Here is a 72,089-nt window from a genome sequence, read left to right on the forward strand (position 1 = left end):
ATAGTCTCAGATTGTAAATACCAAGTAGACATCATGTAGACACATTTATATTTATTACATTTTTACCAGTGAAATATCAAAAATTATTCATTCTATTAAAGTGATATTTTTCACTAGTGAAAAATATCACTTTTGCTGATTTGACCAATCAAATTAATGATAATAAAATACCAAAATAATTGACCAATCAGAAAGCCCGACATATATGTCAGCATCTGGACAGGGGGAACAGCGGTAAACATATGCAAACTTTCGCTGTAGGACTAGTTAGCATACGGGGTAGGGTTTTCGTTGATAAAAATGTAATAAACAGAATATCTAACTCGTGAAAAATATCAAAATATTAGCCCCACTCGTGAAATATATTTGGTATTACTGAAGACACTGTTAGATATCCTCTATATCTTCATCCAATACACACACATGTATGAACATGTGTGCCTGTTCACTCATATATACATATATAACACATGTTTGCATAAATACCCTCACACATAACCATATGTATTTATATGCATGTATATAACAATTAATTTACTATTGACATCATAAACAATATCCTATCAAAGATTTGTACTGGAATCGCCCATAGAGACAATTCAACTACTAATAAAAGTACTACAACAGAAGCATTATGTCACTATACACAATTATTGGTTATTAAGCCCTTCTAATCTTCTCTTCCATGCAAACTTAAGATATTTAGCAAGATTTGAGATATCCTTTCTATTACTTGCTGTTAACAGCTCTATTAATTTGAACATGTTAGGATTTACAGCCGCTTAAGGTTGGGATCCTTCCAATCATTTCCTCGACATCATCATCAAATTCTCTGTTGCAGAGTTTGCCAAATTCTTCATCAAACAATGATGGGATTGGAACAGTCTCCTCGCGACATCGCTTCTTTACGTTGTTCAGAAAAACATATGCAGCCAGACCAATGGTATCTCCAGGATTTCTAATATAATGAGGTTTAATGTATTTCTTTCGTAATGAATCAAAATAAGGACACTTTAAGATGAAATGGAATTCATCTTCAATATCTTGCAACATACAAAGTGAGCACAACCTAGGGTTTCGTTCTATATTATAATATCTCCCAGTTTCAATACGAAACTCATGAGAAGACAAACGTATTCTACTAATTTCTTTAAAGCTCAAAGTATCGAGTGGCTTCGTTAAATATTCTTGCATTCAAAAATTATTACAAAGAAATCTATACAAGCTACCTTTTGGCGAAGAATTTAATTTTTCAAAACACTCTTGTCGAGAGATCCTTTCTTTATAAACAGGATATATATTTTTGTCCACATGGTATAACTCCCATATATACCCTAATCCCAATCTATATAGCTCATTCTTAATACCAATTATCTAGATATCGTTATTTTTTACCATTTCTCTGTAACATGCTTGTAAAATACAATTTTCTGCGTTTTTTAAAATTTTAGTCAGACCTTTATTATTCTACATTTACGTGTAATATATAAAGGATATCTACCAAGTTCGAAATACACCATACAGTTAGGAGTACTTTTACGAACATTTAATAATGTTTTGCAAAAACGTAAATGATATTTTTCTACTTCGGGTGCTTTATGCAAGGTAAAGTGAGATTTCTATATCACATCCTCAAGGACGGGGAGATTTCTATGTCACACCCTCAAGGTACTGGGAGATTTCTATGTCACACCCTCAAGGTACAGTGATATTTCTATATCACACCCTCAAGGTAGGGGAGATTTCAATGTCACACCCTCAAGGTACGAGGAGATTTCTATGTCACACCCTCAAGGTACTGGGAGATTTCTATGTCACACCCTCAAGGTACGGGGAGATTTCTATGTCACACCTTCAAGGTAGGGGAGATTTCTATGTCACACCCTCAAGGTAGGAGGAGATTTCTATGTCACACCCTCAAGGTACGAGGAGATTTCTATGTCACACCCTCAAGGTACGGGGAGATTTCTATGTCACACCCTCAAGGTACGGGGATATTTCTATGTCACACCCTCAAGGTACAGTGGTATTTCTATGTCACACCCTCAAGGCACGGGGAGATTTCAATGTCACACCCTCAAGGTACAGTGATATTTCTATGTCACACCCTCAAGGTACGAGGAGATTTCTATGTCACACCCTCAAGGTACAGTGATATTTCTATGTCACACCCTCAAGGCACGGGGAGATTTCTATATCACACCCTCAAGGTACGGGGAGATTTCTATGTCACACCCTCAGGGTACGGGGAGATTCCATGTCACACCCTCAAGGTACTGGGACATTCCATGTCACACCCTCAAGGTACTGGGAGATTTCTATGTCACACCCTCAAGGTACGAGGAGATTTCTATGTCACACCCTCAAGGTACTGGGAGATTTCTATGTCACATCCTCAAGGTACTGGGATATTTCTATGTCACACCCTCAAGGTACAGTGGAAATCTATGTCACACCCTCAAGGTACGGGGAGATTTCTATGTCACACCCTCAAGGTACGGGGAGATTTCTATATCACATCCTCAATATACGAGGAGATTTCTATGTCACACCCTCAATGTACGAGGAGATTTCTATGTCACACCCTCAAGGCACGGGGAGATTTCTATATCACATCCTCAATGTACGAGGAGATTTCTATGTCACACCCTCAGGGTACAAGGAGATTTCTATGTCACACCCTCAAGGTACGGGGAGATTTCTATGTCACACCCTCAAGGTACGGGGAGATTTCTATGTCACACCCTCAAGGTACGGGGAGATTTCTATGTCACACCCTCAAGGTACGAGGAGATTTCTATGTCACACCCTCAAGTTACGGGGAGATTTCTATGTCACACCCTCAAGGTAGGGGAGATTTCTATGTCACATCCTCAAGGTACGGGGAGATTTCTATGTCACACCCTCAAGGTAGGGGAGATTTCTATGTCACACCTTCAAGGTAGGGGAGATTTCTATATCACACCCTCAAGGTACGGGGAGATTTCTATGTCACACCCTCAAGGTACGGGGAGATTTCTATGTCACACCCTCAAGGTACGGGGAGATTTCTATGTCACACCCTCAAGGTACGGGGAGATTCCTATGTCACACCCTCAAGGTACGGGGAGATTTCTATGTCACACCCTCAAGGTACGGGGAGATTTCTATGTCACACCCTCAAGGTACGGGGAGATTCCTATGTCACACCCTCAAGGTACGGGGAGATTTCTATGTCACACCCTCAAGGTACGGGGAGATTTCTATGTCACACCCTCAAGGTACGGGGAGATTTCTATGTCACATCCTCAGTGTACGGGGAGATTTCTATGTCACACCCTCAGTGTACGGGGATATTTCTATGTCACACCCTCAGGGTACGGGGAGATTTCCATGTCACACCCTCAAGGTACGGGGAGATTTCTATGTCACATCCTCAGTGTACGGGGAGATTTCTATGTCACACCCTCAAGTGTACGGGGATATTTCTATGTCACACCCTCAGGGTACGGGGAGATTTCCATGTCACACCCTCAAGGTACGGGGAGATTTCTATGTCACACCCTCAAGGTACGGGGAGATTTCCATGTCACACCCTCAAGGTACGGGGAGATTTCCATGTCACACCCTCAAGGTACGGGGAGATTTCTATGTCACACCCTCAAGGTACGGGGAGATTTCTATGTCACACCCTCAAGGTACGGGGAGATTTCTATGTCACACCCTCAAGGTACGGGGAGATTTCTATGTCACACCCTCAAGGTACGGGGAGATTTCTATGTCACACCCTCAAGGTACGGGGAGATTTCTATGTCACACCCTCAAGGTACGGGGAGATTTCTATGTCACACCCTCAAGGTACGGGGAGATTTCTATGTCACACCCTCAAGGTACGGGGAGATTCCTATGTCACACCCTCAAGGTACGGGGAGATTCCTATGTCACACCCTCAAGGTACGGGGAGATTCCTATGTCACACCCTCAAGGTACGGGGAGATTCCTATGTCACACCCTCAAGGTACGGGAGATTCCTATGTCACACCCTCAAGGTACGGGGAGATTTCTATGTCACACCCTCAAGGTAGGGGAGATTTCTATGTCACACCCTCAAGGTACGGGGAGATTTCTATGTCACACCTTCAAGGTAAAGTGAGATTTCTATGTCACACCCTCAAGGTACGGGGAGATTTCTATGTCACACCCTCAAGGTACGGGGAGATTTCTATGTCACACCCTCAAGGTACGGGGAGATTTCTATGTCACACCATCAAGGTACGGGGAGATTTCTATGTCACACCCTCAAGGCACGGGGAGATTTCTATGTCACACCCACAAGGTACGAGATTTCTATGTCAGACCTTCAAGGTACGGGGAGATTTCTATGTCACACCCTCAATGTACGGGGAGATTTCTATGTCACACCATCAAGGTAAAGTGAGATTTCTATGTCACACCCTCAAGGTACGGGGAGATTTCTATGTCACACCCTCAAGGTACGGGGAGATTTCTATGTCACACCCTCAAGGTACGGGGAGATTTCTATGTCACACCATCAAGGTACGGGGAGATTTCTATGTCACACCCTCAAGGCACGGGGAGATTTCTATGTCACACCCACAAGGTACGAGATTTCTATGTCACACCATCAAGGTACGGGGAGATTTCTATGTCACACCCTCAATGTACGGGGAGATTTCTATGTCACACCCTCAAGGTTGGGGAGATTTCTATGTCACACCCTCAAGGTACGGGGAGATTTCTATGTCACACCCTCAATGTACGGGGAGATTTCTATGTCACACCCTCAAGGTTGGGGAGATTTCTATGTCACACCCTCAAGGTAAAGTGAGATTTCTATGTCACACCCTCAAGGTACGAGATTTCTATGTCACACCCTCAAGGTACGGGGATATTTCTATGTGATATCCTCAAGGTAGGGGAGATTTCTATGTGATATCCTCAAGGTAGGGGAGATTTCTATGTCACACCCTCAAGGTACGGGGAGATTTCTATGTCACACCATCAAGGTCACACCCTCAAGGTACGGGGAGATTTCTGTTAAACAACGAGCTTGCAATGAGTGTTTTACGTACAAAAGAAGTACCAATCTTCCGGTATTGTGATAAAATTAGCGACAACAGAAAAAGCAAATGAATTATATCTCTCAATACTTAAAAGGCTGCTTCGTCCTCTAGGACACTCGGAAATGTAATGGAAATAGTACACATACAATACACTAATACACGTATTGAATCGTGGTAAAGATAGTTTTTCTTCGAATTTCCTCATCCAACGAGGAATAATCACAGGGTTTGTGTTCTTGATCTTAGTTCAGGATAAAGTAGTTTCTTATTTATCATATACATGGATTGATATGAACTGAAGAAATGTAGCACGGTACAATATTACGGTAGCTTCATCTAAATTCTCCATTGTATACGTTTAGATTCATTTTATTAAATCACATCCATCGTTTCTTTATAGGATATCCAATCATTAGTATCCGTGTTATACATATATAACACCCACGTAACCGACTGTTATACATGTATAACACCCACGTAACCGACTGTTATACATGTATAACACCAACGTAACCGACTGTTATACATGTATAACAACAACGTAACCGACTGTTATACATGTATAACACCCACGTAACCGACTGTTATACATGTATAACACCCACGTAACCGACTGTGACAATACTGTAACTCAGATAACACCCACGTAACCGATTGTTATACATGTATAACACCCACGTAACCGACTGTTATACATGTATAACACCCACGTAACCGACTGTGACAATACTGTAACTCAGATAACACCCACGTAACCGACTGTTATACATGTATAACACCAACGTAACCGACTGTTATACATGTATAACACCAACGTAACCGACTGTTATACATGTATAACACCAACGTAACCGACTGTTATACATGTATAACACCCACGTAACCGACTGTTATACATGTATAACACCCACGTAACCGACTGTTATACATGTATAACACCCACGTAACCGACTGTGACAATACTGTTACTCAGATAACACCCACGTTACCGACTGTTATACATGTATAACACCCACGTAACCGACTGTTATACATGTATAACACCCACGTAACCGACTGTGTCAGTACTGTAACTCAGATACACTGCTTGTGTAACTTGTGTTGCGAGCCTCATATTGAAGGATTCGAATTTTGCCGGACATATTGTATTATTTTTCAACATAACCCCTTTCAGTTTCTATACACTTTTGCCAGTGGTGTTTAAGGGCCTCAATGCCACTTTCATAGAACTCATTTTCCTGGCTGTTCAGTAAGTCATCCACTTCATGTCCTAGGGTACATGGCCCTATATAATCAGAGAATAGTAGGACTTGAAAAACGAGGCTCACAACACATCAATCACCCCTGTTCATTAAATCAATAACCTCAATATATGGTCTTTATGACCTTATGTACCCGTATACCTGTCCTACACTTTTGTCCGCTAGATGGACAGGATTTTTTCTCTCACAACAATCCCGTCTATATGTATGTTATAGAAGAAAAGGAAATGTGATATAATGAGAACGGATGGTCTAGTTACCGGTGGTCGAGTCCAGTTCCGTCATTAAATAAATACTATGTATAATGTTTATAATGACATACTCCCGGTAATAGTAGCAATAAAAGTGTGTGGGTAAATCTATCGTCATCTTCATGTTTTCCGGAATGATTCACATACCGGTTTGTTTATAGGTTTGTTTACTCATCGACACATATACCTCACATTGTCAACATGGAATAAAGGCGACCTACTTCAAATCCACGTGGTATTCATCGCGAGAAAAACTATTTATGACACACTTCCCCAAAAATTTAATTTGGCTGAAGACGCTTCTGCTTGTTAAAAACACGAGACTTTATCAAGGGACGGACATGTGGCCGGAGATACGTGCGTAACCTAGATTTGGAATGTCCTCTCCGAGACGTCACGGGCCTTACCTTTAAAATGGGTGTCACGACGAATCTATAATAGGAGATCACTCAAGCATTTCCGAACAGTAGAGGGTGTGTTTATGAACCAGGTATCAGACGGATACACTTTTTAATCAGCGTCACTATTACAGAAACAGTTCTTCATTCAGCACAGATAAGTTATGGCAAAGCGACCAGGAATTTTTGTAGCCGTGGTCGTCTTAACGTTCCTGGGATTTTTCTTCCAGACGGCGGGATTGGCATTGCCCTGGTGGTTTGTGGTAAACGATATAGTGTATTTGGGAGTATGGTTCCTCGCCTTCTGCTGGGGTGGAAACATCGGATCAGGCAACTGTACGACCATTACTTTTAGTGCGGCAGATCAGGCTTCCCAGCCGGGCAGTGAAGTAGGTAAGGCATCAACTTGTCGAACGTCAAAATGGTAAACTGTACCCTGAGTAAACGTACCCCCTCTACCGTTTACCCTGAGTTAACGTAACCCCTGTTTACTCTGAGTTAACATACCTCCCTGTTTACCCTGAGTTAACATACACCCCTGTTTACCCTGAGTTAACATACACCCCTGTTTACCCTGAGTTAACATACACCCCTGTTTACCCTGAGTTAACATACCTCCCTGTTTACCCTGAGTTAACATACACCCCTGTTTACCCTGAGTTAACATAACCCCTGTTTACCCTGAGTTAACATACAACCCTGTTTACTCGAGTTAACATACACCCCTGTTTACACTGAGTTAACATACACCTCTGTTTACCCTGAGTTAACATACACCCCTGTTTAACTCTGAGTTAACATACACCTCTGTTTACCCTGAGTTAACATACACCTCTGTTAACTCTGAGTTAACATACACCCCTGTTTACCCTGAGTTAACATACACCCCTGTTTACCCTGAGTTAACATACACCCCTGTTTACCCTGAGTTAACATACACCCCTGTTTACCCTGAGTTAACATACACCCCTGTTTACCCTGAGTTAACATACACCCCTGTTTACCCTGAGTTAACATACACCCCTGTTTACCCTGAGTTAACATACACCCCTGTTTACCCTGAGTTAACATACACCACTGTTTACCCTGAGTTAACATACACCCCTGTTTACCCTGAGTTAACATACACCCCTGTTTACCCTGAGTTAACATACCTCCCTGTTTACCCTGAGTTAACATACCTCCCTGTTTACCCTGAGTTAACATACCTCCCTGTTTACCCTGAGTTAACATACATCCCTGTTTACTCTGAGTTAACAAACACCCCTGTTTACCCTTTATCGAATCTGTACTCTGCTATAATTCAGTGAATTTTAGTAGATTATCTTTAATACAACATTGACTCCGAGTATTCTCTAACAAATTGTAAATTATATCGTCATGTTTTTAAACATACTTTGATTTCGGTGAACATCCTTCACCTCCACCTGGCCACCAACCAAAAGTGGTACATATATAGTCGCTATATATCCTTATACTAGTGTGTATTAACTGACAAACATCCGTAATAATAACACTGGTGGAATTATGGTCGTCACTTCATCCCTTTTACAGGTGGACAGCAAAAACAAGTCACGCTTGGTGACTGAATACAATGACCAAGAACACTGCTTACATCTATATATGGACAACTATGTAAGCCCCTACAGTACTACGTGTTTACAAAATGATTATACATATATATATGTATACACCTTTTACTTCGCCTACATTAGTGTAAGGTTCTACTCATTGTCGTCTTAGGGATGGTAACAACCAGGAAGTAACATGATACGTCACGTTACGTACCTGTATACCTGACCAGGATGTGTATATCATCACAGCAGGAGCATTACGTCATCTCTTATACAATGTACACGTGATACAGTACAGTCTAAAGGTTTTTTTGTTATAATTACATTTCCCGAGTAGTTTTACGTTTAAATTACATTTCACAAGTAGTTTTACGTTTAAATTACATTTCACAAGTAGTTTTACATTTAATTTACATTTCTTCGAGTAGTTTCACGTTATAATTACATTTCTCCAGTAGTTTTACATTATGTTCCCTTTCCATTACAGCTGGCCGAGTAGTTTTACATTATGTTCCCTTTCCATTACAGCTGGCCAGTAGTTTTACATTATGTTCCCTTTCCATTACAGCTCCCGAGTAGTTTTACATTATGTTCCCTTTCCATTACAGCTGCCCAGTGGTTTTACATTATGTTCCCTTTCCATTACAGCTGGTCAGTAGTTTTACATTATGTTCCCTTTCCATTACAGCTGGCCAGTGGTTTTATATTATATTCCCTTTCCATTACAGCTGGTCAGTAGTTTTACATTATGTTCCCTTTCCATTACAGCTGGCCAGTGGTTTTACATTATGTTCCCTTTCCATTACAGCTGGCCAGTGGTTTTACCTTATGTTCCCTTTCCATTACAGCTGGTCAGTAGTTTTACATTATGTTCCCTTTCCATTACAGGTGACCTGTGGTTTTACATTATGTTCCCTTTCCATTACAGCTGGTCAGTAGTTTTACATTATGTTCCCTTTCCATTACAGGTGACCTGTGGTTTTACATTATGTTCCCTTTCCATTACAGCTGGCCAGTAGTTTTACATTATGTTCCCTTTCCATTACAGCTGGCCAGTAGTTTTACATTATGTTCCCTTTCCATTACAGGTGACCTGTGGTTTTACATTATGTTCCCTTTCCATTACAGCTGGCCAGTAGTTTTACATTATGTTCCCTTTCCATTACAGCTGGCCAGTAGTTTTACATTATGTTCCCTTTCCATTACAGCTGGTCAGTAGTTTTACATTATGTTCCCTTTCCATTACAGCTGGCCAGTGGTTTTACATTATGTTCCCTTTCCATTACAGCTGGCCAGTGGTTTTACCTTATGTTCCCTTTCCATTACAGCTGGTCAGTAGTTTTACATTATGTTCCCTTTCCATTACAGCTGGTCAGTAGTTTTACATTATGTTCCCTTTCCATTACAGCTGGTCAGTAGTTTTACATATGTTCCCTTTCCATTACAGCTGGTCAGTAGTTTTACCTTATGTTTTCCCTTTCCATTACAGGTGACCTGTGGTTTTACATAATGTTCCCTTTCCATTACAGCTGGCCAGTGGTTTTACATTATGTTCCCTTTCCATTACAGCTGGTCAGTAGTTTTACATTATGTTCCCTTTCCATTACAGCTGGCCAGTAGTTTTACATTATGTTCCCTTTCCATTACAGCTGGCCAGTGGTTTTACATAATGTTCCCTTTCCATTACAGGTGACCTGTGGTTTTACATTATGTTCCCTTTCCATTACAGCTGGCCAGTGGTTTTACATAATGTTCCTTTTCCATTACAGCTGGCCAGTGGTTTTACATTATGTTCCCTTTCCATTACAGCTGGCCAGTGGTTTTACATTATGTTCCCTTTCCATTACAGCTGGCCAGTGGTTTTACATTATGTTCCCTTTCCATTACAGCTGGTCAGTAGTTTTACATTATGTTCCCTTTCCATTACAGCTGGCCAGTGGTTTTACCTTATGTTCCCTTTCCATTACAGCTGGTCAGTAGTTTTACATTATGTTCCCTTTCCATTACAGCTGGCCAGTAGTTTTACATTATGTTCCCTTTCCATTACAGCTGGTCAGTAGTTTTACATTATGTTCCCTTTCCATTACAGCTGGTCAGTAGTTTTACATTATGTTCCCTTTCCATTACAGCTGGTCAGTAGTTTTACATTATGTTCCCTTTCCATTACAGCTGGCCAGTGGTTTTACATTATGTTCCCTTTCCATTACAGGTGACCTGTGGTTTTACATTATGTTCCCTTTCCATTACAGCTCTCGAGTAGTTTTACATTATGTTTCCTTTCCATTACAGCTCTCGAGTAGTTTTACATTATGTTCCCTTTCCATTACAGCTGGCCAGTGGTTTTACATTATGTTCCCTTTCCATTACAGGTGACCTGTGGTTTTACATTATGTTCCCTTTCCATTACAGCTCTCGAGTAGTTTTACATTATGTTTCCTTTCCATTACAGCTCTCGAGTAGTTTTACATTATGTTCCCTTTCCATTACAGCTGGCCAGTGGTTTTACATCATATTCCAGATCTGTACGACGGCAGGTGTTGGGACAGTGTTGCTGTGTTTGGTCGGTCTCCTGATTGGTGTTTGTTGTTCCTGCTGTAAAAGCAAATGTGCCTACGTCTTCTGTTGTGTGGGCCTCTTTTTGTCGGGTAGGTATCCAAGACGATCTACATTAATGTGTCATACTTCCTGTTTATAGGTATGATTAATGCCTTTCGAATCCATATTTTACTTGGTAAATTTGTTAGTCTCAGAAAGCTAATACTGTGTCAACTGTATTCTAGTTCAACTATTCTCTAGAATTTCCATGAATGCAGTGTCAACATCCGCCCCTATTAGCACTGCCGAATACGACCCTACGCTACATTGGTCATGCTGAATACACACATCTTCATGTATCTGTCTATGTTTTTATCAACTTGACTGTGAAATAGGTTAACTGATAAATTATTAGTTCATACCGGCGTTTAGCTATGTACTATTATGTTTCACACCGCCGTAAATAAAATACAATGCAGACACTTGTCCACATCATGTATGGCAAATCCGTCCAAGTTTAATGCAGTATATGTCTTTATTGTTTTCGTTTTCGTATATAAAGAATATTGGCTGAAGGGAAGATGTACAAGACTAGTTACACATTCGTTGCAACGTTTAAACAGACCATTATTTTAAGTTTGTTTTTTTCTATTTATAGCCCTTCTGGTGTGTCCTGCTCTAGCACTGTTTGGTCTGGCATATGTTTACCTTGGTAGCTACATTTTGGAGACATTATCGCCGACGACTTTCCCATATTCCGCCTTAGCTTCTGGTTTGGGATGTTTCATCACATTTGTGGCCGGCATCACACTTGCCATTGCACTGTGTTCCTGGAACACTTACATGAGGGACGATGAGGATAATGATTACCCGGGTACGCCAATGACACAAACTGGGTATACAGATGGCTACAATAGTAGCAGACAGGGTAACGACAAACAGGGCTACCGACAACAAGGCTACGACAACCAGGGCTACCCACAACAAGGCTACGAAAAGAAATCACAACATCACCAGTACGCCCAGCCAAACAATATGTACAGACCTGTGGCATCGAAGCGCTACTGACCATGTCAACGTCGTCATAATAATACACGCCTCTCCTATATAGAGATAACTACTACATTGCCTATATAAGAAGATGATAAGAGTATTCGTTACTTATGGTGTGACAAGTCCATCACAATTAACATATACATGTAGAAACATGAGTGGGTGTGTGCATGTGAACATTCGAGTTTTGCATAACATAATACAAATGTAATTATTTTGGTTTTATAATAATATTTCTTGGTTTGTATAAACAATGAATATGCATGTTAAACCAACATTGGATATCCTTTATTGATAAACTGATGTGCAATAATATATTGTAAATTTAAGATTGTGTAATTGTGTTCGGATGCATGTGTTGTATGATCTGCGCTTTACCAATGAGATAAAATCGGCATAGTTGTGTTTACATTGTGATGTCATTCCACTTGTTACGTTGACTTAGTGGTTTTACAGGAGTGTGTAGGGTATGTGTGGTGTGTGTGTGTGGTATGTGTGTGGTTAATTGGGGTAGGTTAGTGTGCCGTGTGTTGTTCCGGACTATTAAACTCGGTAGGGACTGGTTAACACTATAACATGCGAACTCCGACGAGACCCGGAGAGAACACGGACTATGTACACTATCCTCTATTTTAAGGGCACAATTGCATCTTACATTATTTAAACAGTTTTTCGTATGTACTTCCTTTAGATCATATTCCATTTACGATCCAACTCCCTTGCTTTTATGCAGTCCCAGGTGATCATGTTCATTTATTGTTTGTGTATATTTCTGTGGGCCAGTCGAAATAACATTAACGAGTAATGCAGTTATTTAAATCCTGTAATCAGATCGATAAATGATGTTTTATTAAAGTTATCATATCCCACATGTACATTATTTTCCTGTTATTTGTCAAACAACTACCAGGTAGATATTCATGTATATTATAAGCTGTCATCATGTATCGGATAACACTATTCCTTCAGACTGACAAAACCCTGGCCAGAGTGACGTTGTAAGTCCACGTAGAACTTAAACTGATTGATAGTATATTATAATCAAACACACACTTAGATATTAACCATAGTAATTTATTCAGTATATTCCGAATTAGCATAAAAATGGCACTGTATAGTTCTTTCTTACTTCACGGACTCGTCATTGATGATCGAGCCCAACCTTGTCTTTCCTGGAATCTTCAGCGATGCTAGGACCCAATGCAAGGAAACCCAGCAGGACTCTAAATCAACAAAACTATTGATAAAAAGGGGGGTTAATAATTTTGATAATTCATGATATGAAACTGAATGTTCCTTGCCGTAAACTAAGTATACCTCATATGGCTAAAAGAACTGCACGATGAACCCGTTCCTGGTTTAGGAAGATAGCCCGTCCTTCGTCTTTATAGAACATAAAGACACTAGAGAAACCTGATCTATGGTGATAGTGTAGCCCAAATCCCATCATACTGGGGCTTTATAGGGACCCTCCTATTGTACACACAAATACCCGAGGTCATTGTCAAATAACAGTAAACGTAACGGTTATAACGGGAAAGGCCGAAAGTCCATTGTTAACACTGGTCATCTTGGGTGTATTCACATACCTGGGACCATTGTTAACACTGGCCATCTTGGGTGTATTCACATACCTGGGACCATGTTAACACTGGTCATCTTGGGTGTATTCACATACCTGGGACCATTGTTAACACTGGTCATCTTGGGTGTATTCACATACCTGGGACCATTGTTAACACTGGCCATCTTGGGTGTATTCACATACCTGGGACCATTGTTAACACTGGCCATCTTGGGTGTATTCACATACCTGGGACCATTGTTAACACTGGTCATCTTGGGTGTATTCACATACCTGGGACCATTGTTAACACTGGCCATCTTGGGTGTATTCACATACATCTTGGGTGTATTCACATACCTGGGACCATTGTTAACACTGGCCATCTTGGGTGTATTCACATACCTGGGACCATTGTTAACACTGGTCATCTTGGGTGTATTCACATACCTGGGACCATTGTTAACACTGGTCATCTTGGATGTATTCACATACCTGGGACCATTGTTAACACTGGTCATCTTGGGTACGGATACTATGAATCTGAACGGTCATAATTTCAGGTCAAAGACCAGCAGACTGAATGCCGATGCTAGAATTCTGCTGAATTTGAGTTTGAACGCATGCCTAGGTTAATTAGTCTAAAAGCATGCCTAAGTGATTTAGTAAACTCAAACAGACTCTGTGGATGGACATGGACACCGTTGAAAGAAAACAAAGACATGAATGCCGCATTTCTGGAGACGATACTTGTCTTTGGCTTCAATTTCATATTTTATCGTGTTATTGTTGGCTATTTTAATACGGTTTACTCGTTATTTTCGCGGATTATGTTCTTTTTTCTTCTTTTTTTCACGATATGTCTAGGGAAACTCATGCGAAGTAGATGAAAAAGAACCCCAATTACTCCAGCTAACTTGCAGTGATGAAGACGCAAAATCAGTCGAAGACGTACATTGTAGTTGAATCAGCATCGTACACTGAAGAGAGGAAGAACTTTGGCAAATTGGAGGATATACCACACTCGGATATTCCGATTGTATAGCATGTCTAAGCATGCAACAATGTCCTGGTCTTCCAAGCGTCTATCAGATAGTCCTTATAACAGCATTTTTACGAATAGTCCGCACTGAACTTAACGCTAATGGCATCAAAGCATCAGGTATATTACATTTGACTATCGGATGTGATAGACGTCATAAACAGAAGGACAACTTCAAAAAGTATCGGATGAAAAAAGGTTGACAAAAGATCACTACATCTATCAGAAAGGTGTTTAGTAAACTTAAAAGACAGGCACAGTCTCATCAGTTTAGACAATAGAAACCTCTTGTTGAATTTGACAAAAGGACTGTGCGTAGAGGATTGTGACAAGTGTTAGCATGATGCTCTCCCGATAATATCACCACTAACTGATGACACGGAGACACAAGTTGTCGAGCAAGGAAGACGAGGGAAAACTCGTAAAATATAATCATCAGAGGTCACGGATTTGGTGCTATACACGAAGTATTTGTTTCAGATTGACTGTGTCATGTAGATGATCTGCGTCTGTGGCGAATGTTGTCATTGTGCTTTTCTACAATGTCATGCATTTCAGGTAGACGGGTGAACAATATACTAAGGCATTAGGGAATGAGCAATCGGAAGTGTTTTGAGAAAATGTGGAAACCAACCTTGGCCAAATATCTTCAAGTTGAAATAATCAGGGACGTACATAGAGTATTCCCTGGGAAAATACAGACTCATCAAGATAATTTAGCCATGCAGGAGACGTGTGTGCAGAAGCTTACACGTATCCACATAATCCGAGACATATACTTATGATTACAGCACATACCTATCCGCTTTTAATGGTTGTTGCGTTTAAATGATATGTTCAAACAGAAATGTAAAGAAAATTAAACATATATGAAATGGATGCAGTCAGGGATAAAAACTGTACGTCAAAGGCAGGGGATATATATAGTCAGGGAAACGCTTAACTGTATACACTTCATTACTCCACTCATATAGCAGTGTGACCTGTCCTCGAACTTTTGCGACTCAATCCAGTGAAACCTGGAAGCATATAACACGACAAAGGCTGTGTCTATATATATATATACCCGAACAGGTTAATGCTAACACACGTACTAATTGTAAGCCGTCCATGGTGCTATTTAAATCATAAGCCAAGTGGGCAAATATTCCCCACGCGTTGTTTGGTGACCGTCTATAGTATCCTCAGCGTCGGAGAACTCCCCACCTGACTGTGAAGATAAAGAATGCGTTACCTGGCTAGGTAAAGCACCGCGGGTCACGATATCACCACCGCCATTCACGCATCACCGGCGAAGCGGCTTCCTTACTCACTGCAAGTATATACAGTGTGTGTAGGTAGGGCGTGTCTCTCGCTATACACACATGTCAAGTCACATTTTCAATCTGAATTTCGAAACCTCGTCAGTCTTACCCGAGAGGTCAACGTCCACCACCTGTAACTCGGACGGACACCTGTTTGATTCCAGACGTCCAGGACAGCTACAACCATGGCTAGCTGGCCAGGGATACTGCTGGCAGCGGCTACTTTAACTTTTATTGGATTGTTTTTTCAAGTGGGCGGTTTTGTTTTGCCATGGTGGTTTGTGATAGGGGACGGTGTGTACATCGGAGTATGGTACCTGTTGGACTGTAAGAGTGGTATCGCCGCTGTCCGAAATTGTTCTGTCTATAGCTACAGAGAGGATAGTAGCATCGCAGACTACAATGCTACCGCTATAGGTAAGACACTGGCCAGGTAACACATATACACAGGTAAACGGCTGTCTGTGGCTAAATGGTTTAACTCTACATTGTTTATATTTATTTAGCTAGTTATTTATATTTGGATGTATTGTCATGATAACTAGATGGTGGCATACTACGAGAGCCAGTGCCTGTACCGAAAACAGCTTTGATGGTAAACATAGAAATAACACGTCCGCTACCAATTACTGATCGATATGAAACTGGTTATTAATCTTGTTTGTTTTCTGTTATCCGGAGGGGATAAACCTGATTAAAACGTATCGAATGTCAACTGCTCCCAGAAACTCCCCTATAGATTAAAACACGTCATTTACCTGGCGGTTGGGTGGCTATACGATCGCCTAGAAATGTACACACATTAGTTACACTGACTATCACAATAAAACAACACACACTTTGTCAATAAGGGTTCTGGATAATGTTTTAATAAAACAGAACACACTTTGCCAATAGGGGTTCTGGATAATGTTTTAATAAAACAACACACACTTTGTCAATAGAGGTTCTGAATAATGTCTCTAATAAAACAACACACACTTTGCCAATAGAGGTTCTGGATAATGTCTCTAATAAAACAACTCACACTTTGTCTATAGGGGTTCCGGATAATGTTTTAATAAAACAACACACACTTTTCCAATAGGGGTTCTGGATAATGTTTTAATAAAACAACACACACTTTGCTAATAGGGGTTCCGGAAAATGTTTTAATAAAACAACACACACTTTGCTAATAGGGGTTCTGGATAATGTTTTAATAAAACAACACACACTTTGCCAATAGGGGTTCTGGATAATGTTTTAATAAAACAACACACACTTTGTCAATAGAGGTTCTGGATAATGTCTCTAATAAAACAAATTACATGTAAGAAGTATAACGCTAATACATAGCAACACACATGGTGACAGACACTGGTTTCCTATTGAATTATTTTGATTATTTGATGCTTTAAAGATAGGAATTAGTGTGGTTAACGATGCTATGAGGTGGCGAGTATATGTTGTGGTAGCATGCTTAATGAATCCATTGAATGAAGTTTGTGACACTCTTTAATAGCTTGTATTTTGAGACATCGTATATTGTATCGTACATCTATCAACATTGTGTGTGAAAACTTCTCCCCACTAAATCAGCTTACATTGTGTGGAAAGTATCATCTTTTTTGTCACACTTATATACGAGTTGAGAGATTACATTTTCTTCTTCACATTTTGTGGAGTGATATTTTCCTCGCATTTTGTGCGAATTCTGACAATTTTCTCCGCTTGTTATTTTTAAAAGCATGATATTTTTCTATACCTTGCACATGAGGTATGCTATTTTTCCCCTTATCCATATTTATAGTGTGTAGAGTGAGCAACCCTATACCAGATGGTGAATTTTCTTTTGTTTGAATAATATTTAACCCGTATATGAACTAGTGAAAGAGGACAGCCATCTTGGGTTACTACCTGTGTATTAACTCTTGTTAAGGAGTAGGTACGTAGGAGGATAAACGGACTGATATATGTGACGTAGGTCTCTGTGGATTACCCACGGGCAGGCAGAGATTTCAGCAAGACAGAAATTAAAATGTCGGCAAGTTACGATAGTATCGGTACAGTATCAGCTAGGGTCATCTTGATTTCATTGTGCCGGGACCATTTTGGCCTTTATAACCCCGTTAGCTCGTCAGTTGAACAGGTATCATTCGTATACTTTATATAGAATAAAGTTAAAGTGTCCATGTGGCGGTAAATAATAATAAAATAAAAGTCAAACACAGATCTGCTGTCTCCCTAGTACTTTCGCGGCTATATCGTGCCTCTCTTCAGGGGATAATAGCGGCACGTTATAGCCATTCTTTAATGTTCTTTGTAATTATGACAAATGTATACATGTATTGTATAGAATATAGCAGAGACTTGTATATATACGTCTCTGAATATAGTAAGATTGTATAACTGTACGCCATGTATCATTGTTATTATGTATATGTGACCTCTTGTTACACACGTTAGTGTGTCAGAGTGATATCAATAAAACCTTGAAACCATGAACTTATATTTTATATATATATATATTTGTGTAACTGTTCCATGTTCTATTTCTAAATGTGATCTTATGTAATTTACTATGTAATTTACCTATGTCTTGATAAAGGGGCAGATTGCCTCGAAAATTCGACGATTTACTTGTCTGTACTGTTGTCATTACTACTTGACAATATTATCCTTTATCAAGACAAAGGTGAATTACATACGAACACATATAGACATAGAACATGGTTCAAACAACAACCAATATATATATATATGTTGGAGTTTCCCTCCTATTTTCGCTCAACTTTTGTTCCCCGTGAAAATATTTAGTTATTTCTCATTTTCCCGAATTGTTTAAAGTATTAACGTCCACGTTACTTGACCTTTGCCAGATCCCTGTATTCTACGACTCTATTATTCATCAACCAATGATATACATTAATTATATTACGGTCATCTAGATAATGGTACTCGTCACATATCCCTTGTTTGACTGCAGAGGGAATAAGAATGGGCGTGCATTGCATGTGTTGTGTAAACCGTTTACAAATGTATGAAGTCTGGTTATATCGTGGTGTAGGGTGTACACAGTATGGAGTCTGGTTATATCGTGGTGTAGGGTGTACACAGTATGAAGTCTGGTTATATCGTGGTGTAGGGTGTACACTGTATGAAGTTTGGTTATATCGCGGTGTAGGGTGTACACTGTATGAAGTCTGGTTATATCGTGGTGTAGGGTGTACACTGTATGACGTCTGGTTATATCGTGGTGTAGGGTGTACACTGTATGAAGTCTTGTTATATCGTGGTGTAGGGTGTACACAGTATGGAGTCTGGTTATATCGTGGTGTAGGGTGTACACAGTATGAAGTCTGGTTATATCGTGGTGTAGGGTGTACACTGTATAAAGTCTGGTTATATCGCGGTGTAGGGTGTACACAGTATGACGTCTGGTTATATCGTGTTGTAGGGTGTACACAGTATGAAGTCTGGTTATATCGTGGTGTAGGGTGTACACAGTATGAAGTTTGGTTATATCGTGGTGAAGGGTGTACACAGTATGAAGTCTGGTTATATCGTGGTGTAGGGTGTACACAGTATGAAGTCTGGTTATATCGTGGTGTAGGGTGTACACAGTATGAAGTCTGGTTATATCGTGGTGTAGGGTGTACACTGTATGAAGTCTGGTTATATCGTGGTGTAGGGTGTACACAGTATGACGTCTGGTTATATCGTGGTGTAGGGTGTACACTGGTTATATCGTGGTGTAGGGTGTACACTGTATGAAGTCTGGTTATATCGTGGTGTAGGGTGTACACTGGTTATATCGTGGTGTAGGGTGTACACTGTATGAAGTCTGGTTATATCGTGGTGTAGGGTGTACACAGTATGACGTCTGGTTATATCGTGGTGTAGTGTGTGTACACAGTATGAAGTCTGGTTATATCGTGGTGTAGGGTGTACACTGTATGAAGTCTGGTTATATCGTGGTGTGGGGTGTACACAGTATGACGTCTGGTTATATCGTGGTGTGGGGTGTACACAGTATGAAGTCTGGTTATATCGTGGTGTAGGGTGTACACAGTATGAAGTCTGGTTATATCGTGGTGTAGGGTGTACACAGTATGAAGTCTGGTTATATCGTGGTGTAGGGTGTACACTGTATGAAGTCTGGTTATATCGTGGTGTAGGGTGTACACTGTATGAAGTCTGGTTATATCGTGGTGTAGGGTGTACACAGTATGAAGTCTGGTTATATCTCTATAAGTCTATATAGTTATATGTCTAGGGCGTAAAATAATTCACCTTTGTTAGGACATACACAACATGGACATAAATAATTCACCGAAGATAGTACATAAACGCCAATACCGTGGGAAAAATCAAACCTTTTTATCATTTCTTTAATATTTAATCAAAGAAAATGTATCAAACCAGCCATCATACATTGCACGCCATGAACACCCATGTAACCAGCCTTCAGTACATGTTGTATGTGTTCTATCTACGGTGAAGTATTTCTGTACATGTTGTATGTGTTCTATCTACGGTGAAGTATTTCTGTACATGTTGTATGTGTTCTATCTACAATGAAGTATTTCTGTACATGTTGTATGTGTTCTATCTACGGTGAAGTATTTCTGTACATGTTGTATGTGTTCTATCTACGGTGAAGTATTTCTGTACATGTTGTATGTGTTCTATCTACGGTGAAGTATTTCTGTACATGTTGTATGTGTTCTATCTACGGTGAAGTATTTCTGTACATGTTGTATGTGTTCTATCTACAATGAAGTATTTCTGTACATGTTGTATGTGTTCTATCTACGGTGAAGTATTTCTGTACATGTTGTATGTGTTCTATCTACGGTGAAGTATTTCTGTACGTGTTGTATGTGTTCTATCTACGGTGAAGTATTTCTGTACATGTTGTATGTGTTCTATCTACGGTGAAGTATTTCTGTACATGTTGTACGTGTTCTATCTACAATGAAGTATTTCTGTACATGTTGTATGTGTTCTATCTACGGTGAAGTATTTCTGTACATGTTGTATGTGTTGTATCTACGGTGAAGTATTTCTGTACATGTTGTGTGTGTTCTATCTACGGTGAAGTATTTCTGTACATGTTGTATGTGTTCTATCTACGGTGAAGTATTTCTGTACATGTTGTGTGTGTTCTATCTACGGTGAAGTATTTCTGTACATGTTGTATGTGTTCTATCTACAATGAAGTATTTCTGTACATGTTGTGTGTGTTCTATCTACGGTGAAGTATTTCTGTACATGTTGTATGTGTTCTATCTACGGTGAAGTATTTCTGTACATGTTGTATGTGTTCTATCTACGGTGAAGTATTTCTGTACATGTTGTACGTGTTCTATCTACGGTGAAGTATTTCTGTACATGTTGTATATGTTCTATCTACGGTGAAGTATTTCTGTACATGTTGTATGTGTTCTATCTACGGTGAAGTATTTCTGTACATGTTGTACGTGTTCTATCTACGGTGAAGTATTTCTGTACATGTTGTATGTGTTCTATCTACGGTGAAGTATTTCTGTACATGTTGTATGTGTTCTATCTACAGTGAAGTATTTCTGTACATGTTGTATGTGTTCTATCTACGGTGAAGTATTTCTGTACATGTTGTATGTGTTCTATCTACGGTGAAGTATTTCTGTATATGTTGTATGTGTTCTATCTACGGTGAAGTATTTCTGTACATGTTGTATGTGTTCTATCTACAATGAAGTATTTCTGTACATGTTGTATGTGTTCTATCTACGATGAATTGTTTCTGTACATGTTGTATGTGTTCTATCTACAATGAAGTATTTCTGTACATGTTGTATGTGTTCTATCTACGGTGAAGTATTTCTGTACATGTTGTATGTGTTCTATCTACGGTGAAGTATTTCTGTACATGTTGTATGTGTTCTATCTACGGTGAAGTATTTCTGTACATGTTGTATGTGTTCTATCTACAATGAAGTATTTCTGTACATGTTGTATGTGTTCTATCTACGGTGAAGTATTTCTGTACATGTTGTATGTGTTCTATCTACGGTGAAGTATTTCTGTACATGTTGTAGGTTCTATCTACGGTGAAGTATTTCTGTACATGTTGTATGTGTTCTATCTACAATGAAGTATTTCTGTACATGTTGTATGTGTTCTATCTACGGTGAAGTATTTCTGTACATGTTGTATGTGTTCTATCTACGGTGAAGTATTTCTGTACATGTTGTACGTGTTCTATCTATAATGAAGTATTTCTGTACATGTTGTATGTGTTATATCTACGGTGAAGTATTTCTGTACATGTTGTATGTGTTCTATCTACAATGAAGTATTTCTGTACATGTTGTATGTGTTCTATCTACGGTGAAGTATTTCTGTACATGTTGTATGTGTTCTATCTACGGTGAAGTATTTCTGTACATGTTGTATGTGTTCTATCTACGGTGAAGTATTTCTGTACATGTTGTATGTGTTCTATCTACGGTGAAGTATTTCTGTACATGTTGTATGTGTTCTATCTACGGTGAAGTATTTCTGTACATGTTGTATGTGTTCTATCTACGGTGAAGTATTTCTGTACATGTTGTATGTGTTCTATCTACAATGAAGTATTTCTGTACATGTTGTATGTGTTCTATCTACGGTGAAGTATTTCTGTACATGTTGTATGTGTTCTATCTACGGTGAAGTATTTCTGTATATGTTGTATGTGTTCTATCTACGGTGAAGTATTTCTGTACATGTTGTATGTGTTCTATCTACAATGAAGTATTTCTGTACATGTTGTATGTGTTCTATCTACGGTGAAGTATTTCTGTACATGTTGTATGTGTTCTATCTACGGTGAAGTATTTCTGTACATGTTGTAGGTTCTATCTACGGTGAAGTATTTCTGTACATGTTGTATGTGTTCTATCTACAATGAAGTATTTCTGTACATGTTGTATGTGTTCTATCTACGGTGAAGTATTTCTGTACATGTTGTATGTGTTCTATCTACGGTGAAGTATTTCTGTACATGTTGTATGTGTTCTATCTACGGTGAAGTATTTCTGTACATGTTGTATGTGTTCTATCTACGGTGAAGTATTTCTGTACATGTTGTACGTGTTCTATCTACAATGAAGTATTCCTGTACATGTTGTATGTGTTCTATCTACGGTGAAGTATTTCTGTACATGTTGTATGTGTTCTATCAACGGTGAAGTATTTCTGTACATGTTGTATGTGTTCTATCTACGGTGAAGTAATTCTGTACATGTTGTATGTGTTCTATCTACGGTGAAGTATTTCTGTACATGTTGTATGTGTTCTATCTACGGTGAAGTATTTCTGTACATGTTGTATGTGTTGTATCTACGGTGAAGTATTTCTGTACATGTTGTATGTGTTCTATCTACGGTGAAGTATTTCTGTACATGTTGTATGTGTTCTATCTACGGTGAAGTATTTCTGTACATGTTGTACGTGTTCTATCTACAATGAAGTATTTCTGTACATGTTGTATGTGTTATATCTACGGTGAAGTATTTCTGTACATGTTGTATGTGTTCTATCTACAATGAAGTATTTCTGTACATGTTGTATGTGTTCTATCTACGGTGAAGTATTTCTGTACATGTTGTATGTGTTCTATCTATGGTGAAGTATTTCTGTACATGTTGTATGTGTTCTATCTACGGTGAAGTATTTCTGTACATGTTGTATGTGTTCTATCTACGGTGAAGTATTTCTGTACATGTTGTATGTGTTCTATCTACAATGAAGTATTCCTGTACATGTTGTATGTGTTCTATCTACGGTGAAGTATTTCTGTACATGTTGTATGTGTTCTATCTACGGTGAAGTATTTCTGTACATGTTTTATGTGTTCTATCTACGGTGAAGTATTTCTGTACATGTTGTACGTGTTCTATCTACGGTGAAGTATTTCTGTACATGTTGTATGTGTTCTATCTACGGTGAAGTATTTCTGTACATGTTGTATGTGTTCTATCTACAATGAAGTATTCCTGTACATGTTGTATGTGTTCTATCTACGATGAAGTATTTCTGTACATGTTGTATGTGTTCTATCTACGGTGAAGTATTTCTGTACATGTTGTATGTGTTCTATCTACGGTGAAGTATTTCTGTACATGTTGTATGTGTTCTATCTACGGTGAAGTATTTCTGTACATGTTGTATGTGTTCTATCTACGGTGAAGTATTTCTGTACATGTTGTATATGTTTTATCTACGGTGAAGTATTTCTGTACATGTTGTATGCTCTATCTACGGTGAAGTATTTCTGTACATGTTGTATGTGTTCTATCTACGGTGAAGTATTTCTGTACATGTTGTATGTGTTCTATCTACAATGAAGTATTTCTGTACATGTTGTATGTGTTCTATCTACGGTGAAGTATTTCTGTACATGTTGTATGTGTTCTATCTACGGTGAAGTATTCCTGTACATGTTGTATGTGTTCTATCTACGGTGAAGTATTCCTGTACATGTTGTATGTGTTCTATCTACAGTGAAGTATTTCTGTACATGTTGTATGTGTTCCATCTACAGTGAATTATCCATGTACAGGTTTCGGTTGTCCAATAAGAACTCTTTGTACGTTATGATGTAGGAGTGTGAAGTTTAGTAGGTATGTATAAATAATGGCCGGTGGAAGATGTCCCTCCTAGTGTCCGATAAGAGGATTGGGATATAACAAAGGGTCAATATTGATACGAGCCCTATGAACCGTATACCTAGCGAGTCGACAAAGGTACCACATTCAAAATATTCATGGATTAGTGGACACACCCTCTTGTTACTCATAAGGTCCGCCCGAAAATTTCATTTTGTTCAGACAGGAATCCACACGTCTATTTTTAATCCAATAAGCTGTATTTTGTCGGCATAGTTCTTTTCCGTGTAATGGCAAATAGGTAAATATAAATTTACTTCTATCTTTCCATCTATTAATAGAAGGTGAAAGCAACACAGAACATGCAATACTTTCGGTGAAGTTGGCTCTACTGGTACGGTTCTGTGAATGTTAAGTACAGATGTATTTAGGTGTTTTTGTGAAGTCGATATTGTTGTGAAACAGCATTGTATTTTACGTACTGTTCCGAGGATTCCGGTTAGTTATCCTCCGGAAGGCCTCGTGCTTGTTTCAGCCCTCAGTTATCGGTAAAGACGTCAGAGCAATACCGACGTATATTCCTGTCGGTGCTGTTCTGTCTGGTAGTATCGTTATATAGATACGATAACTCATTTTAGTAATATGACACCACTCGATTTGATAACATTGGTGTCAGAAGTGTTTCTGAATGTGCATTACGATCTTTATTGTTTCTGTAACGAATATGCAATACGATATTTACTGTTTCTGTAACGACTGTGCATTACGATATTTACTGTTTCTGTGACGAATGTTCATTACGAGATTTACTGTTTCTGTGACGAATGTTCAATACGATATTTACTGTTTCTGTGTGACGAATGTTTATTACGAGATTTACTGTTTCTGTGTGATGAATGTTCATTACGAGATTTACTGTTTCTGTGTGACGAATGTTCATAACGATATTTACTGTTTCTGTGTGACGAATGTTCATTACGAGATTTACTGTTTCTGTGTGACGAATGTTCATAACGATATTTACTGTTTCTGTGTGACGAATGTTCATTACGAGATTTACTGTTTCTGTGTGACGAATGTTTATTACGAGATTTACTGTTTCTGTGTGATGAATGTTCATAACGATATTTACTGTTTCTGTGTGACGAATGTTCATTACGATATTTACTGTTTCCGTGACGATTGTGCATTACGATATTTACTGTTTCTGTGACGAATGTTCATTACGATATTTACTGTTTCTGGGCGACGAATGTACATTACGATGTTTATTGTTTCTGTGTGACGAATGTTCATTACGATATTTACTGTTTCTGGGTGACGAATGTACATTACGATGTTTACTGTTTCTGTGTGACGAATGTTCATTACGATATTTACTGTTTCTGTGACGAATGTTCATTACGAGATTTACTGTTTCTGTGTGACGATTGTTCATTACGATATTTACTGTTTCTGTGTGACGAATGTACATTACGAGATTTACTGTTTCTGTGACGATTGTGCATTACGATATTTACTGTTTCTGTGTGACGAATGTACATTACGAGATTTACTGTTTCTGTGACGATTGTGCATTACGATATTTACTGTTTCTGTGTGACGAATGTTCATTACGAGATTTACTGTTTCTGTGTGACGAATGTTCATAACGAGATTTACTGTTTCTGTGTGACGAATGTTCATTACGAGATTTTCTGTTTCTGTGTGACGAATGTTCATAACGAGATTTACTGTTTCTGTGACGAATGTACATTACGATATTTACTGTTTCTGTGTGACGAATGTTCATTACGATATTTACTGTTTCTGTGTGACGAATGTTCATTACGAGATTTACTGTTTCTGTGTGACGAATGTTCATTACGATATTTACTGTTTCTGTGTGACGAATGTTCATTACGATATTTACTGTTTCTGTGACGAATGTTCATTACGATGTTTACTGTTTCTGTGTGACGAATGTTCATTACGATATTTACTGTTTCTGTGTGACGAATGTTCATTACGATATTTACTGTTTCTGTGTGACGAATGTTCATTACGATATTTACTGTTTCTGTGACGAATGTTCATTACGATGTTTACTGTTTCTGTGTGACGAATGTTCATTACGATATTTACAGTTTCTGTGTGACGAATGTTCATTACGAGATTTACTGTTTCTGTGTGACGAATGTTCATTACGATATTTACTGTTTCTGTGTGACGAATGTTCATTACGATATGAACTGTTTCTGTGTGACGAATGTTCATTACGAAATTTACTGTTTCTGTGTGACGAATGTTCATTACGAGATTTACTGTTTCTGTGACGAATGTTCATTACGAGATTTACTGTTTCTGTGTGACGAATGTTCATTACGAGATTTACTGTTTCTGTGTGTCGAATGTGCATTACGATATTTACTGTTTCTGTGTGTCGAATGTGCATTACGATATTTACTGTTTCTTTGACGAAGGTTCATTACGAGATTTAATGTTTCTGTGACGAATGTTCATTACGAGATTTACTGTTTCTGTGACGAATGTACATTACGATGTTTACTGGGTTTCTCCGTTTTGATGTTCTCTATTTAAATGTCATACTATTCCTCTACTACGTTTGTGTTAAAGAGCGCATGATTAATTAAATTTAGATCACTGCCCCGCTAGGGATCGAACCCGGGACCAATGGCTTACTAGTCTGACGCTCAACCGATCAAGCTAAAGAGAAGATCTCTCTAGCCGAGCGGTATATTGCGGCCAGTATTTACCAGAGTTACAACGATTTCTTTGTTCTGTCGTCCCGTATTTCTAAGTTACTATTTATGTATTATCTACTATAATTTTATCTGTGTTACGATGCTACAGTTATATGTGTGTGTTACAGTATCCCAGACCTACTATTATGTTATATGTGTGTGTTACAGTATCCCAGACCTACTATTATGTTATATGTGTGTGTTACAGTATCCCAGACCTACTATTATGTTATATTGGTGTGTTACAGTATCCCAGACCTACTATTATGTTATATTGGTGTGTTACAGTATCCCAGACCTACTATTATGTTATATGTGTGTGTTACAGTATCCCAGACCTACTATTATGTTATATTGGTGTGTTACAGTATCCCAGACCTACTATTATGTTATATTGGTGTGTTACAGTATCCCAGACCTACTATTATGTTATATGTGTGTGTTACAGTATCCCAGACCTACTATTATGTTATATGTGTGTGTTACAGTATCCCAGACCTACTATTATGTTATATGTGTGTTACAGTATCCCAGACCTACTATTATGTTATATTGGTGTGTTACAGTATCCCAGACCTACTATTATGTTATATGTGTGTGTTACAGTATCCCAGACCTACTATTATGTTATATGTGTGTGTTACAGTATCCCAGACCTACTATTATGTTATATGTGTGTGTTACAGTATCCCAGACCTACTATTATGTTATATGTGTGTGTTACAGTATCCCAGACCTACTATTATGTTATATGTGTGTGTGTTACAGTATCCCAGACCTACTATTATGTTATATGTGTGTGTTACAGTATCCCAGACCTACTATTATGTTATATGTGTGTTACAGTATCCCAGACCTACTATTATGTTATATTGGTGTGTTACAGTATCCCAGACCTACTATTATGTTATATGTGTGTGTTACAGTATCCCAGACCTACTATTATGTTATATGTGTGTGTTACAGTATCCCAGACCTACTATTATGTTATATGTGTGTGTTACAGTATCCCAGACCTACTATTATGTTATATTGGTGTGTTACAGTATCCCAGACCTACTATTATGTTATATGTGTGTGTTACAGTATCCCAGACCTACTATTATGTTATATGTGTGTGTTACAGTATCCCAGACCTACTATTATGTTATATGTGTGTGTTACAGTATCCCAGACCTACTATTATGTTATATTGGTGTGTTACAGTATCCCAGACCTACTATTATGTTATATTGGTGTGTTACAGTATCCCAGACCTACTATTATGTTATATTGGTGTGTTACAGTATCCCAGACCTACTATTATGTTATATGTGTGTTACAGTATCCCAGACCTACTATTATGTTATATGTGTGTGTTACAGTATCCCAGACCTACTATTATGTTATATGTGTGTTACAGTATCCCAGACCTACTATTATGTTATATTGGTGTGTTACAGTATCCCAGACCTACTATTATGTTATATGTGTGTGTTACAGTATCCCAGAGCTACTATTATGTTATATGTGTGTGTTACAGTATCCCAGACCTACTATTATGTTATATGTGTGTGTTACAGTATCCCAGACCTACTATTATGTTATATGTGTGTGTTACAGTATCCCAGAGCTACTATTATGTTATATGTGTGTGTTACAGTATCCCAGACCTACTATTATGTTATATGTGTGTGTTACAGTATCCCAGAGCTACTACACGGGCCTCCAGGTATGTACGACTGTGGCCTTGGGACTAATCCTGTTCGTCACGCTAGGGTTTATCTGTGGAGGATGTGAATACTGCAAGGACAAGGCTGGCTATGTCTGGGGATGTATCTTCCTTTTTATCTCAGGTAAATCAGAATTGTCATCAGGTTAATTAAAGTTGTTGTCAAGTATATCATTCTTTTGAACATACAAATCAAAACCGGGAGATGAATGTCAAGTGTTTTATCATAACTGGAATGGAAAATCACAACTTCTCGGCTCTGTTAAACTTCTCAGGTAAATAACTTCTCGTCAGATAAATCACATGTCAACAGGTAAATTTCTTGTATGAATTATAACTAAATATCATTCTCGGTACAGATGACCAATATCTTAACTAGTCTCATACATAAAGCTGACTGAAGTACAGGCATACTTCTTAAAACTTGCTGTTTTTAAACAACTTCATCATAACCGAAAAAAGTTCATGATGATGATGATGATGATGATGATGATGATGATGATGTTGATGACGATGATGATGATGATGATGATGATAATGATGTGTTTTGTTGTAGGGATACTGTTGCTGGTCTCCCTGGGCCTTTTCGCGTGGATCTACGTCGATACGCACGTAAACCTACCAAACTACCATTTGGACGGCCGCTCGTTCCCGTGGGGAGTAGTCTCGACTGGACTGGGGTCTTTGTTTGCTTTCTTCGCGGGTATTGTGTTAGCTGTATTATTGTGTAGATGGGATTATCATATGTATGACGGTGACGACGACGATTACTACGATCGTGGACACCGACAAGTACCTATGTCGCAGATTGACCACAAACGTGGTTACGACCGCACCGGATACCAAAACCATGCGTACCCGGCGTCCCGGAGCGAGTACGAGAAACCCCCGGCTCAACCCCAATACTACTACGGTAGTTCACACCGATCTGGCCAGTCTGCCAACCCTTCCCCACAGTACGTCCAGGCCGCTAGTCCCTACCGTCAGAGTGCAAGCATGTACAGACCCATAGCTGCCTCAACTCGACAGGACCGCTACTGAACAGAGACACACCTATAGTCGTCTCCACACGACGGGACTGCTACTGAACATCGACAGACCATTTCGGAAAGTGTCTCGCTTGAAATGGAGCAAAGTTGCCTGCATAGAGCACGGAAAACAAGACTCACGAAGTTTCATTGTGTATCCGGGCTACTCAAGTACTGCATTCAATTTAACTTACATACATCGATACTGCGATTCTATCATCACCAACATAGTATAAAGCTGCCAATATTCAGTTACGCAGCATTACGACTTTTAAATATTATATTTTTATTAATGAAGCTTTAGTAACAGAATCACTATTTCACTGTTTATTATACATTGGTCATATTATATATTATTACTTTTATTTGTGTCTGTTTTTATTTGATCATAATACAAACATGAAAGAAACCGACAAACAAATCAACATTGAATAAATGAATTCAATAAATATAATGACGATCGCCATGTATTGTCATTAACACAATACGTAAGAAATACAGTTTCTAACTCAAATTAAACGGGGACAACATTTGGAGAGGGTAGATGAAAAAGAACAAGGATATTACTAGCCCTGTATGACCCCACCTAAAAGCAATGGTGATTTCCCGCTATACAAGTAAACATGATAGCGACCCTGACACAATGTGTTAAAGGTATTACTGATAATAACAGAAAGATGAAACCCAGTAGCTAAGTTCAAAATACAATTTAATGATATACAGTAGTCCCCCGGTATACCGCCCCCCGTTTCAAATGCCACCCCGCATACCGCCACAATTTTGTTAGGAACGGATTTCCCTGCTATATAAATTATATTGTATACAATTAAAGAGGTGTATTAAATCATCACTGTTAATCACTTATTTTATAACAGCTGTCCTTGAGTAATCCTTTCCTATCCGTTTCTTCATAATTAAGAATGTTTATAAATGAAGTACATTTTACAGCCATCTCTTCTAGAATTCTCTGGCACACATATTTTAAACAACCACTTGTCAATAAATAATTGTAAACCACAGATTCCAGAAAAATCTATTTACATATATAAGATTGCAAGAGTTTTACATTTATGTAAGAGTTGTCTCCCTTCAACTACTGGATATTTGTAACACAGGATTTTTGAAATTCACAAAAAGGAAAGTCAAAAATGGTGAGCTGTCTCTGTTGGCTACGCTGTTAGTAAAGTGTCTGTCAATCATTGACGCTTCCTTGCCATTATGTGGTATTTGATGTACAAAATCACTCGCTACCTTTAGATCGTTAAGTATTGTCTATCCGATCTGAACAAATGTCAGTTTGGGCAACAAGAACGATAACTTTTTCTTCTCTCAACCATAAATTGGTGTTAAGCTGCGAAAAGTTATCCGTTGTTTTAATCTGACATCCCATCCGGTTAAAGGGCCAACCTATTCCACACACATCATCCAATCCAATCACACGAGAGTACTGTCCTCTACAGAAATATAAATACACCCCACGAGAGTACTGTCCTCTACAGAAATATAAATACACCACACGAGTGTACTGTCCTCTACAGAAATATAAACATACCACACGAGAGTACTGTCCTCTACAGAAATATAAATACACCACACGGGAGTACTGTCCTCTACAGAAATATAAATACACCACACGAGTGTACTGTCCTCTACAGAAATATAAATACACCCCACGAGTGTACTGTCCTCTACAGAAATATAAATACACCACACGAGAGTACTGTCCTCTACAGAAATATAAATACACCACACGAGTGTACTGTCCTTTACAGAAATATAAACACACCACACGAGAGTACTGTCCTCTACAGAAATATAAATACACCACACGGGAGTACTGTCCTCTACAGAAATATAAATACACCACACGAGAGTACTGTCCTCTACAGAAATATAAATACACCACACGGGAGTACTGTCCTCTACAGAAATATAAATACACCACACGGGTGTACTGTCCTCTACAGAAATATAAATACACCACACGAGAGTACCGTCCTCTACAGAAATATAAATACACCACACGAGAGTACTGTCCTCTACAGAAATATAAATACACCACACGGGAGTACTGTCCTCTACAGAAATATAAATACACCACACGGGTGTACTGTCCTCTACAGAAATATAAATACACCACACGAGAGTACCGTCCTCTACAGAAATATAAATACACCCCACGGGAGTACTGTCCTCTACAGAAATATAAATACACCACACGAGAGTACCGTCCTCTACAGAAATATAAATACACCCCACGGGAGTACTGTCCTCTACAGAAATATAAATACACCACACGAGAGTACTGTCCTCTACAGAAATATAAATACACCACACGAGAGTACTGTCCTCTACAGAAATATAAATACACCACACGAGAGTACCGTCCTCTACAGAAATCTAAATACACCCCACGGGAGTACTGTCCTCTACAGAAATATAAATACACCCCACGGGAGTACTGTCCTCTACAGAAATATAAATACACCCCACGGGAGTACTGTCCTCTACAGAAATATAAACAAACCCCACGAGTGTACTGTCCTCTACAGAAATATCAATACACCACACGGGAGTACTGTCCTCTACAGAAATATAAACACACCACACGAGAGTACTGTCCTCTACAGAAATATCAATACACCACACGAGAGTACTGTCCTCTACAGAAATATAAATACACCACACGAGAGTACTGTCCTCTACAGAAATATAAATACACCACACGAGAGTACTGTCCTCTACAGAAATATAAATACACCACAGAGAGTACTGTCCTCTACAGAAATATAAATACACCACAGAGAGTACTGTCCTCTACAGAAATATAAACACACCACACGAGAGTACTGTCCTCTACAGAAATATAAACACACCACACGGGAGTACTGTCCTCTACAGAAATATAAATACACCACACGAGAGTACTGTCCTCTACAGAAATATAAATACACCCCACGGGAGTACTGTCCTCTACAGAAATATAAATACACCACACGAGAGTACTGTCCTCTACAGAAATATAAATACACCGCACGAGAGTACTGTCCTCTACAGAAATATAAATACACCACACGAGAGTACTGTCCTCTACAGAAATATAAATACACCCCACGGGAGTACTGTCCTCTACAGAAATATAAATACACCCCACGGGAGTACTGTCCTCTACAGAAATATAAACACACCACACGAGAGTACTGTCCTCTACAGAAATATAAACACACCACACGAGAGTACTGTCCTCTACAGAAATATAAACACACCACACGAGAGTACTGTCCTCTACAGAAATATAAACACACCACACGAGAGTACTGTCCTCTACAGAAATATAAACACACCACACGAGAGTACTGTCCTCTACAGAAATATAAATACACCACACGGGAGTACTGTCCTCTACAGAAATATAAATACACCACACGAGAGTACTGTCCTCTACAGAAATATAAATACACCACACGAGAGTACTGTCCTCTACAGAAATATAAATACACCACACGGGAGTACTGTCCTCTACAGAAATATAAATACACCACACGAGAGTACTGTCCTCTACAGAAATATTAACACACCACACGAGAGTACTGTCCTCTACAGAAATATAAATACACCACACGGGAGTACTGTCCTCTACAGAAATATAAATACACCGCACGAGAGTACTGTCCTCTACAGAAATATAAATACACCGCACGAGAGTACTGTCCTCTACAGAAATATAAACACACCACACGAGAATACTGTCCTCTACAGAAATATAAACAGTTATGTTATACAAAGCCTTAGTTTCTCTACATTCCACACTACCCCACCTGGCTATATTTCATTTTAACTTGTCATTCGTTACTATGAAAGCTTATAGCTGACAGCACAACGTATTACATTTTAGTTTGTACATATTCCACAGAAAGATATATCAATCAAGGTCACTGGGTCACGTTCATTAAGTTTGAACTGCCTGTCCTTGAATGATGCCGCGGTAGGGAACCTATAGGTAATGTCTTCCTGTCATCTCTCGAACATCACTCTCCTGTCTGGCGATATCAAAACTCTGACTTGAAATACGTTATGTTTGGTACCATCGGACAGGTCAGAGCATCTAGACTTCATTAGTGAGAATCGTAATTAGAACTTTTCGTGAATTTCGAAAGAGGATGGTCCTGCTCACACATCTCGTAGTCTACGGAAAATTGCTTTTCCTCACCAGAATGGCAAACACGTCGGCCATGTCAAAGCCTAGAACATAAAGAGGTCATGTAAGTATACATTGTCCCAGGCTAATACTAAACATGATATATATACAGGGTGTGTGACAAATAAAAAGGCGAAAAAAATTGAGATATATTTAAAAAGGTATGAAAATATCAGTGTATTCCATTCAGAAATAAGTGATGAAGATAAACTATTGGTGAATGGCCTTACCGGAATTCTGGTTCCCTGTCGTCGTCGTTTTAGAGTACATGAAGTACGGGTAGGACGCCAGCGTATCGTACAGACAGAAACCGTTATCCTCGATGATATGTAGCCAACCAAAGTCATTGTGACAAGCATCTAACACTTTACTGACCAGGAAAGATCGATCCACAGGGCCACTGACACAAAGAAAGGCATTGTTATAACGTACATGTATATATTTAACTACTGGCGAATTAACTATCGATCGAGGGGATCGTTTTCACAAACAGAACTATATTTTCCGTTGTTTATCTACTAAATTTGTGTTACTGTTCCATGTTGTATGCCTATATGTGATCGTTTGTAATTTACTTCTGTCTTGATAAAGGGACAGATTGCCTCGAAAATTCGACAATTTACTTGTCTGTACTGTCGTTATACTACTTGACAAATTATATATATTTTCATCACATAATTACACAGTTGAATAAACACAGCCTTCGTCATTATAAACAATTATTCTCATGTTAAGTTTTTACACGTACCTGAGACCTGACATCTTAAAAAGTACGTAGTTTGTACTCGGAGTGACGTCATCCCAACTAGACTCGAGAATCCGTGACGGTACAAACCAGTCTGTGGATGTAGATCCTGCTGCGTCAAAAACAATATACGCCTTTTCATCGCCTTTCTCGTACAGGGCCACCTTCACCTGGACAGAAATTGACGTTAAGAACATTGTAAAGAGTGACAGATGCAGAGAAAGAGACAAAGATGTTCAGAAAAAAACGATCACACTAACCCAGGGGCAAAGGGAAATGTTCGGAACCCTGTAAATGGTCAATCTCACCTCACGAGAGAGAAAGGGCGTCATATTATCTATTGTACATGGTCACTCTCACCTCAGGAGAGAGAAAGGTCGTCATATTATCTATTGTACAGAGTCACGCTCACCTCAGGAGAGAGAAAGGTAGTCATATTATCTATTGTACATGGTCACTCTCACCTCAGGGGAGAGAAAGGTCGTCATAGCATCCATTGTACAGAGTCACTCTCACCTCAGGAGAGAGAAAGGGCGTCATAGCATCCATTGTACATGGTCACGCTCACCTCAGGCGAGAGAAAGGTCGTCATATTATCTATTGTACAGAGTCACGCTCACCTCACGAGAGAGAAAGGGCGTCATAGTATGCATTGTGCATGGTCACGCTCACCCCAGGAGAGAGAGGGCGTCATAGCATCCATTGTACATGGTCACTCTCACCCCAGGAGAGAGAAAGGACGTCATAGCATCCATTGTACATGGTCACTCTCACCCCAGGAGAGAGAAAGGGCGTCATATCATCCATTGTACATGGTCACTCTCACCCCAGGAGAGAGAAAGGGCGTCATAGCATCCATTGTACATGGTCACTCTTATCCCAGGAGGGAGAAAGGGCGTCATATCATCCATTGTACATGGTCACTCTCACCCCAGGAGAGAGAAAGGGCGTCATAGCATCCATTGTACATGGTCACTCTCACCCCAGGAGAGAGAAAGGGCGTCATAGCATCTATTGTACATGGTCACTCTTATCCCAGGAGAGAGAAAGGGCGTCATAGCATCCATTGTACATGGCCACTCTCACCCCTGGAGAGAGAAAGGGCGTCATAGCATCCATTGTACATGGTCACTCTCACCCCAGGAGAGAGAAAGGGCGTCATAGCATCCATTGTATATGGTCACTCTCACCCCAGGAGAGAGAAAGGGCGTCATGTCATCCATTGTACATGGTCACTCTCACCCCAGGAGAGAGAAAGGGCGTCATAGCATCTATTGTACATGGTCACTCTCACCCCAGGAGAGAGAAAGGGCGTCATAGCATCTATTGTACATGGTCACTCTTATCCCAGGAGAGAGAAAGGGCGTCATAGCATCCATTGTACATGGTCACTCTCACCCCAGGAGAGAGAAAGGGCGTCATAGCATCCATTGTATATGGTCACTCTCACCCCAGGAGAGAGAAAGGGCGTCATATCATCCATTGTACATGGTCACTCTCACCCCAGGAGAGAGAAAGGGCGTCATAGCATCCATTGTACATGGTCACTCTCACCCCAGGAGAGACAAAGGGCGTCATAGCATCTATTGTACATGGTCACTCTTATCCCAGGAGAGAGAAAGGGCGTCATAGCATCCATTGTACATGGTCACTCTCACCCCTGGAGAGAGAAAGGGCGTCATAGCATCCATTGTACATGGTCACTCTCACCCCAGGAGAGAGAAAGGGCGTCATAGCATCCATTGTTCATGGTCACTCTCACCCCAGGAGAGAGAAAGGGCGTCATAGCATCCATTGTTCATGGTCACTCTCACCCCAGGAGAGAGAAAGGGCGTCATAGCATCCATTGTGCATGGTCACTCTCACCCCAGGAGAGAGAAAGGGCGTCATAGGATCCATTGTACATGGTCACTCTCACCCCAGGAGAGAGAAAGGGCGTCATAGCATCCATTGTACATGGTCACTCTCACCCCAGGAGAGAGAAAGGGCGTCATAGCATCTATTGTACATGGTCACTCTTATCCCAGGAGAGAGAAAGGGCGTCATAGCATCTATTGTACATGGTCACTCTTATCCCAGGAGAGAGAAAGGGCGTCATAGCATCCATTGTACATGGTCACTCTCACCCCAGGAGAGAGAAAGGGCGTCATAGCATCCATTGTATATGGTCACTCTCACCCCAGGAGAGAGAAAGGGCGTCATATCATCCATTGTACATGGTCACTCTCACCCCAGGAGAGAGAAAGGGCGTCATAGCATCCATTGTACATGGTCACTCTCACCCCAGGAGAGAGAAAGGGCGTCATAGCATCCATTGTACATGGTCACTCTTATCCCAGGAGAGAGAAAGGGCGTCATAGCATCCATTGTACATGGTCACTCTCACCCCAGGAGAGAGAAAGGGCGTCATAGCATCCATTGTTCATGGTCACTCTCACCCCAGGAGAGAGAAAAGGCGTCATAGCATCCATTGTGCATGGTCATTCTCACCCCAGGAGAGAGAAAGGGCGCCATAGCATCCATTGTACATGGTCACTCTCACCCCAGAAGAGAGAAAGGGCGTCATAGCATCCATTGTGCATGGTCACTCTCACCCCAGGAGAGAGAAAGGGCGTCATAGCATCCATTGTACATGGTCACTTTCACTCCAGGAGAGAGAAAGGGCGTCATAGCATCCATTGTATATGGTCACTCTAACCCCAGGGGAGAGAAAGGGCGTCATAGCATCCATTGTACATGGTCACTCTCACCCCAGGAGAGAGAAAGGGCGCCATAGCATCCATTGTACATGGTCACTCTCACCTCAGGAGAGAGAAAGGGCGTCATAGCATCCATTGTACATGGTCACTCTCACCCCAGGAGAGAGAAAGGGCGTCATAGCATCCATTGTACATGGTCACTCTCACCTCAGGAGAGAGAAAGGGCGTCATAGCATCCATTGTACATGGTCACTCTCACCCCAGGAGAGAGAAAGGTCGTCAGATCATCCATTGTACATGGTCACTCTCGCCTCAGGAGAGAGAAAGGGCGTCATAGCATCCATTGTACATGGTCACTCTCACCCCAGGAGAGAGAAAGGGCGTCATAGCATCCATTGTACATGGTCACTCTCACCCCAGGAGAGAGAAAGGGCGTCATAGCATCCATTGTACATGGTCACTCTCACCCCAGGAGGGAGAAAGGGCGTCATAGCATCCATTGTACATGGTCACTCTTATCCCGTGAGAATGAAAGACGTTCCAGCAATCGTACATGTCCACTGTTATCTCGTGATAATGAAAGACGTTCAGACAATCGTACATTTCCACTGTTATCTCGTGAGATGTCCACTGTTATCTCGTGAGAATCCATCGTATACGGTCACTCAGAGCACCGTACTCGGTCACTCAGAACACCGTACTCGGCCACTCAGAACACCGTACTCGGCCACTCAGAACACCGTACTCGGTCACTCAGAACACCGTACTCGGTCACTCAGAACACCGTACTCGGTCACTCAGAACACCGTACTCGGTCACTCAGAACACCGTACTCCGCCACTCAGAACACCGTACTCGGCCACTCAGAACACCGTACTCGGTCACTCAGAACACCGTACTCAGCCACTCAGAACACCGTACTCGGTCACTCAGAACACCGTACTCGGTCACTCAGAACACCGTACTCGGCCACTCAGAACACCGTACTCGGTCACTCAGAACACCGTACTCGGCCACTCAGATCACCGTACTCGGCCACTCAGAACACCGTACTCGACCACTCAGAACACCGTACTCGGTCACTCAGAACACCGTACTCGGCCACTCAGAACACCGTACTCGGCCACTCAGAACACCTTACTCGGCCACTCAGAACACCGTACTCGGCCACTCAGAACACCGTACTCGGCCACTCAGAACACCGTACTCGGTCACTCTAATCTCATGACAGAGAAAGTCATCCAGTGTTTAACCAGTGAAATCTTCATTAAAAGATTAAAAAGGAGGGACATTAAGAAAAAAAAGTCGTTTTATTAAGACTTACTATTAGCGTTACATGCTAGATTAGTTAAAAAGTAAATTAGTTTGGTTATATATGTAAAAATAAAAATGAAGAGAAGGAGGGGGGATACATACAATTTAATAGCAGTATTACATGTACTAACAGCTCTGAATTCAAACTGATATGTATCATGAAATATAACACTGTTAGTGGTATTCTTTTTTTGACGTATCCATATAAGAATATTATGTTACCTGAAGTATGTCATCTGACCACTGGTCGACAAGACCCGATCTGTAATGATGCGTGCAGGCGATACTGGCCTCAGTAGAGAAGCATTCATCCTCTACATCGGTGTCATTATCCGAGTTTTTCCCAGTGGTTTGCCATATCGACCTCGGACTACCGCCTATCCCTTTGGTAAAACGGGCAACCAGAACCCAATCATCATAGCACCGATCTGAGGAGAATTGTAAACACAGACTATAGTGTGTCATTTGTGAGATTTGGCTCACTATTTAGTATATGTTTACGTGTACAAGAAAGTTATTTTGGAATGATAGGTAGAACTACCCTTTCTACTGTCGAAAACAATCTTTACTTACAACACGTTAAAGTCGGATCGGGTGACGTGAAATTCAAGTCTGGTTGACAAGTTATCTCCCCTGGTCCAGACATCCTGAAGCCAGCGTTACATACATGAGTGAAAATAGTTCCTACTGACCTCGCAGTGTTGGAACTTGTACTCTGTATGGACGTGTGACGAACTATTTTTTCCGGAAAAGAGTTGCACTCTGGAATATTGAATGTATATATCTACATTAAACACATTCGTACATATTTATAAATACCGAAACACATCTCATGCTCACCTTCACCATTTTGTTTACCTTCTCTGTTGCCCTAGTCATATTACTGGCGTTCTTGAATTCGAGGATGGGCAGGGAGAGGGAGAACCCTCTCTTCCTTCTCAATTAGTATTGGAGAGAGACGTTGAAACCAATAAATACAGATGTTTCCGTAATTACATCTTTATTACGAGAGTACTTGCTTTGATAATTACTAATGAAGAGAAAATGGTGAAAGATATAGTATACCAAAGCCCACTTGGCCACAGTGATCACTTCGTTCTGAAGTACAAGTTTATCTGTTATAGTCAGAAACCTGATAACGATGTTTACCGGAGAAATTATAACAAGGGAGACTTTGATTGTATGGGAAAAGATCTGAACATTAGTTGGGGCGAGATTCTGAATGGGGACGTAAACATAATGTACAACAACTTTTTAGAACTGGTTCACATATGTATGGATAGATATATTCCTCAAACTGAACAACAGATGAAGAGAAGCATTTGATGTATTCCCCTAACTAAGGAAGTCAGACAGAAAATCAACAAAAAACGCAGGGCTTTGCAAAGACATATGGAAACAAGATGCGAGCTAAAATATAACGAATATTGTAAGCTGAGAAATCAAGTCAATGGCTTATTAAAGAAATCTAGAGGGAAATGGGAAAAAAAGCATCGCATGGAATATAAAAGAAAACCCTAAGAAAATCTGGAAATAGATCAACTCAAAAAGAAAAGGGAAAGCTGGCATATCAGAACTAAAAGGCTTGAATGGTGACACCACAAAAATGGCTGTAAGTGACAAGGACAAAGCTGATGTACTTGCTACGTTCTTTAGTAGTGTGTTCACGGAAGAACCGAGAGGAGAAATACCAACAATGGAATCAAGGACAACAGCATGTATTTTTAAGGATATGTATTGAGGAACTCGTCAGGAAAATTCTAGGAAAATTGGACGAAAGCAAATCTCAGGGCCCAGACCAAATGCACCCAAAATTAATGAGAGAACTTCAACAAGTCTAATGCGAACCTCTAAGTATCATTTTCAACAAATCACTCGAATCTGTATAAGTACCATTAGCGTGGAAAGAAGCTAACATCCCAGCAATTTTTAAAAAGGGGTCGAAAACAGAGCCTGGAAACTACCGACCTGTAAGCCTCACAAGCATCATAGGTAAAACAATGGAAAGGATAATACGGGATGCAATTGTTAAGCATATGGATATAAATAGCATGTTTAGTTATAGGCAATTTGGGTTCGTGTCAAAACGGTCAACGGCGCTACATCTTTTAATGGTTTTGGAGGATTGGACTAAAATTTTAGATCAAGGAGGAGAGATTGACGTGATCTTCATGGACTTCATGAAGGCCTTCGATAAGGTCCCACATGGACGACTAATAGGAAAAGTTAGAAACTACAGTATCAGCGAACGGGTCATATCATGGATAGAAAGCGTTTTAAGTAATAGAAACCAGCGGAATACCACAAGGAAGTGTTTGGGCCCAATAGTATTATTTATATAAATGATTCACCAGAACACACAGCTTCTACAACATTCTTATTTGCGGACGATACTAAGATATACAAGAATATCAAATGTGAAAATGATAAGGAATTACTTCAAAAAGATTTAAATACATTAAAATCTTGGTCTGATATAGGGTTGTTAAAGTTTCATCCACAAAAATGCAAAGTACTTTCAGTCAATGGCAAACACACCAGGAGTTACTATGTACATGGAAGGGTCTGGTGAGGAGAAGATCGACCTGGAAAATATAACACAGGAAAAGACATCGGTGTGCTAGTAGACGGAGATCTTACTTTCACCACTCACATTCAACAAGCAGTAAATAAAGCGAATAGTATACTTGGGCTTATTCACAGATCGTTCGTGTACTTAGATCAGATAAAATTCAAGCAGTTATTCAAGGCTTTGGTTAGACCACATATCAAATACGGTGCTATTGTATGGTGCCCCTATAAAATAAAAGATGTTGAAACATTGGAAAATGTGCAAAGAAGAGCGACTAAGTTAATTCCAGGATATAAGGAGCTACCATACAGCGAGACTAAAAAAGCTAGGACTCCCAACGTTGGCCTATCGGCGATTAAGAGGGGACATCATAAATGTTTTTATGATTATATAAAGGAGTACGACCACAGGGTCGCAAATGTTTTTTTTAGATGGAACAATCAAATAGAACAAGAGGACAAACATTGAAGATTAAGAAGAAATACTACAAGCGCGAGGTCAGAAAACATTCATTCAGTTTTAGAATCGTAGACATCTGGAACAGTCTTCCCGAACGTGTTGTTGTTTCTCCAACGATAAAAGATTTTGAAATAAACCTTGATATCCACTGGAAGGACCTTTATTTGAAATACAACCATTTGGCGGGTTATAACACAACATCCGGAAGAAACACTAACATTTCAATTCAATAATTGAGATATGGATATAGAGGCATATTGCCTGCATCCATTATTTATCATATCATATCATAGTACTGTGTAGATATCCATAGGAAGTTATATAACCAACCCCGAAACTTGAAAAAACATTTAACCCTTTCCTCCAAACACAAACAAAACACATGTGATAACAATAGACGATATATGTCAAAATAATGTATAAATCTAAGGTATGATTTTTATCTTTGATATTGTTATAATGATATCAAAATACTAGCCTTTCATTTGAGAATAAATCCATGAACATGTTAATAAAACGTCGCCTATAAAATCCTCTGTTGTGTACAAAAAGACCCCTACATAGCCCTCTACAAAAATCGGCTAAATAACCCCTATGGTGTATAAAAACTTCCCTACATAGTCCTACATAGCCCACTACAGTGTATAAATTTCCACTACTGTTTACAAAGAGAGCAGCATACAACAAATAGCCGAGAACAAGGTTTGGGAGTTGTATCTACCCGGTATTGTAATCACTGCTGCCACAATTTGGGAACGGATTTGTATATAGTATAATGATTACAAAACACAACTTACCTGATTTGACACAAAACCTCTTTTCCTTTCTTTCTACGCATATCTGATAAGGTTCTACACAGGGATCTTTCTCGCATGGACCACCAAACTGTGTATATCAATAACAATATTAAAATCTATTGTCACTGTGAATAAGGTGAGAAGTTTGAGTCTACTGTTGTTAAGCGGACGGCTTGATCATTGGAGATTTACTAACGCCATTGCCGGGGGAAGGGGACGGGGGTTATTAGTTCGGGTTCGTTCATCTTTCACACTTCACTTTCGTGCAACAAATATTGGACCTTTTTTTCTGGTGACCTGGTTAAATGCCATATGGGTTTCCAAATTTCATTGTCAGTTTCTCGAAACTAACTATTAGGAGAGATTTCCATCAAACCATTCAATCTAACAAGTTGAAATGCCTTAACAGTTCGGCCGTGTTCGATTGCCACTTCTGCCATCGGTGGACTAACGGCCCATTGATTGGCAAGATATATCATCTACCCTTTCCGTGCAATAACTCAATCAGAATATGGTTAGTTTCCTTCAAATTTAGTAGAGCTCGGCCAAGTTCTTCATTCTTTCAGATTGAAAAAGTTTTATCACTCAATAAAATGATCTTGGTAAAGCACTTCAAAATGTTGCAGTGTCCGTCTGACATTTATTTCTAAGATACTTCGGTTGATTGAATATCTGAATTGATGTAGATGCTGTTCCTGGAATTCCGTTATCCCTACTTAGGTAATTTATAAATAAGTCCTACACTTCTATCGACAACTCCGAGATAGTTGTCACAAATCCATTGTTATATGGAGTATTTTTACCAATAATTATTATTTTCCCAGTCTCTATCCTAGCTCTAAGCTCTTTTAATTGGTTTGTTAGTATATCCGCATTAATAAATAAACATTCTGTATTGTTATTATATTTGAACGATACTTGATCAAGTTTTCTATCATCAATTTCTTCTAAGAACGACTGTCTTTGTTTATCGCCAGTCTAGTTTGTTCATTTGCCCTCTCATATTTTCCAAGTCTGATGACTTTCTGAATCATTTCTCCGTATTTCAGGTTACATGTTGCCAGCATATGTTTGACTTCTGTTTCGTCAGCTTTCGTCTTGTCTTAACCATCTTCACTATTTGGTTCTTCTATTCCAAATACAAATGATATCGTTCTCTCTTCGTTTTCTATCATTCATTTCAGCGATAATATCAGTTGCTGTGTGTGTCATTAGTATCCGTTTTACGAGCCGATCCCTGGCGTTTTGGTATCGTCTATTTCTGCATTTCATTTTGCAAAATCTTTCGAATTTGAAGCTGGTAGCATCTTATATCAATTAGATGTTAATATTTCTTTAATTTTTTCTTCGTACTTGTTCAAATTCTCTGCACTTTTCTATCATATCTTGATTTCTGTCAGTGTACACGGTATATATATTTGCTACTGTTCCCTAGTCAGTGTACACGGTATATATATTTGCTACTGTTCCCTAGTCAGTGTACACGGTAAATATATATTTGCTACTGTTCCCTAGTCCGTGTACACGGTATGTATATTTGCTACTGTTCCCTAGTCAGTGTACATGGTATATATATTTGCTACTGTTCCCTAGTCAGTGTACACGGTATGTATATTTGCTACTGTTCCCTAGTCAGTGTACATGGTATATATATTTGCTACTGTTCCCTAGTCAGTGTACACGGTATATATATTTGCTACTGTTCCCTAGTCAGTGTACACGGTATATATATTAGCTACTGTTCCCTAGTCAGTGTACACGGTATATATATTTGCTACTGTTCCCTAGTCAGTGTACACGGTATATATATTTGCTACTGTTCCCTAGTCAGTGTACACGGTATATATATTTGCTACTGTTCCCTAGTCAGTGTACACGGTATATATATTAGCTACTGTTCCCTAGTCAGTGTACACGGTATATATATTTAGCTACTGTTCCCTAGTCAGTGTACACGGTATATATATTTGCTACTGTTCCCTTGTCAGTGTACACGGTATATATATTTGCTACTGTTCCCTAGTCAGTGCACACGGTATATATGTTTGCTACTGTTCCCTAGTCAGTGTACATGGTATTCGTTTAGTCTACCGTTCCCTAGTCAATGTACACGGTATATATATTTGCTACTTTTCCCTAGTCAATGTACACGGTATATATATTTGCTACTTTTCCCTAGTCAATGTACACGGTATATATATTTGCTACTTTTCCCTAGTCAGTATACACGGTATATATATTTGCTACTGTTCCCTTGTCAGTGTACACGGTATATATATTTGCTACTGTTCCCTAGTCAGTGTACACGGTATATATATTTGCTACTGTTCCCTAGTCAGTGTACATGGTATTCGTTTAGTCTACCGTTCCCTAGTCAATGTACATGGTATCTGTTTAGATTACCGTTCCCCTGCCAGTGTACATGGTATATATATTTGCTTCCGTTCCTCCCTACTAACCCTAGTCCGGTATATATCATCTAGCTGGTCTAGTTATTTTTTAAATTCTAAGATTGATATCCGAACAGTAGTCTCACTTGACCTTTTGCCCATCGTGAATGTATTGTTGGCAAAGTTAAAGTCAGTGTGATATTATTATTTAAGGATGATCGGTTTTGTTGTTTGGTATATTCCGTTGGGTCTTAATTCATTCATTCTTCACAAAAAAGAACTTTTGAAATTTCCTTTGAGATTAGCATCAAGGTCACTGTTACTATTAACACCAAGCACTCCCTCTTCTATTTCATCAATAATTACATTAGACAAATCAGTATTCAGGTGTGGAATGAAAGAGATGATCAATCAACGTTTTTACTAAACATGCTGCAATATATATTATTTCGGTGTTCAACATGCATGTGTCGCATGATAAACTACTGACGTCACGTGACGATATGTGTTATGTGATAACGTGTAAGGAAGTAACATGTGATACTGTCGATGGTGACCTGTATGATTCAGTGTGACGATATCAATCATGTGACGCAATCTAAGACTTATTTGAATACTTATTATGTCATGTGGCTATGTGTCTGATATCATGTGACAATATCTGAGTGTTTGGCACAACATGTGCAACAATGGGAAATAGGAAAAATTGGAAAGCGAGGAATTATAAAGAGTATAGATAACACGATGACAGTAGTTACATATACGACATTGAAATTCTCTGATTTTTTATGTTAGATTGGAGAATATCATCAGGATTTACCTCGAGCTTGGTTACTTACTCACTATTATACAAATAAATCATGGGTGTCTGTGTGATAGTCCAGAATATTTGACACTCGGTACGGGTAATAGAACAGCGGTCGATTGACAGTACCTCGTGTTAAATATTACACTTGTTTTATTACATAATCACTACAACACAGAATCACTGACATTTTCCTGTAGGCCTAAATGTCGCCATTACTGTCGTCTGGAACTGTTGACATCTGAGTTACGTAGACGCTTGAAATGGTAGGACAAAATTCCGAAATGTCATAGGTTTTCAAAAGTTCGCACGTGACCGAATTCCGAAGAATCACAGGTGTTCAATAGTTCGCAGGTGACCGTGCGATAGTCATATAATTATGGAAAATCAAACGCATATATTATTGTGTAATAATAAACAAATATGGCATGGGTGTCTATGAAATAGTCCAGAATTTTTGACATGAGGTACTGGTAATATACCGCCCTTCTTCTGCCCGAAGCCGAATACACCCGCAATACACTTGTTTTTATTACATAATCACTACAAATTACAATAGTACAGAATGTTTGACATGAGGTACTGGTAATATACCGCCCTTCTTCTGCACGAAGCCGAATACACCCGCAATACACTTGTTTTTATTACATAATCACTACAAATTACAATAGTCCAGAATGTTTGACATGAGGTACTGGTAATATACCGCCCTTCTTCTGCACGAAGCCGAAGACACCCGCAATACACTTGTTTTTATTACATAATCACTACAAATTACAATAGTCGAGAATGTTTGACATGAGGTACTGGTAATATACCGCCCTTCTTCTGCACGAAGCCAAAGACACCCTTAATATACTTGTTTTTATTACATAACCACTACAAATGACAATAGTCCAGAATATTTGACACAAGAGACTGGTAATCGACCGCTGTTCTACTGCACGAGTCCGAAGACTGAGTGCAATAGAACAGTGGTCGATTACCAGTTCCGAGCCCATAATATTATAAGACTCTTTCGTATGTGTATATGTAGGATAGGGATATTCCACCCGAGGGGTCACAAGATGTGGTGAAACCCGAGGCTTGCCGAGGGTTTTACCACATTTTGTGATCCCGAGGGTGGAATATCCCTATCCTACATACACACATAATGAAAGAGTCTTTTTCTCTCATATCATTACCAAATTTCTGGCGAAAGTGTCCCTCAGCCATCCATTTTCTTCAATTTTTTAATTTCTTTATTTGACGTTTTTACTAAAAAATACTTGTGATATTCTGAAAGATCATACCCGATTTAGGCAAACTGAGTTTGCACACAAATTTTATTCATTTTGTGGTTAAGTGATGAACGAATGAACAATTCGCAGATAAATATTGCCGTAACGTTACCGACTTTTACGTGGCCGTGATCAAATTGTCAACATCCGAGAAAAAGGAGTTCTATCAACAATACTCAAATCCAACGCTGAAATGAGTTTTCTAATTTTACATATAATTTGATTTGCATCTCGATAATTTAATCATTTCACGGAACACACTGTACTTTTAATGCCAAGTCACATTTTTTTTTCATAAAATACTACGTCACTGCATGACGTCACGACTGTCATTGGAATTCCATTCATAGTTCAAGGCTATTGAGAGTGATGTCGATCTCGATCGCCATGACGCGGCGATGTTTCGTGGCTGGTAATTTTAAATTCATTGTGATTTTGGCAACTTCATGTGTGAACCAGCGAACAGTGACTCGATACGAGTATTCGATCTTTTCTGTGACATAGGATTATATGTGTTTAATCGGGTTTCTTGATGGAATGACGAAGGTAGGTCCGTCGATAACGATGATCATATTGAAAGGCTAGGATGACAGTTTTCCTGGTTACTCTATACAAATATAGACTCTGAGTTACAATTAAAATAAATATTTTTATATGAACATCGAGGGGTATCATTTTTACCGAATGTTCGTTCATTTAAGAGCCAATTCCCAACTTCCAAATACACAGGTTACTGAGTAGGCCTAACAGTTACTGACAGTACAGTAGAGTAAACAAATTCCAGGCCCCCTAATCCGAAGGGTTTTGATGTTAATATCGCCAAAAGCTGATGTCTACATAGTAAGATCGTCAGAAAATTCGGACTACAGGCCCCCGTGCTGACGCAAACGGTTGTGATGTTTGACATTTTATTTTTTAGATTTTTTTTATGTGTGGCTTTCATTTTACTTCCTGTCATTGCCAGGTGATTGTGTGTGTTTACACTTTTTTTAATGACAAATGACAAACCTGTCGGGTAGGCCAGTCTGCACTGTGCTGTAACTGTTACAACAGGCCTGTAGGCATAGTCTACAGTAACGGAGTTATATGTTCGCTCAGATGAAATGTATAATCGTTTAACCGTGTAGCCCTATTGGTTTATTGCTGATATGATATATAGTTAACTTATCTCAGAAAGTATGTATTTTTATAGTAAAGTCCAACGTTTCAAAACCGACATCGACGATAAGGACTGTCGGATGTAAACACAAGCAGACGACGTTATAAGAGTTGTCCCCCTTGAACGCAGATTACTCCGCGCGCGTGAAATGCTATGTAAGATAGATTAATCTTACATAGCTATCTTACATGGGCAAACACTATCCAACATGGCGAGATATGAGAGAAACTTGTTTTATTACATAATCATTAGAGCGCACTTATAATCATTGGAATCTCGACTTTCCTGTAGGCCTAAAAGTCGCCATGACTGTCGTCTGGCAGTGTTGATATCTGAGTGGCTTAGACGCTTGAAAGGTTTCAATAGTTCGTACGTGACCAAATCCCGATGCGTCACAGGTGTTCAGTAGTTCGCACCTGATCGTGCAATAGTACATAATATACCATATGCGTATAGTTGAGGAAAATCAAACGCATTATGTAATGAAAAAAAAAACAATTAGAATCACTGAAATCTCGACTTTCCTGTAGGCCTAGATGTCGCCATTACTGTCGTATGGAAGTGTTGACATCTAAGTGACTTAGACGCTTGAAAAGGTACGACTAAATCCGAAACGTCATAGGTGTTCAATAGTTCGCACGTAACCGTGCAATAGTAATTTTTCATAATAAACCTTATGAGTATAGTTAAGGGAAATCAAACTCGGTATGTAATAAAGACCACTATTCAGCACGATATAGATATGAATCAGGACTGATCAGGGCCGATAGTGGATGGTCCCTGACGAATATCGTAACCTCTCAAATCTATTTTTTCTCAATAGAGACAGGGATCCGAGCTAACACACGTACATTTTAGAGTATGTCATTGAAAAGATAATTCAATATTCACACTCTGCCTCTCGAGCCCTTAGTATCTCCGACAAGCCCAAGAAGAATAAAACACCAGCAAAAAGTAATCTTTATTTATTATCGTTCCTATTGTTAGATTCATATTTAAAACAAACGTGTGTGGCCGATGTGAATTACTCAAAGGACCGCAGCCTTAAATCCTTTATACGGAACACAGCATAAAATCTTCTAATGACAACAGCCTAAAAACCTACAGTATAAGGACCACAGCCTAAAAACCTACAGTATAAGGACCACAACCAAAAAATCATATCAGTACCATAGCCTAAAATGTCCTAAGGACCATAGCCTAAAATACCCTAAGGACCACAGCCTAAAAACCTAAAGTATTAAAACCACAACCAAAAATTCTCTAACGACCACGGCCTAAAATACCCAAATGACCACAGACTAAAATTCTCTTATAACCATGGCCTAACTGATGATAGCAGCCTAAAATCCTCTTTAGGGACAACAGCATAAAATCTTCAAAGGACAACAGCCTAAAATGATCTAATGACCACAGCTTAAAACGATCTAATGACCACAGCTTAAAATGATCTAATGACCAAAGTCTAAAATGATCTAATGACCAAAGCCTAAAATGATCTAATGACCACAGCCTAAAATCTTCTAATGACCACAGCTTAAAATGATCTAATGACCAAAGCCTAAAATGATCTAATGACCACAGCCTAGAATGATCTAATGACCAAAGCCTAAAATGATCTAATGACCACAGCCTAAAATGATCTAATTACCACAGCCTAAAATGATCAAAGGACCACAGCCTAAAATTCTCTTATAACCATGGCCTAACTGATGATAGCAGCCTAAAATCCTCATTAGGGACGACAGCATAAACTCTTCAAATGACCACAGCCTAAAATGATCTAATGACCACAGCCTAAAATGATCTAATGACCACAACATACAATCTTGTACCAAACACAGCCTTAAATCCTCTAAGGACCACAACCAGCCTAAAATCCTCTAATGACCACGGTCTAAACTCCTCTCTAGGGACCACGGTCTAAACTCCTCTTTAGGGACCACGGTCTAAACTCCTCTTTAGGGACCACGGTCTAAACTCCTCTATAGGGACCACAGCCTAAAATCCACTAATGACCACGGCCTAAAATCCTCTCTAGGGACCACGGTCTAAACTCCTCTCTAGGGACCACAGCCTAAAATCCACTAATGACCACAGCCTAAAATCCACTAATGACCACAGCCTAAAATCCACTAATGACCACGGTCTAAACTCCTCTCTATGGACCACAGCCTAAAATCCTCTAATGACCACAGCCTAAAATCCTCTAATGACCACAGCCTAAAATCCACTAATGACCACGGTCTAAACTCCTCTCTAGGGACCACAGCCTAAAATCCACTAATGACCACATCCTAAAATCCACTAATGACCACGGTCTAAACTCCTCTCTATGGACCACAGCCTAAAATCCTCTCTAAGAACGACAAGGTAAAACCCCTCTATGGACCACAGCCTAAAAACTTTAATACAATACAAATAGTATCACTAGTGATGGAAGGATGAAAGAACCACAGACAAAGATTTTTGATGGATGTGTCTACTTCGACAGCTAAGAAATCAGACATGAGTTAAATACATTTTTATCATTGCGATATGGCGAAGTTGCCTATACGTACCCCCGACCAGGAATCTCTTGTGCTGTAGGAAAAGTTGGGGCTGGAAACAGTCATAGGGCTAGAATCATCAAACAGAAGAAGTTGACACTGAAGCTGTTTGGAGTTGAAATTGAAACTTGAACAGTTTGTGCTTCGATAACACATTGTCGCACACATCTTAACGCCGACTATCCCGATTCGCATGAAGACCTTTCCGTCCAAATACGCACCCTTCGTAACAGCCAGGGTAACTGTCGACGTTACTCTTACGGCAAAGCTGGTTATGAAAAATAATGTAACCAAAACTATCACACTGATCAGGATGTTTGTCCTTCCTGGTACCAAGGGCCGTGGCAATGACATAGTCGATCTTCTATAGCAAACGCGTAGACAAGTGTAGACTGTCCAAGTAGTGCACAACCTGAGAGAAGAAAACAATCTCTAGTAATCTTTCTCCTCCTTACAGAGAAACAACTGTTCATGCAAAACAGTACATTGAATAACTACCATCGTTCATTTCAAATGTAAAAAGCAGAGTACAATTAGTACCTACACGTTACAAGAGAACTTAGATTATTCATCTAGGAAGTGAAGTGGGAATAAGGGCGAAGACCTTATTAACAAATTAACATCAACAAATTAAGACGTGCCTAATTACTCTGGGTAGCACTATCATTCTGTATGTACCTTTGTTGGTCTCCAAAGTCAGAACTAAAACAGTATTCTCTACTGTACATATCTATATTTCATGTTGTTAATTTACCAATGTAATTAGGTGAGTTGTCATTTTACACAAGAGAAAAGTAAACGGAATAATTACTATCTCATCATGGCCGGTTAGTCTCATGGCGTACATAAGATTAATAACCACCACACCGCGACCATCATTGTCGCCGTGTCAACACTTGGTTACTTAGTCTACAATGTTATTAGAAAATACACTAAAATGTTCCCGAAAGTAAATTGTATACACAAAGGATGGTAGTGAATCCCTAAAAATTCCTTACTTTATTACGACAGAAACACCATCCCCTAACATTCCTTACTTTATTAACACCGAAATACCATCCCCTAATATTCCTTACTTTATTACCATAGAAATATCATCCTTCAACTATTCCTTACTTTATTACACCGACATACCATCCCCTAACATTCCTTACTTTATTACCACAGAAATATCATCCCTCAACATTCCTTACTTTATTACCACAGAAATATCATCCCTCAACATTCCTTACTTTATTACCACAGAAATATCATCCCTCAACATTCCTTACTTTATTACCACAGAAATATCATCCCCTAACATTCCTTACTTTATTACCACAGAAATATCATCCCTCAACATTCCTTACTTTATTACCACAGAAATATCATCCCCTAACATTCCTTACTTTATTACCACAGAAATATCACCCCTCAACATTCCTTACTTTATTACCACAGAAATATCATCCCCTAACATTCCTTACTTTATTACCACAGAAATATCATCCCCTAACATTCCTTACTTTATTACCCACCAGATATCATCCCCTAACATTCCTTACTTTATTACCACAGAAATATCATCCCCTAACATTTCTTACTTTATTACCACCGAAATATCATCCCTCAATATTCCTTACTTTATTGCTATAGAAATATCATCCCATAACATTCCTTACTTTATTACCACAGAAATATCATCCCTCAACATTCCTTACTTTATTACACAGAAATATCATCCCCTAACATTCTTTACTTTATTACCATAGAAATATCATCCCTTAAAATTCCTTACTTCATTACCACAGAAATATCATCCCTCAACATTTCTTACTTTATTACACAGACATATCATCCCCTAACATTCCTTATTTTATCACCACAGAAATATCATACCTCAACATGCCTTTCTTTATTACCACAGAAATATCATCCCTCAACATTTCTTACTTTATTACCACAGAAATATCATCCCCTAACATTCCTTACTTTATTACCATAGAAATATCATCCCCTAACATTCCTTACTTTATTACCATAGAAATATCATCCCCTAACATTCCTTACTTGATTACCACAGAAATATCATCCCTCAACATTCCTTACTTTATTACCATAGAAATATCATCCCTCAACATTCCTTACTTTATTACCATAGAAATATCATCCCTCAATATTCCTTACTTTATTACCATAGAAATATCATCCCTCAATATTCCTTACTTTATTACCACAGAAATATCATCCCCTAACATTCCTTACTTTATTACCATAGAAATATCATCCCCTAACATTCCTTACTTTATTATCACAGAAATATCATCCCATAACATTCCTTACTTTATTACCACAGAAATATCATCCCCTAACATTCCTTACTTCATTACCATAGAAATATCATCCCCTAACATTCCTTACTTTATTACCACAGAAATATCATCCCCTAACATTCCTTACTTTATTACCACAGAAATATCATCCCCTAACATTCCTTACTTTATTAACACAGAAACATCATCCCCTAACATTCCTTACTTTATTACCACAGAAATATCATCCCCTAACATTCCTTACTTTATTACCACAGAAATATCATCCCCTAACATTCCTTACTTTATTACCACAGAAATATCATCCCCTAACATTCCTTAATTTATTAACAAGAAAGTTTATCCCCTAGAATTACTTACCTTGTTAGTACACAAACTAGACTGTTAGTTTCTAGTCAAGGCAACACTAACCTGTTAGTTCATATTTAAGGCGATATTAAGCCGTTAGTTCCTTTCAATGTCAATACTTCGCTGTTGTTTCCTAGTATAGTCAGTACTAGCGGTTAGTTCCTAGTAAAGACGATGCAAAGACGTTAGTTGCTATTAAAGGCGATACCTTGCTGTAAGTTCCTAGTAAATGCAATACTGTTAGTTCCTAATAATGTCGACTTTTAGCTGTTAGTTCCCGGTAAATGAGAAACTAAGCTGTTAGTTCCAAAAAAAAAAAGAAAAAAAAGCTGTTTGTTCCAAGTAAACGCGATACTATGTCGTAAGTTCCTATCAATGGCGAACTTAGATGTTGTTTTGGCGAAACTTAGCTGTTAGTTCCTATTAAAGACAATAATATAGAAAGTTTAAATCAATGGCGATACTAAGCTGTTGTCTCCTAGTTCCTAGTAATTGCGATATATAGCCATTAGTTTCTATCAATGGCGATACTTAACCTACCTTGTCAATCAATACGAATTGTTACATCCAAAACACAATAATCCGTGAAAACATCGCCGAATTCCTCCAACAAAACACCATTTTTCAAACTGCTCCCTCAGCCTGTCCAGATTCCTCATTTACATACGGGGGTGAAGCATACTTGATTTTACCTGTGCATGTACAGGACGCCGTTTTGTGAGATCACGGACTAATAAGATAGCATGTTTTAATGCCAGTGATGAGATCGTCCTTTCCTTTTCTTCAACTGCATCATTTCGGTAGTTGTTGCAACTTCGTTTTGAAATCGAAAGATTGCATGTAACGGTGCTCAGTAAGACAGGTGTCAAGACAGGGCCGGGGCATTATACGTATAACAATGAACTAGCAAGGATCGGTTGGAATTTTTCGTTCTGTTGTTAGCCCTAAATACTTTAAAATTCTGGCGCTGACACAAAATAACTACTTGAAATACTCCTAAAGTATTCTCTTTTCTTTCTCATTTCAATTCAGTTTCTTTATTCTGTAAGCCCTTCAGCCAGCTTAATTATTATTAGAGTAGCGTTGGATGCTTACACACTTAATTACACTTAATCTGGTAACTCATCAATAACTTACATATTATATATGCGATGTAAAGTGGAATTACATAGATAATCAGTATTACGAAGAATACTTTACAATGCGTTAAACTCTTTGACATTGTTGACACTAAGCGGCAAAATGATATCAAGTTTATGAAAATCGAAATCAAGTTAGCAAATAATACGGTTTCAAAAATTTGAATAAAAATGGGTTCAAAATAAAATGAAACTCATCCTCGATATTTCGATCACACAGTGATAAATCTATATGGAAGTCCCGAGTCTTGTATGTGCTCATAAAATTTTGATGGAACTCGAAGAATTTCTGGGAAATAATAAATCTAACATTGTGGGACTCAAGAAAATAAATTGATAATTGATAACTGATCACAACGTACAAATCGTTTGCCAAGTCTGAAGTATGATCTTCGTATTTGACGACGACGTATTTGTAAAATTTGTGGAAATAAATAAACAGGTCTAAAGTTGGTACACATGTATACGTTCCAGTAACCTGATGACAGTCTTATTCGTGAAACACTTTTTGTTCGCCCCGATTTCAGTAAACTGACAAAAGTTAATCAATACGTAAGCATTTTGTTCTACCTTTGTGACAAAAGTATGCTAATCCATTTCCCCTTTACTTTTTTTTTTTTTTAAGTATGAAATGTCTAGGCCTACTACGTGAATGTGATTGCAGAAAGACGCGGATTCAGGAATTTGAAAAGGGCGGGGGCGGGGGGGGGGGGGGGGGGGGGGGTCCAGTAATTTAGTGGTAGTGCGAGCGCCGTAGGCGCGAGACGAATTTTTTCTGGCGAGGGGTCTGGGGCGAATTCTTCAAATATACGTAAATTAGACGAAACTCTTCAACGAGCCGAAGCGTTTTTCCGGACAAAATGCATGCGGAGATGACCCCAAAAAATGCACCTGACGACAGACGATTATATAAACGCATGAAGAATCTGGACAGGCTGAGGGAGCAGTTTGAAAAATGGCGTTCTGAGCGAGGAATTCGGCGATGTTGTAACAATTCGTATTGAGTGACACGGTAGGTTAAAGATGAAGTGAGATGGGGTGCCGTTTCCCTCGTGACGGAGTTTCCGGCCTTCACTTTTACACAGTACACATACCACTGATATATTTTTATTTTAATTCTCATTTTCTATGCAGGCACCTGTGGGTCAGGGCACGAGTCATAATGTTGTCTTACTTCGTCAATTGTGTTACTATGTTATATATCAAATAATTAGCACAATTTACTATATGCACTATGTGTTGGTGATCCGAAGATAAAGATTTGAATTTCCTGTCGTAGTTGTACTCGATGAACATAAATAAAAAAATAAATATATAAATATATATAAAGACATTTTAATCATCCCGGTATGCTATTCGAACAAGGGCTAGTTCTATATCATGTTCACAGTCTAAAATGAGAATACAGTCGTCTTAGATTGACGTCACACATGATATATAAATATGGTTCCAGTTGAAATCCCTGTTTCCATTTCTTACTTTTATTATCAGATCGAAATAATCAGCAAATAATTATTTGTGTTTTAAGAGAACTAAAGAAAACGATTTTGATATGGCCTTGTTTCCTTTTGAATAAATCCTGGCACATTTACTATCACATGTAACCCAAAGCTTTTAATTTGTCAATACGAGTTGTTTCCCTTCCGCCATGTAATGTATGAATAACGAGAGAAGCTGAAAAGGTAAAACCTATAAAATTAGTACGATGGTGTGAGTTATGAAAACAGATATAAAAAAAACTGTATCATAAGGACAGACATTTCCATTAAATGTTGACCTAAGTATCGTTTTCGATGGTGGACTACATCCAGCCTTGCGTCTACTTGATGATGTCCTCGTCATGTAACATAATCATATGTAAAGAATACGACACAGATACTGAAGTATGAAAGAAACGAAATTATCTACAATATGTTGTACATTTTAATGAATTCCATTACATAATCAAAAATCATTTGGCTTGAAGCTTTGTTGTTGTGTTAGATAAATGTCAGAGTATCCTAACAAAAACGTAGGCCAAAACCTCTACCATCAGATATAGACTGACCATTACACCAGACAACATCTCACATCTCTACAATAAGGTCTGGACTGACCATTACACCAGACATCTCTATAATAAGGTCTGGACTGACCATTACACCAGACAACATCTCTACAATAAGGTCTGGACTGACCATTACACCAGCCATCTTTACAATAAGGTCTGGACTGACCATTACACTAGACATCTCTACAATAAGGTCTGGACTGACCATTACACCAGACATCATCTCTACAATAAAGTCTGGACTGACCATTACACCAGACATCTCTACAATCAAGTCTGGACTGACCATTACACCAGACATCATCTCTACAATAAGGTCTGGACTGACCATTACACCAGACATCTCTACAATAAGGTCTGGACTGACCATTACACCAGACATCATCTCTACAATAAGGTCTGGACTGACCATTACACCAGACATCATCTCTACAATAAGGTCTGGACTGACCATTACACCAGACATCATCTCTACAATAAGGTCTGGACTGACCATTACACCAGACATCTCTACAATAAGGTCTGGACTGACCATTACACCAGACATCTCTACAATAAGGTCTAGACTGACCATTACACCAGACATCTCTACAATAAGGTCTGGACTGACCATTACACCAGACATCTCTACAATAAGGTCTGGACTGACCATTACACCAGACATCTCTACAATAAGGTCTGGACTGACCATTACACCAGACATCTCTACAATAAGGTCTGGACTGACCATTACACCAGACATCTCTACAATAAGGTCTGGACTGACCATTACACCAGACATCTCTACAATAAGGTCTGGACTGACCATTACACCAGACATCATCTCTACAATAAGGTCTGGACCGACCATTACACCAGACATCTCTACAATAAGGTCTGGACTGACCATTACACCAGACATCTCTACAATAAGGTCTGGACTGACCATTACACCAGACATCATCTCTACAATAAAGTCTGGACTGACCATTACACCAGACATCTCTACAATCAAGTCTGGACTGACCATTACACCAGACATCATCTCTACAATAAGGTCTGGACTGACCATTACACCAGACATCATCTCTACAATAAGGTCTGGACTGACCATTACACCAGACATCTCTACAATAAGGTCTGGACTGACCATTACACCAGACATCATCTCTACAATAAAGTCTTGACTGACCATTACACCAGACATCTCTACAATAAGGTATGGACTGACCATTACACCAGACATCTCTACAATAAGGTCTGGACTGACCATTACACCAGACATCTCTACAATAAGGTCTGGACTGACCATTACACCAGACATCATCTCTACAATAAGGTCTGCACTGACCATTACACCAGACATCATCTCTACAATAAGGTCTGGACTGACCATTACACCAGACATCTCTACAATAAGGTCTGGACTGACCATTACACCAGACATCTCTACAATAAGGTCTGGACTGACCATTACACCAGACATCTCTACAATAAGGTCTGGACTGACCATTACACCAGACATCATCTCTACAATAAGGTCTGGACTGACCATTACACCAGACATCTCTACAATAAGGTCTGGACTGACCATTACACCAGACATCTCTACAATAAAGTCTGGACTGACCATTACACCAGACATCATCTCTACAATAAGGTCTGGACTGACCATTACACCAGCCATCTCTACAATAAGGTCTGGACTGACCATTACACTAGACATCATCTCTACAATAAGGTCTGGACTGACCATTACACCAGACATCTCTACAATAAGGTCTGGACTGACCATTACACTAGACATCATCTCTACAATAAGGTCTGGACTGACCATTACACCAGACATCTCTACAATAAAGTCTGGACTGACCATTACACCAGACATCATCTCTACAATAAGGTCTGGACTGACCATTACACCAGACATCTCTACAATAAGGTCTGGACTGACCATTACACCAGACATCTCTACAATAAGGTCTGGACTGACCATTACACCAGACATCATCTCTACAATAAAGTCTGGACTGACCATTACACCAGACATCATCTCTACAATAAGGTCTGGACTGACCATTACACCAGACATCATCTCTACAATAAGGTCTGGACTGACCATTACACCAGACAACATCTCTACAATAAGGTCTGGACTGACCATTACACCAGACACCTCTACAATAAAGTCTGGACTGACCATTACACCAGACATCTCTACAATAAGGTCTGGACTGACCATTACACCAGACATCTCTACAATAAGGTCTGGACTGACCATTACACCGGACATCATCTCTACAATAAAGTCTGGACTGACCATTACACCAGACATCATCTCTACAATAAAAATCTGGACTGACCATTACACGAGACATCATCGCTACAATATTTTTTTTTTTTTTTTTTTTTTTGTGGTTTATGTAAATAAATGCTTGCATTCCAAAGCTGTCTTGGCCGAATGTAACGGGCAGCCATTGTTTTAACCTACAACACCTGAAGCTGTATTCCTACACGGACCAAATCACTGTAAATTGTAGTATACAGTCTCATGATATTGGTAAATGCAACACAGAATCTAAAATATTATTGTATGAATTATCTCCCTTCGAACGTAGACGGCTTGGTTCAAGGAAAAAATATCAATTTCAATAGTTTCAAGTTAAAATGAAAAGTTGAATGACGTTATTAAAAAACAAACCAAATCATTGTTTTCTATACGAGAACATTAATATACTCTACTGAAAAGTTGATTTTCTGAAGATTTCGAACTACCTATCTCCAACCTGAACACTACATTTACAATACAAAGCAATACGAAATGTCAACTGTTTTGAATGGAAAAACACAAAGTACAAATGTTGAAAGAACAGAAACGCAAGGTCGTGACATTTAGATAAGAACCGAAGCCTTTTTATATAGTATGGGTACGTCCTAATTGTGCAACCGATGATAGACTGCCACACATACCTACATAACAAGCCGCTCGATATCACAGTTTGAAGTTGACATTATCTATTTTTTCAATATATGATACTACAAATAAGTGAACTGGTGAGTGTCACTTCAAACGATTCTGAAATGTTTTGGCAAAAAGTAAACATGACAACAAACAGTCAATAGGAATTCAAACAAGAGGCACTAAAAACAATGAGTATGAAAACAAACAGTTAACACGAAAAAAAAACAGTAAACACGAACAGAAAAACTCGTCGATGTTGTTAGGTAAATCATAAAGCTGTTTCGTTATTCTAGGACTCGTCGGTGTTGTTAGGTAAATCATAAAGCTGTTTCGTTATTCTAGGACTCGTCGGTGATGTAAGGGATATCATACAGCTGTGTGGTTTTCTAGGACTCGTCAGTGGTGTTAGTGACATCATACAGCTTGTTGGACCTTTTAGGACTCATCGGTGATGTTCAAGACATCAAAAAAGCTGTTTTGTCCTTCTAGGACTCTTCAGTGATATTAGTGACATCATGAAGCTATTTCTTCATTTTAGAACTCGACAGTGATGCTAGGGATATCAAACACCTTATTCGTCATCCTAGGACACGTTAGTGATGAAATCTGAATAGTTGAAATCCCCCAAATGGAAAATTCGGGATACCGAAATTGACTGATCAGCTTAACACTGATTGCAGTTTTAGTCAATCGATGTAATTATTTTAACAGTGCCACCGCACCTTACCGATAGATAAATGCCCATAGCTTATAATACCGCATCTTACAGGGAGATATTTGTCCATAGCTTGTAATACTGCATCTTACAGGGAGATATCTGTCCATAGCTTGTGATACCGCATATTACAGAGAGATATCTGTCCATAGCTTGTAATACCGCATCTTACAGGGAGATATCTGTCCATAGCTTATGATACCGCATATTACAGGGAGATATCTGTCCATAGCTTGTAATACCTTATCTTACAGGGAGATATCTGTTCATAGCTTGTGATACCACACCTTACAGGGAGATATATGTCCATAGCTTGTGATACCGCATCTTACAGGGAGATATTTGTCCATAGCTTGTAATACCGCATCTTACAGGGAAATATTTGTCCATAGCTTGTGATACCGCATCTTACAGGGAGATATCGGTCCATAGCTTGTGATACCGCATCTTACAGGGAGATATCTGTCCATAGCTTATGCTACCGCACCTTACAGGGAGATATCTGCCCATAGCTTGTAATATGACACCTTACAGAGAGATTACTGCCCATAGCTTGTAATGTGACACCTTACAGAGAGATATCTGTCCATGGCTTGTAATATGACACCTTACAGACAGATATCTGTCCATGCTAACGAAACCGCACCTTACAGGGAGATATCTGTCCATAGCTTGTAATATGACACCTTACAGGGAGATATCTGTCCATGGCTTACGATACCGCACCTTACAGAGAGATATATGTCCATAGCTTGTAATATCGCATCTTACAGGGAGATATATGTCCATAGCTTGTAATACCGTACCTTACAGGGAGATATCTGCCCATAGCTTGTAATACCGCATCTTACAGGGAGATATCTGTCCATAGCTTGTAATACCGCACCTTACAGAGAGATATCTGTCCATAGCTTGTAATACCGCATCTTACAGGGAGATATCTGTCCATAGCTTGTGATACCGCATCTTACAGGGAGATATCTGTCCATAGCTTGTAATACCATACCTTACAGGGAGATATCTGTCCATAGCTTATGATACCGCACCTTACAGGGAGATATCTGTCCATAGCATGTAATACCGCACCTTACAGGGAGATATCTGCCCATAGCTTGTAATATGACACCTTACAGAGAGATTACTGCCCATAGCTTGTAATATGACACCTTACAGAGAGATATCTGTCCATGGCTTGTAATATGACACCTTACAGACAGATATCTGTCCATGCTTACGAAACCGCACCTTACAGGGAGATATCTGTCCATAGCTTGTAATATGACACCTTACAGAGAGATATCTGTCCATGGCTTACGATACAGCACCTTACAGGGAGATATATGTCCATAGCTTGTAATACCGCATCTTACAGGGAGATATATGTCCATAGCTTGTAATACCGTACCTTACAGGGAGATATCTGCCCCAAGCTTGTAATACCGCATCTTACAGGGAGATATCTGTCCATAGCTTGTAATACCGCACCTTACAGAGAGATATCTGTCCATAGCTTGTAATACCGCATCTAACAGGGAGATATCTGTCCATAGCTTGTAATACCGCACCTTACAGAGAGATATCTGTCCATAGCTTACGATACCGCACCTTACAGGGAGATATCTGTCCATAGCTTGTGATACCGCATCTTACAGGGAGATATCTGTCCATAGCTTGTAATACCGCATCTTACAGGGAGATATCTGTCCATAGCTTATGATACCGCATCTTACAGGGAGATATCTGTCCATAGCTTGTGATACCGCATCTTACAGGGAGATATCTGTCCATAGCTTGTAATACCATACCTTACAGGGAGATATCTGTCCATAGCTTATGATACCGCACCTTACAGGGAGATATCTGTCCATAGCTTGTAATACCGCACCTTACAGGGAGATATCTGTCCATAGCTTGTAATACCGCACCTTACAGGGAGATATCTGTCCATAGCTTATGATACCGTATCTTACAGGGAGAAATATTCCCATGTCTTGTACTAGCACACCTTACAGGGAAATATCGGTAAATAACTTGTAATACGGCATCTTAAAGGGAACATCTTTCCATAGCTTACAGAGAGATACCTTACAGGGAATCTCTGTCCATAGCTTGGTTGTGTAGAAACGATCTTGATAATCTTAAATTCACCTGCTTACTTTTCTTTTGAGTAAGATTGCGGTTTTCTGCACATTAAGTATCGGATTTTGAATTTCAATGTACAAGTTAGAATATCTACACAAACTGCTCCCTTGGGTCAAGTGGAATTCGTATTCTCAATTTCTGTCGGCTACAGTCTTTGTACGCGTTTCTCGAGAAGACACTCTTTAGAAGTGTATACATCTGCACTTAACCTTAAAATAGTATTGTTCACATTTTTGTTGAAACTCAAACATAAACGTTAATTTTAAGTATGCATAAATTGCTCCTTACAATAGCTCAACTTAGCCATGTTCGTGCAATTTGAAGGCAGCTTAGTGTGGTGTTGTGTGTAGTTTGTGTAGCTTTGTTCTGTAGTGGGGTGTTAATGCATGCAGGACTACTACTTCCTATGTACTATTTAATAAGACACTTGAGCGAAGCCCAGTCATGTTTACATTGGTGCCTTCAGTGAAAAAGCTGATCATCAACGCTATAAGATAGACAGGGCACTCAAAAATGACAGATGTTGGTGGAGAAAAACGCTACCTAAAAAATAGCCCCACCGGTCAAGCATTTCGTGTGGTCAGTCAGCCTTAACCGTGGTATTAATGGCTCCCTCCCTCGGCACATTAAAAACATGTCGTAAATATGATGCATGGACGTCATTTATGATTTGACGGACAAACCCCCACTGATGTGGTTTAAATAAGGCCCATTCTCAATGATCCGTACCGTGATTTTAATGTGGAAGCACTTCGCCTACTTTAAACAATAATCATTTTTTATTGATTAAGAATAAAAACACAATAATATCTCAATTTTGGAGTTAAGCAACACACATTTGATAAAGTCATAATTTTTGTTACAAAAAATGTATTCATTTCAAATTTATTTTATCATCATTACTGCTGATTTGCCTTAAAGTTCATCATTAAAACATTCACCTGAAGTGTTATGACTCGCCTGCGGAAATCAGTACCACAACGAAGATCGTCGGGAATCAGTACCACAACGTAGAGAGCAAGGAATCAGTACCACAGCGTAGAGAGTCGGGAATCAGTACAGCAACGTAGAGAGTCGGGAATCAGTAGAGCAACGTAGAGAGCCGGGAATCAGTACCACAACGTAGAGAGTCGGGAAACAGTACCACAACGTAGACAGTCGGGAATCAGTACCACAACGTAGAGTAGAAAGTCGGGAATCATTACAGCAACGTAGACAGTCGGGAATCAGTACCACAACGTAGAGAATCGGGAATCAGTACCACAACGTAGAGAGTCGGGAATCAACACCACAACGTAGAGAGTCGGGAATCAGTACCACAACGTAGAGAGCCGGGAATCAGTACCACAACGGAGAGAGTCGGGAATCAGTACCACAACGTAGAGAGTCGGGAACCAGTACCACAACGTAGAGAGCCAGGAATCAGTACCACAACGTAGAGAGTCGGGAATCAGTACCACAACGTAGAGAGCCAGGAACCAGTACCACAACGTAGAGAGTCGGGAATCAGTACCACAACGTAGAGAGTCGGGAATCATTACCACAACGTAGAGAGTCGGGAATCAGTACCACAACGTAGAGAGTCGGGAATCAGTACAGCAACGTAGAGAGTCGGGAATCAGTACCACAACGTAGAGAGTCGGAAATCAGTACCACAACGTAGGAGTCGGGAATCAGTACCACAACGTAGAGAGTCGGGAATCAGTACAGCAACGTAGGAGTCGGGAATCAGTACCACAACGTAGAGAGTCGGGAATCAGTACCACAACGTAGAGTCGGGAATCAGTACCACAACGTAGAGAGTCGGGAATCAGTACAGCAACGTAGAGAGTCGGGAATCAGTACCACAACGTAGAGAGTCGGGAATCAGTACCACAACGTAGAGAGTCGGGAATCAGTACAGCAACGTAGAAAGTCGGGAATCATTACAGCAACGTAGAGAGTCGGGAATCAGTACCACAACGTAGAGAGTCGGGAATCAGTACCACAACGTAGAGAGTCGGGAATCAACACCACAACGTAGAGAGTCGGGAAACAGTACCACAACGTAGAGAGTCGGGAATCAGTACCACAACGTAGAGAGTCGGGAATCAGTACCACAACGTAGAGAGTCGGGAATCAGTACAGCAACGTAGGAGTCGGGAATCAGTACCACAACGTAGAGAGTCGGGAATCAGTACCACAACGTAGAAAGTCGGGAATCAGTATCACAACGTAGAGAGTCGGGAATCAGTACAGCAACGTAGAAAGTCGGGAATCAGTACCACAACGTAGAGAGTCGGGAATCAGTACCACAACGTAGAGAGTCGGGAATCAGTACCACAACGTAGAGAGTCGGGAATCAGTACCACAACGTAGAGAGTCGGGAATCAGTACAGCAACGTAGAGAGTCGGGAATCAGTACAGCAACGTAGAGAGTCGGGAATCAGTACCACAACGTAGAGAGTCACAACGTAAGAGAGCCAGGAATAAGTACCACAACGAAGATCGCCAGGAATCAGTACCACAACATAGAGAGTTATAATAAAGCATGGGTACGATGGTTATAGTTATTATATAACATAGGTATGATGGTTATAGTTATAATATAACATGGGTATGATGGTTATAGTTATAATATAACATGGGTATGATGGTTATAGTTATAACATAACATGGGTATGATGGTTATAGTTATAATATAACATAGGTACGATGGTTATAGTTATAACATAACATGGGTATGATGGTAATAGTTATAATATAACATAGGTACGATGGTTATAGTTATAATATAAAATGGGTATGATGTTATAGTTATAATATAACATGGGTTTGATTGTTATAGTTATAATATAACATGGGTTTGATAGATATAGTTATAATATAGCATTGGTATGATGGTTATAGTTATAATATAACATGGGTATGATGGTTATAGTTATAATATAACATGGGTATGATGGCTATAGTTATAATATAACATGGGTATGATGGCTATAGTTATGATATAACATGGGTATGATGGCTATAGTTATAATATAACATGGGTATGATGATTATAGTTATAATATAACATGGGTACGATGGTTATAGTTATGATATAACATGGGTATGATGGTTATAGTTATAATATAACATTGGTATGATGGTTATAGTTATAATATAAAATGGGTATGATGTTATAGTTATAATATAACATGGGTATGATTGTTATAGTTATAATATAACATGGGTTTGATAGATATAGTTATAATATAGCATTGGTATGATGGTTATAGTTATAATATAACATGGGTATGATGGTTATAGTTATAATATAACATGGGTATGATGGCTATAGTTATAATATAACATGGGTATGATGGCTATAGTTATAATATAACATGGGTATGATGATTATAGTTATAATATAACATGGGTATGATGGTTATAGTTATAATATAACATGGGTACGATGGTTATAGTTATAATATAACATGGGTATGATAGATATAGTTATAATATAACATGGGTATGATGGCTATAGTTATAATATAACATGGGTATGATGGCTATAGTTATAATATAACATGGGTATGATGGCTATAGTTATAATATAACATGGGTATGATGATTATAGTTATAACATAACATGGGTATGATGGTTATAGTTATAATATAACATGGGTATGATGGTTATAGTTATAATATAACATGGGTATGATGGTTATAGTTATAACATAACATGGGTATGATGGCTATATTTATAATATAACAAGCTCATAGTTATAATATAGCATTGGTACGATGGTTATAGTTATAATATAACATACGTATGATGGTTATAGTTATAATATAACATGGGTATGATGGTTATAGTTATAACATAACATGGGTATGATGGCTATAGTTATAATATAACATGGGTATGATGGTTATAGTTATAATATAACATGGGTATGATGGCTATAGTTATAATATAACATGGGTATGATGGTTATAATTATAATGTAACATGGGTATGATGGTTATAGTTATAATATAACATGGGTATGATGGCTATAGTTATAATATAACATGGGTATGATGGCTATAGTTATAATATAACAAGCTCATAGTTATGATATAGCATTGGTACGATGGTTATAGTTATAATATAACATACGTATGATGGTTATAGTTATAATATAACATGGGTATGATGGTTATAGTTATAACATAACATGGGTATGATGGCTATAGTTATAATATAACATGGGTATGATGGTTATAGTTATAATATAACATGGGTATGATGGCTATAGTTATAATATAACATGGGTATGATGGTTATAATTATAATGTAACATGGGTATGATGGTTATAGTTATAATATAACATGGGTATGATGGCTATAGTTATAATATAACATGGTAATGATGGCTATAGTTATAATATAACATGGGTACGATGGTTATAGTTATAATATAACATGGGTATGATGGATATAGTTATAATATAACATGGGTATGATGGTTATAGTTATAATATAACATGGGTATGATGGTTATAGTTATAACATAACATAGGTACGATGGTTATAGTTATAATATAGCATAGGTACGATGGTTATAGTTATCATATAACATTGGTATGATGGTTATAGTTATAATATAACATTGGTATGATGGTTATAGTTATCATATAACATTGGTATGATGGTTATAGTTATAATATAACATTGGTATGATGGTTATAGTTGTAATATAACATGGGTACGATGGTTATAGTTATCATATAACATTGGTATGATGGTTATAGTTGTAATATAACATTGGTATGATGGTTATAGTTATAATATAACATGGGTACGATGGTTATAGTTATCATATAACATTGGTATGATGGTTATAGTTATAATATAACATTGGTATGATGGTTATAGTTGTAATATAACATTGGTACGATGGTTATAGTTATAATATAACATGGGTATGATGGCTATAGTTATAATATAACATGGGTATGATGATTATAGTTATAATATAACATTGGTATGATGGTTATATTTATAATATAACATTGGTATGATTGTTATAGTTATAATATAACATGCGTATGATGGCTATAGTTATTATATAACATGGGTATGATGGTTATAGTTATAATATAACATTGGTATGATGGTTATATTTATAATATAACATTGGTATGATTGTTATAGTTATAATATAACATGGGTACGATGGTTATAGTTATCATATAACATTGGTATGATAGTTATAGTTATAATATAACATTGGTATGATGGTTATATTTATAAGATAACATTGGTATGATGGTTATAGTTATAATATAACATGGGTACGATGGTTATAGTTATCATATAACATGGGGTATGGTTATAGTTATAATATAACATTGGTATGATGGTTATATTTATAAGATAACATGGGTACGATGGTTATAGTTATAACATAACATGGGTATGATGGTAATAGTTATAATATAACATAGGTACGATGGTTATAGTTATAATATAAAATGGGTATGATGTTATAGTTATAATATAACATGGGTTTGATTGTTATAGTTATAATATAACATGGGTTTGATAGATATAGTTATAATATAGCATTGGTATGATGGTTATAGTTATAATATAACATGGGTATGATGGTTATAGTTATAATATAACATGGGTATGATGGCTATAGTTATAATATAACATGGGTATGATGGCTATAGTTATGATATAACATGGGTATGATGGCTATAGTTATAATATAACATGGGTATGATGATTATAGTTATAATATAACATGGGTACGATGGTTATAGTTATGATATAACATGGGTATGATGGTTATAGTTATAATATAACATTGGTATGATGGTTATAGTTATAATATAAAATGGGTATGATGTTATAGTTATAATATAACATGGGTATGATTGTTATAGTTATAATATAACATGGGTTTGATAGATATAGTTATAATATAGCATTGGTATGATGGTTATAGTTATAATATAACATGGGTATGATGGTTATAGTTATAATATAACATGGGTATGATGGCTATAGTTATAATATAACATGGGTATGATGGCTATAGTTATAATATAACATGGGTATGATGATTATAGTTATAACATAACATGGGTATGATGGTTATAGTTATAATATAACATGGGTATGATGGTTATAGTTATAATATAACATGGGTATGATGGTTATAGTTATAACATAACATGGGTATGATGGCTATATTTATAATATAACAAGCTCATAGTTATAATATAGCATTGGTACGATGGTTATAGTTATAATATAACATACGTATGATGGTTATAGTTATAATATAACATGGGTATGATGGTTATAGTTATAACATAACATGGGTATGATGGCTATAGTTATAATATAACATGGGTATGATGGTTATAGTTATAATATAACATGGGTATGATGGCTATAGTTATAATATAACATGGGTATGATGGTTATAATTATAATGTAACATGGGTATGATGGTTATAGTTATAATATAACATGGGTATGATGGCTATAGTTATAATATAACATGGGTATGATGGCTATAGTTATAATATAACAAGCTCATAGTTATGATATAGCATTGGTACGATGGTTATAGTTATAATATAACATACGTATGATGGTTATAGTTATAATATAACATGGGTATGATGGTTATAGTTATAACATAACATGGGTATGATGGCTATAGTTATAATATAACATGGGTATGATGGTTATAGTTATAATATAACATGGGTATGATGGCTATAGTTATAATATAACATGGGTATGATGGTTATAATTATAATGTAACATGGGTATGATGGTTATAGTTATAATATAACATGGTATGATGGCTATAGTTATAATATAACATGGTAATGATGGCTATAGTTATAATATAACATGGGTACGATGGTTATAGTTATAATATAACATGGGTATGATGGATATAGTTATAATATAACATGGGTATGATGGTTATAGTTATAATATAACATGGGTATGATGGTTATAGTTATAACATAACATAGGTACGATGGTTATAGTTATAATATAGCATAGGTACGATGGTTATAGTTATCATATAACATTGGTATGATGGTTATAGTTATAATATAACATTGGTATGATGGTTATAGTTATCATATAACATTGGTATGATGGTTATAGTTATAATATAACATTGGTATGATGGTTATAGTTGTAATATAACATGGGTACGATGGTTATAGTTATCATATAACATTGGTATGATGGTTATAGTTGTAATATAACATTGGTATGATGGTTATAGTTATAATATAACATGGGTACGATGGTTATAGTTATCATATAACATTGGTATGATGGTTATAGTTATAATATAACATTGGTATGATGGTTATAGTTGTAATATAACATTGGTACGATGGTTATAGTTATAATATAACATGGGTATGATGGCTATAGTTATAATATAACATGGGTATGATGATTATAGTTATAATATAACATTGGTATGATGGTTATATTTATAATATAACATTGGTATGATTGTTATAGTTATAATATAACATGCGTATGATGGCTATAGTTATTATATAACATGGGTATGATGGTTATAGTTATAATATAACATTGGTATGATGGTTATATTTATAATATAACATTGGTATGATTGTTATAGTTATAATATAACATGGGTACGATGGTTATAGTTATCATATAACATTGGTATGATAGTTATAGTTATAATATAACATTGGTATGATGGTTATATTTATAAGATAACATTGGTATGATGGTTATAGTTATAATATAACATGGGTACGATGGTTATAGTTATCATATAACATGGGGTATGGTTATAGTTATAATATAACATTGGTATGATGGTTATATTTATAAGATAACATGGGTACGATGGTTATAGTTATAATATAACATGGGTATGATGGTTATAGTTAACAACCATCTTCCAAGTAACAGAGTAGACAATGAAATTACTATAATATTAAAGCAGTATATTTTTAAAACCAGATGTTTAAATAGATCATTAAATCTAAATGCTCTAATAAACACAATTAAAGACAACTACACAGTGCAAAAGTTTATTGCTTATAGTAAGGGTGATAAGACTAGAAGTAAATTTGAGAAAGAATGGAAGAAATGGAACAGTCTTACAGAACTATAACAGTTAATTATAATTATTGTTCATATAAGTTCTATTAACTCATTTTCTCTTTTTTTTTTTTTTTTTTTTTTTATATATACTGTTATTTGATTTATGTTCTTATCATTATATTTGTCCCTCACATATACTAGCCGAGAGATCTCTTGTATGAAAAAAAATCCAAAACGTCCTTTTACATCTCACCCATTCTTTCTCTTTTCTTTTTTCTTTTCTTTTTTTCTTTTTTCTTTTTTTTTTTTTTTTTTTTTTCTCTCTATCTTCTTTCTGGGGAGGGGGGCGGGGGTCTGGGTTTTTTTTTGTTGTAATTTTGTTTTTCTTTGTTTTTGTATCACTTTTCCTATCTTTAAAAAATAAACACAAAATACAATGTGCATTAAACTTCTATGGGCTTTAATAGTATAAATAATTATCATTCCTTATATGCAGAATATGTATGTGTTCTTTTGGTGTGCAAAAATATGTAAGTTTATATTGGTACACCAGAATATGTATAGTTCTTTTGGTATGTGAGATCATATAAGTTATATTTGTGTGCAAGAATATGTGTATATGCTCTATATTAGTATGCAAGAATATGTAGGTTCTATTGGTATACAAGTGTTTGTTATATTGGTACGTAAAAATATATGTATGTCCTATTGGTATGCAACCAAGAATATGTACGTTTTACTGTATGGTGTACATGTGCTATGCTGTATCAATATATGAGCAGATGTGCGAGTGCTGTGTAAGTTCATAGATGTTGTGTGAAGTTGTTAAGTGCTCTTTAAACTTGTACATGTATCATTGTATTGAATAAAAACATATAAGTTAAAAAAAAAGATGGTTATAGTTATAATATAACAGGGGGATGGTTATAGTTATAATATAACATGCGTATGATGGCTATTGTTATAATATAACAGGGGGGATGGTTATAGTTATAATATAACATGGGAATGATGGTTATAGTTATAATATAACATGGGTATGATGGTTATAGTTATAATATAACATGGGTATGATGGTTATAGTTATAATATAACATGGGTATGCTATAGTTATAATATAACATAGGTACGATGGTTATAGTTATAATATAACATGCGTATGATGGTTATAGTTATAATATAACATGGGTATGATGGTTATAGTTATAATATAATAGGGGGATGGTTATAGTTATAATA

At 38.2% G+C, this 72,089-nt stretch overlaps 3 protein-coding genes across 4 annotated transcripts; all 3 read left to right on the forward strand.

Moving 5' to 3' along the window:
* The first annotated feature begins 6,760 nt into the window (after positions 1–6,760).
* On the forward strand, positions 6,761–13,011 carry LOC117322710. The gene is made up of 3 exons (XM_033877651.1): positions 6,761–7,367; positions 11,038–11,193; positions 11,742–13,011. Exons 1-3 carry the CDS (start codon positions 7,139–7,141, stop codon positions 12,149–12,151), a joined length of 795 nt encoding a protein of 264 aa, XP_033733542.1. The 5' UTR covers positions 6,761–7,138; the 3' UTR covers positions 12,152–13,011.
* Positions 13,012–15,827: 2,816 nt separating this feature from the next.
* LOC117322729 lies at positions 15,828–30,512 on the forward strand. Its single transcript, XM_033877671.1, has 3 exons — positions 15,828–16,463; positions 29,091–29,243; positions 29,676–30,512. Exons 1-3 carry the CDS (start codon positions 16,232–16,234, stop codon positions 30,158–30,160), a joined length of 870 nt encoding a protein of 289 aa, XP_033733562.1. The 5' UTR covers positions 15,828–16,231; the 3' UTR covers positions 30,161–30,512.
* LOC117322719 lies at positions 18,514–20,583 on the forward strand. Of its 2 annotated transcripts, none has more exons than XR_004531589.1 (2): positions 18,514–19,769; positions 19,904–20,583. XR_004531589.1 is itself a non-coding variant. In XM_033877661.1 (2 exons), exons 1-2 carry the CDS (start codon positions 19,026–19,028, stop codon positions 20,290–20,292), a joined length of 1,092 nt encoding a protein of 363 aa, XP_033733552.1. In that variant the 5' UTR covers positions 18,555–19,025; the 3' UTR covers positions 20,293–20,583. The 2 variants fall into 2 exon arrangements, 1 of the variants encoding a protein (XP_033733552.1); XM_033877661.1 differs by having other exon boundaries at positions 18,555–19,769; positions 19,945–20,583.
* Positions 30,513–72,089: the final 41,577 nt, after the last annotated feature.

Source organism: Pecten maximus, chromosome 1 (assembly GCF_902652985.1).
Source record: "Pecten maximus chromosome 1, xPecMax1.1, whole genome shotgun sequence".
NCBI classification, from domain to species: domain Eukaryota; kingdom Metazoa; phylum Mollusca; class Bivalvia; order Pectinida; family Pectinidae; genus Pecten; species Pecten maximus.

Excerpts from the sequence above, each read along its gene's own strand:
- LOC117322710 (XM_033877651.1), top strand. The coding sequence starts at position 7,139 with ATGGCAAAGCGACCAGGAATTTTTGTAGCCGTGGTCGTCTTAACGTTC. Across the intron at positions 7,368-11,037 it reads CCAGCCGGGCAGTGAAGTAG|CTGGCCAGTGGTTTTACATC; the intron begins GTAAGGCATCAA and ends TTTCCATTACAG. Across the intron at positions 11,194-11,741 it reads TGTGGGCCTCTTTTTGTCGG|CCCTTCTGGTGTGTCCTGCT; the intron begins GTAGGTATCCAA and ends TTCTATTTATAG.
- LOC117322729 (XM_033877671.1), top strand. The coding sequence starts at position 16,232 with ATGGCTAGCTGGCCAGGGATACTGCTGGCAGCGGCTACTTTAACTTTT. Across the intron at positions 16,464-29,090 it reads CTACAATGCTACCGCTATAG|TATCCCAGAGCTACTACACG; the intron begins GTAAGACACTGG and ends TGTGTGTTACAG. Across the intron at positions 29,244-29,675 it reads TATCTTCCTTTTTATCTCAG|GGATACTGTTGCTGGTCTCC; the intron begins GTAAATCAGAAT and ends GTTTTGTTGTAG.
- LOC117322719 (XM_033877661.1), top strand. The coding sequence starts at position 19,026 with ATGGGCGTGCATTGCATGTGTTGTGTAAACCGTTTACAAATGTATGAA. Across the intron at positions 19,770-19,944 it reads GTGGTGTAGGGTGTACACTG|TATGAAGTCTGGTTATATCG; the intron begins GTTATATCGTGG and ends GTGTGTACACAG.